The 66247-nt window shown below is 37.3% G+C and overlaps 5 protein-coding genes across 5 annotated transcripts in view; 3 read left to right on the top strand and 2 right to left on the bottom strand.

Annotated features, from left to right (window-relative positions):
• Positions 1-25957: 25957 nt before the first annotated feature.
• Positions 25958-36936, top strand: LOC139133057 (scavenger receptor cysteine-rich domain-containing protein DMBT1-like). The gene is made up of 8 exons (XM_070699458.1): positions 25958-26308; positions 28173-28304; positions 29323-29511; positions 30262-30540; positions 31479-31865; positions 32896-32934; positions 33197-33272; positions 35133-36936. The coding sequence occupies exons 1-8, from the start codon at positions 26224-26226 to the stop codon at positions 35566-35568; spliced, it is 1623 nt and encodes a 540-aa protein (XP_070555559.1). The 5' UTR covers positions 25958-26223; the 3' UTR covers positions 35569-36936.
• Positions 36937-37607: 671 nt separating this feature from the next.
• LOC139133060 (uncharacterized) lies at positions 37608-44953 on the top strand. Its single transcript, XM_070699460.1, has 4 exons — positions 37608-38437; positions 40346-40434; positions 41699-41792; positions 42533-44953. Exons 2-4 carry the CDS (start codon positions 40401-40403, stop codon positions 42753-42755), a joined length of 351 nt encoding a protein of 116 aa, XP_070555561.1. The 5' UTR covers positions 37608-38437; positions 40346-40400; the 3' UTR covers positions 42756-44953.
• On the bottom strand, positions 44212-51967 carry LOC139133059 (uncharacterized). The gene is made up of 5 exons (XM_070699459.1): positions 51672-51967; positions 49327-49357; positions 48891-49031; positions 46704-46961; positions 44212-45311 (listed from the first exon to the last, which is right to left on the bottom strand). The coding sequence occupies exons 1-5, from the start codon at positions 51699-51701 to the stop codon at positions 45283-45285; spliced, it is 489 nt and encodes a 162-aa protein (XP_070555560.1). The 5' UTR covers positions 51702-51967; the 3' UTR covers positions 44212-45282.
• Positions 51968-55615: 3648 nt separating this feature from the next.
• LOC139132488 (uncharacterized) lies at positions 55616-61025 on the top strand. The gene is made up of 3 exons (XM_070698817.1): positions 55616-56381; positions 59068-59402; positions 60269-61025. Exons 1-3 carry the CDS (start codon positions 56126-56128, stop codon positions 60635-60637), a joined length of 960 nt encoding a protein of 319 aa, XP_070554918.1. The 5' UTR covers positions 55616-56125; the 3' UTR covers positions 60638-61025.
• A 3220-nt stretch (positions 61026-64245) lies between these two features.
• Positions 64246-66247, bottom strand: part of LOC139132487 (proprotein convertase subtilisin/kexin type 9-like) — a 4998-nt gene continuing 2996 nt past the window's right edge. Inside the window, exon 6 of the mRNA XM_070698816.1 lies at positions 64246-64598. Coding sequence (XP_070554917.1) covers positions 64513-64598 — 86 coding nt within the window. The 3' untranslated portion in view covers positions 64246-64512. The remainder of the gene's footprint in view (positions 64599-66247) is intronic.

Raw genomic sequence — 66247 nt, 5'->3', positions numbered from 1 at the left:
GACAGGGCGAAATGGTATGCACCATTTGCCCTCAAAGGATGTTCAAACCCACAGCCAATCCATGGAGGATAAAGAAACATATATCAGCACATATAAAATCATCTATACCATGTGGAGGTAGGCAGCTAAATGTACATGTGTTTCTCTTTATTGTCAATGTTCTTTGCTGTGGAAAGTCTTTTACAAAATATGTTGTGTAAATGTTTGTTATTTTACTAGCAGTCAAAAAGAATTGGTAAATTGCCGATTCAAGCAAAGTTTTGTCATTTTCAGTCCACAAACTTCCATGTCCCAAACTCTTCTTACACAGTAAAGGATGCTCCTTTACAATGTAAATCAATTGCTGTTTTAGAAAGTTAATATCATATTATGCTTATATTCCCCTCGTCATATCTTAGTAGTAAAAATACTAATTAAGTATTGGAAGGGGTGTCTAAAGTTTTCAACCATCATTATTTTTAAAAACCAGTTTCCTCTAATAATTTCATTCATCAATTCAAATTAACAGCATTTGGAGTCACAAAACTACCTCTAGTTCTTATAGATTTTCCTCACATCTACTACCAATATAAGGCTGTAATTCCTCAATGTCTAACTTGTCATGATACTTCAGTCAAAGTTAAACCATACCAGGCAAGTTACATAAATGACATGGGACTTTAATCTCTCAATTGATATAGAGATCAATAGTATAGTCACAATTTTCATGCGGCTGTCTCTCATATGGGAATAGAGAGTTTCTCAACACAGCTCCAACCCCTGTATTGTTTGTTTTACATATCTTCTCGTATATTTTAACCTTTCCTTACCTATTCAAAACCCTTTTTAATTATTACACTTGCATTTTGTTGTTGCCATTGTAATTTAGACCTTTTTGGGAGTCAAACACCTGTCACGTGGAATGGAGAGTTTCTCAACACAGACCAAACCACTATATTGAGTGTCTGACACATCTTTCTCTATCTTTTAAATAATCATCTATTCTGAACCCATTTTAATTATTACATTTGAATTTTGTTCTATCACTTGGAACTTAGACCTTTGGGAGTCACACACCTGTCACGTGGGAATGGAGAGTTTCTTAACTCAGCTCCAACCACAATCTTTTGTGTCTGACACTTGTTCTCCTATCTTTTAATTTTCTTCACCTATTCTGAGCCCCTTTTAATTATTATATTTGAATTTTGTTCTATCACTTGTAGTTTAGACCTTTGGGAGTCACACACCTGTCACGTGGGAATGGAGACTTTCTTAACTCAGCTCCAACCACAATCTTTTGTGTCTGACACATCTTCTCCTATCTTTTAATTTTTCCTCACCTATTCTGAACCCCTTTCAATTATTACATTTGAATTTTGTTCTATCACTTGTAATTTACACCTTTGGGAGTCACTCACCTGTCACGTGGGAATGGAGAGTTTCTTAACTCAGCTCCAACCACAATCTTTTGTGTCTGACACATCTTCTCCTATCTTTTAAACTCTCCTCACCTATTCTGAACCCCTTTCAATTATTACATTTGAATTTTGTTCTATCACTTGTAATTTACACCTTTGGGAGTCACACACCTGTCACGTGGGAATGGAGACTTTCTTAACTCAGCTCCAACCACAATCTTTTGTGTCTGACACATCTCCTATCTTTATTTTGTCCTAACCTATTCTGAACCGCTTTCAATTATTACATTGAATTTTGTTCTATCACTTGTAATTTACATCTTTGGGAGTCACACACCTGTCACGTGGGAATAGAGAGTTTCTTAACTCAGCTCCAACCACAATCTTATCTGCTGACACATCTTGTTCTATCTTTTAATTTTTCCTGACCTATTCTCAACCCCTTTCAATTATTACATTTGAATTTTGTTCTATCACTTGTAATTTCGACCTTTGGGAGTCACACACCTGTCACGTGGGAATGGAGTTTCTTAACTCAGCTCCAACCACAATCTTTTGTGTCTGAACACATCTTCTCCTATCTTTTAATTTTTCCTCACCTATTCAGAATCCCTTTCAATTTATTACATTTGAATTTTGTTCTATCACTTATAATTTACACCTTTGGGAGTCACTCACCTGTCATGTGGGAATGGAGAGTTTCTTAACTCAGCTCCAACCATAATCTTTTGTGTCTGACACATCTTCTCCTATCTTTTAATTTTTCCTCACCTATTCTGAACCCCTTTCAATTATTTCATTTGAATTTTGTTCTATCACTTGTAATTTACACCTTTGGGAGTCACACACCTGTCACGTGGGAATGGAGACTTTCTTAACTGAGCTCCAACCACAATCTTTTGTGTCTGACACATCTCCTATCTTTTATTTTGTCCTAACCTATTCTGAACCGCTTTCAATTATTACATTGGAATTTTGTTCTATAACTTGTAATTTACATCTTTGGGAGTCACACACCTGTCACGTGGGAATGGAGAGTTTCTTAACTCAGCTCCAACCACAATCTTATCTGCTGACACATCTTGTTCTATCTTTTAATTTTTCCTCACCTATTCTGAACCCCTTTCAATTATTACATTTGAATTTTGTTCTATCACTTGTAATTTACACCTTTGGGAGTCACACACCTGTCACGTGGGAATGGAGACTTTCTTAACTCAGCTCCAACCACAATCTTTTGTGTCTGACACATCTTCTCCTATCTTTTAAGTTTTCCTCACCTATTCTGAACCCTTTTATTTTTACATTTTCATTTTTGTATCTTTGAATTTTGTTCTATCACTTGTATTTAGACCTTTGGGAGTCACACACCTGTCACGTGGGAATGGAGAGTTTCTTAACTCAGCTCCAACCACAATCTTATGTGCTGACACATCTTGTTCTATCTTTTAATTTTTCCTCACCTATTCTGAACCCCTTTCAATTATTACATTTGAATTTTGTTCTATCACTTGTAATTTACACCTTTGGGAGTCACTCACCTGTCACGTGGGAATGGAGACTTTCTTAACTCAGCTCCAACCACAATCTTTTGTGTCTGACACATCTTCTCCTATCTTTTAATTTTTCCTCACCTATTCTGAACCCCTTTCAATTATTACATTTGAATTTTGTTCTATCACTTGTAATTTACACCTTTGGGAGTCACTCACCTGTCACGTGGGAATGGAGAGTTTCTTAACTCAGCTCCAACCACAATCTTATCTGCTGACACATCTTCTCCTATCTTTTAATTTTTCCTCACCTATTCTGAACCCCTTTCAACTATTACTTTGAATTTTGTTCTATCACTTGTAATTTACACCTTTGGGAGTCACTCACCTGTCACTGGGAATGGAGAGTTTCTCAACACAGCTCCAACCACCATATTTTGTGTCTAACCATCTTCTCTAAATCTTTAAGGTTTCCTGACCTATTCTCAACCCTTTTTAATTATTGCATGTGAATTTTGTTGTTTAACTTGTAAGTTAGACCTTTTGGGAGTCCCACACCTGTCACGTGGGAATGGAGAGTTTCTCAACACAGCTCCAACCACAATATTTTGTGTCTGACACATCTTTCCTATCTTTAAGTTTTCCTGACCTATTCTCAACCCCTTTAAATTATCACATTTCAATTTTGTTGTTTAACTTGTAATTTAGACCTTTGGGAGTCACACACCTGTCACGTGGGAATGGAGAGTTTCTCAACACAGCTCCAACCACAATATTTTGTGTCTGACACATCTTCTCATATCTTTTATGTTTCCTGACCTATTCTCAACCCTTTTTAATTATTGCATGTGAATTTCGTTGTTTACTTGTAATTTAGACCTTTGGGAGTCAGCACACCTGTCACGTGGGAATGGAGAGTTTTTCAACACAGCTCCAACCCCCATATGTTGTGTCTGACACATCTTCTCATATCTTTAATGTTTCCTGACCTATTCTCAACCCTTTTTAATTATTGCATGTGAATTTGTTCTTTAACTTGTAATTTAGACCTTTGGGAGTCACACACCTGTCACGTGGGAATGGAGAGTTTCTCAACACAGACCCAACCACAATATTGTGTGTCTGACACATCTTCTCCTTTCTTTTAACTTTTCTCACCTATTCTGAACCCATTTTAATTATAACATTTTCATTTTGTGGTATCACTTGTAATTTAGACCTTTGGGAGTCACACACCTGTCATGTGGGAATGGAGAGTTCTCAACAAGACAGTCCAACCACAATATTGTGTGTCTGACACATCTTCTCCTATCTTTTAAGTTTTCCTCACCTATTCTGAACCCTTTTTAATTATTACAATTTTATTTTGTGGTATCACTTGTAATTTAGACCTTTGGGAGTCACACACCTGTCAGGTGGAATGGAGAGTTTCTCAACACAGCTCCAACCACAATATTTGTGTCTGACACATCTTCTCCTACTTTTAAGTTTTCCTGACCTATTCTCAACCCCTTTAATTTATTGCACTTGAATTTTGTTCTATCACTTGTAATTTAGACCTTTGGGAGTCACACACCTGTCATGTGGGAATGGAGAGTTTTCAACACAGCTCCAACCACAATATTTTGTGTCTGACACATCTTTAATTCTTTTGAGTTTCCTGACTATTTGAAACCCTTTTTTATTATTGCACTTGAATTTTGTTCTATCACTTGTAATTTAGACCTTTGGGAGTCACACACCTGTCATGTGGGAATGGAGAGTTTCTCAACACAGCTCCAACCACAATTTTTTGTGTCTGACACATCTTCTCCTATCTTTTAAGTTTTCCTCACCTATTCTGAATCCTTTTTAATTATTACAATTTTATTTTCTGGTATCACTTGTAATTTAGACCTTTGGGAGTCACACACCTGTCACGTGGGAATGGAGAGTTTCTCAACACAGCTCCAACCACAATATTTTGTGTCTGACACATCTTCTCCTATCTTTTAAGTTTTCCTCACCTATTCTGAACCCTTTTTAATTATAACAATTTTATTTTCTGGTATCACTTGTAATTTAGACCTTTGGGAGTCACACACCTGTCAGGTGGGAATGGAGAGTTTCTCAACACAGCTCAACCACAATATTTTGTGTCTGACACATCTTCTCCTATCTTTTAAGTTTTCCTGACCTATTTGAAACCCTTTTTTATATTGCACTTGAATTTGTTCTATCACTTGTAATTTAGACCTTTGGGAGTCACACACCTGTCAGGTGGGAATGGAGAGTTTCTCAACCAGACCCAACCACAATATTGTGTGTCTGACACATCTTCTCCTATCTTTTAAATTTCCTCACCTATTCTGAACCCTTTTAATTATTACAATTTTATTTTCTGGTTTACTTGTAATTTAGACCTTTGGGAGTCACACACCTGTCAGGTGGGAATGGAGAGTTTTTCAACACAGCTCCAACCACAATATTGTGTGTCTGACACATCTTCTCCTATCTTTTAAGTTTTCCTCACCTATTCTGAACCCTTTTTAATTATTACAATTTTATTTTCTGGTATCACTTGTAATTTAGACCTTTGGGAGTCACACACCTGTCAGGTGGGAATGGAGAGTTTCTCAACACAGCTCCAACCACAATATTGTGTGTCTGACACATCTTCTCCTATCTTTTAAGTTTTCCTCACCTATTCTGAACCCTTTTTAATTATTACAATTTTATTTTCTGGTATCACTTGTAATTTAGACCTTTGGGAGTCACACACCTGTCAGGTGGGAATGGAGAGTTTCTCAACACAGACCCAACACAATATTGTGTGTCTGACACATCTTCTCCTATCTTTTAAGTTTTCCTGACCTATTCTAAACCCTTTTTTATTATTGCACTTGAATTTTGTTCTATCACTTGTAATTTAGACCTTTGGGAGTCACACACCTGTCAGGTGGGAATGGAGAGTTTCTCAACACAGCTCCAACCACAATATTTTGTGTCTGACACATCTTTCCTATCTTTAAGTTTTCCTGACTATTTGAAACCCTTTTTATTATTACATTTGAATTTTGTTCTATCACTTGTAATTTAGACCTTTGGGAGTCACATACCTGTCAGGTGGGAATGGAGAGTTTCTCAACACAGCCCAACCACAATATTTTGTGTCTGACACATCTTCTCCTATCTTTTAAGTTTTTCTTCACCTATTCTGAATCCTTTTTAATTATTACAATTTTATTTTCTGGTATCACTTGTAATTTAGACCTTTGGGAGTCACACACCTGTCAGGTGGGAATGGAAAGTTTCTCAACACAGACCCAACCACAATATTGTGTGTCTGACACATCTTCTCCTATCTTTTAAGTTTTCCTCACCTATCTGAATCCTTTTTAATTATTACAATTTATTTTCTGGTATCACTTGTAATTTAGACCTTTGGGAGTCACACACCTGTCAGGTGGGAATGGAGAGTTTCTCAACACAGCTCCAACCACAGTATTGTTGTGTCTGACACATCTTTCCTATCCTTTTAAGTTTCCTGACCTATTCTAAACCCTTTTTTATTATTGCATTTGAATTTTGTTCTATCACTGTAATTTAGACCTTTGGGAGTCACACACCTGTCAGGTGGGAATGGAGAGTTTCTCAACACAGCTCCAACCACAATATTTTGTGTCTGCAGACACATCTTTCCTATCTTTTAAGTTTTCCTCACCTATTGTGAACGCATTTTAATTATAACATTTTCATTTTCTGGTATCACTTGTAATTTAGACCTTTGGGAGTCACACACCTGTCAGGTGGGAATGGAGAGTTTCTCAACACAGACCCAACCACAGTATGTGTGTCTGACACATCTTCTCCTACCTTTTAAGTTTTCCTGACCTATTCTAAACCCTTTTTATTATTGCACTTGAATTTTGTTCTATCACTTGTAATTTAGACCTTTGGGAGTCACACACCTGTCAGGTGGGAATGGAGAGTTTCTCAACACAGCTCCAACCACAATCTTTTGTGTCTGACACATCTTCTCCTATCTTTTAAGTTTTCCTGACGTATTTGAAACCCTTTTTTATATTACACTTGAATTTTGTTCTATCACTTGTAATTTAGACCTTTGGGAGTCACACACCTGTCACGTGGGAATGGAGAGTTTCTCAACACAGCTCCAACCACAATCTTTTGTGTCTGACACATCTTCTCCTATCTTTTAAGTTTTCCTCACCTATTCTGAACCCATTTTAATTATAACATTTTCATTTTCTGGTATCACTTGTAATTTAGACCTTTGGGAGTCACACACCTGTCACATGGGAATGGAGACTCTCAACACTTCTCCAAACACTATAATGTTGTAACTCATCAATTTTCTCCTTCATTTTATGTTTTTATGAGCTATTCAAAACCAGTTTGAGCAATGACATTGGAATTTTATCTGTATTGCTATTTGGCCCTGGGTCGGAGTCATACACCTGTCACGTGGGAATGGAGTCTCTCTCATACCACATAAAACCTCATAATGACCATCATCCTTGCCACTTATACCAAAACTTTCACAAACAGTGCATGAATCTCTTGTAACAATACTCACAGCAATCATTTAGATATCAAAATAATGGGAATTTTAACATTCAGTTCCATTTTAAATTCTGTGAGCAATAAGAAATAATGATGATGTAACTTAGTCTATTATGCACTCACTAAACATATTTCCTGAACAGCTGATGTGTTGTAAGAGTATTTTGAAGAGACATTGATTTGAGAAAGTCATAATGCATTTTATCATACACTTTAACACCTCTTACCATCCCCCGTCAAAACATCAGATTTTCATTGTTGCAAAACACTACACAGGTATATTAAGTTGTCTTGCTATGTTTTTCTTTTTGTACTCAGATTTGCAGTTGACTATGTAGACGAGGTACTTTGCAAAGAAGCAGTTGTCTTGTGTCAAGAAGGAAAGGCATAAGCCTGAAGATGCAGACATTAGCTTTGTATAGTAATAGAGATTTTGCACATATTAGGGTTGGGTGAAAAGTTTTGAGCCTAACTATGAAGGAGCAATGCCAGATCAATGAAGCTTGGTTTGAATATATTTCAACTCTTCAGATGACAACCTAGAAAAGGGACAAAATATCAATGGAGAGAACTATTCTAACCTGTTGAGGGAGTTTCGGGAGGCTGACAAAAATACGACGAGGGAAAGTTGAGAAAAGGTGTCTTGTTCCATCTGGACAATGCTCCACCTCACAAGTCAGTCATTGACATGGCAACAGTGCATGACTGCGGCTTCAAACTCATTCTACGTGCCACCATACTCTCCTGACCTAGCACCCTCAGACTTTCATCTCTTCCCCCACATGAAGAAATAGTTAGCTGAAAAGCATTTTGTGTTTTTAAGGCATTTTTTGTCATTTTTGGTCAAAAATCTTTTTCATAAAACAATAATTGTCATAGCTTTGATATTTAGTATACAGGTTCAAAGAGGTTATCAACATGTAATATATTCAAAATATGATAAAATGTACAATTTTATAATTTTGGAGCAATATTTGCCATTTTGGATTAAAAATTGTGTTTCTAAAATCCTGCTTGTCTGATAGCTTTGATATTTGGTGTAGGTTCCTATGGTCATGCTTGTGTGATATATTGACATTGTGATGAAATCTTTTATTTTATATTTTGACACAAGTTTTACCATTTTTTGTCAAAAACTTTCTTTCGCAAAAGTTACTCATCTGATAGCATTTTTGTCAAACTGCCTGAATAAGTGTCCACCTAGTGTCAGAGACGGATTGCAAAGACACTGTATAAATGACAGTTTTCTAGGCCTGCTACTGATGAATGTCTGTGTAAATATGGATCTGTAATGAAACATTCTTCTGTCATAACAATACATGGTATTGCCAAGGGACCTCTGCACTCAGTATATATTTGGTGTTATGCTATGTACGTCCTCTATACTGTCCATGCCTAAAGTAGCTACAGGAACTTTGACCCTATGTTCATTGTTCTCCTTGTGTAACGGTACTTCTAGTCTGTTTGTACATCACTGTATTTACACAAAATGAAATACAACCTGAAAACTCCTGCATGGTAAGCCATGACAATGTTGTATTACCTATGTGGTCCAGTATTTTCAAATAGCTCAGACGTAGTACACTCTGACTCAAAATATTTAGCTATGAAGTATTTCACATGTACTTACATATTTGCTCTGCTTCAAATGCATGATTGACATAGCTACGTCTAGAACACTACAGTATGTATTCACAAAATGGGAACACGATTAGAAACAAGAAGTGACATACATGTGAAACACAAAGTTCAGTTCTAAAGAGAACAAGTGATTGATCTTCATGAAACTTGTGGAAAGAGCATTGGTTGCACTGAACTGTTAGCAGAACAGGAAACAGGCAAGCTGTGTAATTGAGGAGTTGCCAACAATGTCAAATGCAATTATCGTCTAGGCTGTAAATGATTAAACAGGGAAACTCAAGCAAATTGCTAAAACTCTACCAGATTTTGTTGAAACTTTGTATGCAGGTTCTTTATGGTGATTCCAGTCACATTTGTTCAACTTGTGGTTACAGTTTTGAAAATTGTCTTATGTATTTAGGATCTGTTTGTCCCATTGCTATGGAAGTTGAAATGCATGTTCCTAAAGATGACCTCCAGTACCTAAGTTGGAGACCTTATTTGCTTTTGTCATTCTTTTTTTCTGGTTTAAATATTTCTTGAATGGACCAATTGAAACAGAATGTGAGCTTGACGGTATTTTTTATCATTGCGCTGGGTGACCCATTTGTTGTTTGATTTTATAATACTGTCCATGTAGCTGTAGCTGAATTTGACCTTATTTCTTTTGAGAACTTTTGTATGCAATCCTTACATATATGTTATTTACAATATATATATATATATATATATATATATATATATATATATATATATATATATATATATATATATATATATATATATATATATATATATATATATATATATATATATATATATATCATGATGATGCATGCATGCATGCATGTCCATCCACTTCAAAAACCTACCATCTTAGTATTTGATGTACAGGAGTGGAGATAAGAATTGGTTCCAATGACAATTTCAGTGCCAAAATATACAAATGAAAGGGGAAGTTCACCAAGGATGATTTTGACAGTGGACATATTATTATAAGTGATTCAGTGTTTATGCAAGGATACTCAGTATAAACAAAAGTTACGTAAATACTAGCCTGGTTTAAGCGTGGGTGAGTGGAAGATGGTCCCTTCCATATCACATAATGCAAACTCCAAGCTTGGAGCTTTTTTCCATGATTCAAATTACATGGGCAACTTCATATACTATTTCTATTGGTTATTGTAAAAAAATCTGTGAGTTATAAATGGCGAAAAAAGCTTTCACGGGGTAAATGACTACAAAGTTAGCACATATTTAAAAATCATTCTTGGTGAATTTCCCCTTTCATTAAAAAAAGGAAAAAAACAGCAAATAGCTAAAACTCTGTAACCACAGACCAGCTTTGGTTGAGACTTGGTATGCAGGTTCTTTAAGGTGACAAGTCACTTTGTTTAAAATTGTAGTTAAATTTTGATAGTTGTAGTTTTGTGCAATTTTCAAGTTTTTTGTCAAAAATATTCTTCCCAGTGATTTGAAATTTTGAAGACATGGGGCTAGTTTCTGTCATATATATTAAAATTGTGGTTAAATTTTCATAAATTTTATATACCGGTAGTATATGAAACATATTTACCATCTACCATTATCTTTTGTTCAAAAATCATTTTCTCCAAAAAGTTTTTGTCAGATGCGGCTTCGAAACATGTGTGCTTGATTCTGGGATTGTCTTCTGTCTTAGTTCTTAAAATCGTAGTAAAATTTTCATCTTTGTATTTTTGGGCAATCTTTCGCATTTGTGGTCAAAAAGTAATTTTCTCTGATTTAATGATTTAATGATTTATGGTAGGTAAAATTTATTGTAAGACCGTCAATATTTGTAAGAATTAGTGTATGACTAGCACAACAGGAGACTGCACTCTTTATTAACAGATTGAAGTCTATGCGCATCATGTTACAAGTGAATGCAAATTTACCAGATTGTATGTTGTTGTTACATCGTTCAAGATAATAAAATATATGAAAGGTATCATATTGTGTGTTGTCCTACTTCAAATATTTTTTGTCAATAATACATAAAAAGAAATTGAATAGACTTAAGTTCACATTACGTCATTTCAGGGTAATAAGACTGATTGATAGATCACCACAATGTCATCAGCATTAAATAAATAGTATATTTTTATATCGACTATTGAACTCACAACTGTCGGTAAGGTTATCATTGTAATTAGTGAATAGTATGAGGGAGAAGACTACTTTTAAGATAAGATGAGGATGTGAATGGCTGATGTCCATCAACGAGACATAGATTTAGCAAAATGCACACACCAAAGGCAGATAATACCTCCTTTTATTGTCAACATATTTCAGTCAACAGCTAGACAAGGCCACATACTATTTTTCTTCTTCAAACAGAGAAATAAACAAAACCAGGTGACATACTGAACTGGCGTTTCGTGGCAGCAAACTATAACATCATGTTCAGGGTATTATATGTTATGCAGCAGTCAATGTAATCCCCGAAGGACACCACCTCGGGCGATAGGGGTTAAATGTGGGGGGGGGATTAGACTGTTTGCCATGAAACTATGCCCGAGGGGGGGGGGCAGTTGCCTCATATTGATCCCCCAAGTCACTTTCACGGACTTGCACAGATTTTAAAAATGTCCCATTCATTGCGGTGGGGATTTTCAAGATTGTCTTGCCCCAGGGGGTGGGGCATTTGACAAATTTCTAAGACTAATTCAAGAATCCCCAACAAAGCTTATGCCCTGAGGTGGGGAGGAAGGGGGTTGACATTGACTGCCGCATGACAAACATGCAGTCTGGAATAGGTCCCACAGGAAAATTGCACAGAAGTTAGGCACAATAAATATTTGTTTCCAAAATAAGTATCACAAAAGTAGTAATTTCACAGTAATTTCTAAATTTCTTCTGAAGTACGATAGCCTGCAAAATATAACGCCCTTCGTTTAGAGGCGATATCAGGTCAAGTGCAAAAACATTATCACCAAATAACAATTTTGCCACAAATTCCATTGTATGACATTTAGGGGTGGACCATTTGATATCCGGGGGGAGGGGTCTGGAAGATTTTAGAAAAAGTTTTTTTCCAGCAGATACAAGGGGAAATAATTCTGCCTTAGATGATTTTAGATAAGTGAACACACTCTGTAGATACATGCATATCATCTCTTGTGTGTTGACTAATAAATAAGTTTGTTCTCTGTTATGATTCCGACATGGACAGATTGCACTGACAAGTCAAATGACAGAATTTCAGAAGATGTTAAAACAAAACTGTCATCGTCAAGTATTATAATCCTTGGCATATTTGGCCAACCAATAAACCAATTTACATTTTCAAAAAATAAAATCAAAATGGAACTAATTTCAATTTTCAAATGGTTTTATCATCTTGATTATTAGCTTTTAGGCCTATTTCTAAATTTAAAATCTTGGGCTGACATTGGAACGTAGGAAACAGGTATGTATATGTATAGGTGTGTATACTGAGGATGGCGCTTTGCGGGCATTCAAATTTCCCTCTGACAAACTCTATTAACAACAATGCACATTTCTGTTTTTTTCAATTTACAATATACCAAATGTCCAATTTTCCAATTTCATTTGGGGCATGGCCCAGTATCTTTTCATTACTATGGTAAAAATAACTGTATTGAATTGGAATTAAGGTGTAACATTTCTCAGTGTGACCAAATATATACCAGTACTGGGGGAGGGCTTGGTTATGATAATTCGGAAAAGATACTTTTAAAAATTAGCGGGAATGAGGGACTGGTCAGTTCTTGGCCAGGGAGGCCATTTGATTCATGGGGTGACCCTGTGTTTTTACTTTGGTTATGGTGTCACCTATTTTGAAATGTCCAATTAGGGGGGTCAGTGTGTTTTTAAAGTTCGACGCGGGCTCATACTTGCCTAAAATGCATCAAATGCATCATGCTAGCCATGAATTTCATCATTCAATTTCATATTCGGCGCGTAACTTTAACGATAATGAGATATATTTTCACAGCCCCGTCCTAGTGCAAAACGTTAATATATCAGACATACACATATCTGAGATATATGTATGTTAAAATTTTTCGGCACGCCCTTCAGGCGCATTTCTTTAAAATATCAAACAAAATTTTTCAGCATGCCCTTCAGCTGCATGACTTTCATACATCAGATATATATATATATATATATATATATATATATATATATATATATATATATATATATATATATATATATATATATATATATATATATATATATACACACAACTGAGTTGATCAGGATAATCTAAAATATTACATTTCCACTACAAATTTGTTTCGTATAGGCTGCAGAGCCGCCTACACTCATCGGGTGGCTGTGATCGACCAGTCGATCACAGCCACCCGATGAGTGTAGGCGGCTCTGCAGCCTATACGAAACAAATTTGTAGTGGAAATGTAATATTTTAGATTATCCTGATCAACTCAGTTGTGTATTTAGCTCTACTCTAGTATTGAGCACTCTACTCCAGCTGATCTTGAACTAAACAAGTATATATATATATATATATATATATATATATATTATATAATATATATATATATATATATATATATATATATATATATATATATATATCAGAGATATCTGGATGTTTAATATTTTGGCGCCCCCTGGCGCAGTATACATCAATATATCAGAGATATATGTCAGAAATATCTTGATGTCTGTAAATTGAATGTCTGTTTTGCCAAGTGTACTAATCATTATGAAATCTACAGTTCATATGAAAAGCATGGCAAGTTCCTGACAATGTATGTTTCTTCCATGAGAATTCAGTATTAGAAAGCAACATGCACTAATATATCACAATCACATTTTTCTTACAACAGTTCTGGACATGTTGTTGTGCATAAAAAGAATGGCGTACATTCACAGTTCATTCAAAATACTGTATTAAAACTTTACAATTGACACGTTTAAGTTCTTATTAGTGACATGACAACAGTTTCATTGAAACACTAAATCAAGTATGTAGAAGTCCGTTGATTTATGATAAACAGATTGATTTGGCAACATCGCTGCATTAAAAAAAAGTCAACATGTGGGGAAAAAAATAATGCCCCACAAAAATCTTCTAATCCCCCCCAGGATATCAAATGGTCCACCCCTTAGGGGTGGATAATAATCCTACATTTGTATCGAGATTTCAAACAGATACAATGTTTTCATTACATCATAAACAATATCAATCTGATTAAAATCAGATATAGAGTACCGCAACGACTTCTTATGCGTACGCGGTATTCTCTTCCTGTCGCCTCTTATATTCCTGACTTTATACACAATAGAATTTCAATGGATAATGGTAGTTTTAGTAATTCCTTTGGGAGACAACTGATTGATCTTTGCATTCAAAACGGCTTACAGATTTAAATGGTAGAACTGCAGGGGGTCTTTATGGAAAACCAACTTGTTACAAGGGAAATGGATTTAGTACAGTAGATTATGGTATTGTTACAAAGAATTTGGCGAACCTTATAGATTATTTCAAAGTATATGCTTTTACACATTTCTCTGATCATTGTCCAATAGGTTTTTCTATAAATATAAATAATATTGTGAAGCAGTCAGTTGATGTAGAGTGTAAACCATGTTCAAACAATATTTCTTAAATACTCTGCAAAGTTCATCTATTCAAGAAGACTTTAGAAATTATAATATTGAGTGTCATAGTTCCAATTCTTGTGATAATATTGTAAAGGTATTTGAAGGTATTATTCACAAAGTCTCAGATCGCTGTTTACGTAAGGTTACGCCGAAATTGAAAAAGAACAAATCAAAACGTGGTTTCCAGCCTTGGTTTGACAAGTCTTGTTTTTCACTTCGTAAAGATCTTAAAGATTGCTGTAAATTGTTGAATCGTTACCCAAATGATCCACATATTAGAGGGAGATGTTTCACTCTAAAAAGAGAATACAAAAAATTGTTAAAATGTAAACGGTCAACTTTCAGAAAGAGTCAATTAAGGAAATTAGAAAGGGTTTATTCCGAAGACCATAATGATTACTGGAAATTGTGGAAGGATATTTCAGGGAGTCATATGTCTGTAAGAAAATCGACTCGTCTATCTCTCCTGCTGAATGGTTTTATCATTTTAAGCAGTTAGGTGATTTTCTTGTGAAGAAACTGATAATGTTTCTAAACGTATCATATCTGAATTAACAAAAATGGAAGATGCCAATGGATATGATGTGAACGTTATTCTTAATTCCACATTTAGAGAATTAGAAATATTTAGGCTTTGCATAAATTAAAATCAGGGAAATCCCCAGGCGTCGATGGTATTTTGAATGAAATGCTAAAATATGGTGGTTCTTCCATACTTACTCCATTGTGTTCATTATTCAATGTCATCCTCAGATCAGGAACATTTCCAAATGCTTGGAAAAAAGCATATTTGGTCCTGTGTTCAGATCAGGTGATACATGTGATCCGTCAAATTACAGAGGTATTTCTATAAATAGTTGCCTTGCAAAATTGTTTACCTCTGTGTTGAATAATAGGCTTCTAAACTTTCTTAATAGCAATGGTATTCTTTCGCCATTTCAGTCTGGTTTCAGAGCAAAGAGGAGAACTGCAGATAATCTTGTTGTTTTGCGTTCTAATATCGATCAACATATCTATGCGAAATTTTATCAGTCAAGCTGTAGTCCCAGTCGTAGGTACCTTTATTGTTGTTTTGTAGATTTTCAGAAAGCATTGACAGGGTTTGGCGTACAAGTTTACTTTGGAAATTACAGAAATATGGCATTAATGGTAATTTTTATAGCTTAATTAAGTCCATGTACCACAACATTAAGTATTGTGTGAAAAGTAACAATTGCTTTACTGAAGAATTTTACTCCAGTTTAGGAGTTAAGCAAGGGTGTAACTTAAGTCCAACTTTGTTTAATATTTTTATAAATGATCTTCCCAGTACATTTGGTTCCAGTCAGGACTGTCCTATCAAACTTAGTTAACTCCTTATCAATTGTCTAATGTATGCTGATGATCTTTTATTGATTTCAGAATCTGAAACAGGCTTACAAAGCTGCTTAGATAAACTTCATAGTTTTTGTCGTGAATGGAAATTATCTATTAACATAAAGAAAACGAAAGTTATTGTGTTTAACAAAAGTAATCATCTTTTAAAGGAGTTAAACTCACTTACAATGGAGTGACTCTTGACTTAGTGAAAACGTACTGTTACCTTGGTTTTGTCATTACCCCAATGGTAGATTCAAAGGTAATTTTCATAATCTTAAATTGAAGGCAATGAAAGCTCTTTTCAGCCTTCGTAAGGGCCTTCAGAATGGTTCACTTTCTGTAAAAGTTGCATTATCACTCTTTGATAGTTTACTTGTTCCTATTATGACATATGGCTGTGAAATATGCGGATATGAAATTAATGACAAATGTAACTTTCTCAATGATGTTAGTATATCTTATTATAGATTTATCCTAGGAGTATCTAAACATGCACCATCTGATGGTGTTGTTGGAGAGCTGGGTAGATATCCAATTCACTTTGTGGTGATAAAGCACATGCTCAAATACTGGCATAGATTAGTTTTATCAGATGACATCTTACTGAGATCTGCTTATACGTCCAGGTTGAATTCAGATTGGTCTAATTATATACAAAGCATTTTGAACTCTTACAGTGGGAGTGATATATGGTCTTGTGTTTGCAATATCAATTCCACAGTTAATAATGTATATGATAGTTTTGTGAAATGTATGAACAAACATGGCTGAGAAACATTCATAATGATACGAGGAAGTGTGGAATGCAGAGGAATAAGCTCCGAACTTACAGGCTATTTAAGACAAAAATTGAATTTGAAAGTTACTTGCTAGATATAAGATCTTGTACCTATAGGAGGTGGCTGACAAAACTAAGAATTTCGGATCACAACCTACAAATAGAACTGGGTAGAAGGTCAATTCCAAAAGTTCCTGCAAATGACAGATTCTGCAAGTTTTGTAAGTCTTTAGTTGAGGATGAATTTCACTTTGTTATAGAATGTCCAAAATACAGAACGTATCGAGATGGTCTATTTTCATCCACTAGTTGTATAGTCCAGGCTTTCTGATTTTAATGATAGAGAAAAGTTCATGTATATCTTTACTCACGAAAACAAACTACCTCTTGCCAAATTTATTTCTTGTACGTTAGTTTCTCCCCTGCAGCAGCTTCATCCAGTCCTTGAGTGTGTTGTTGAGCAATAAAGTTAAGTATTAAAGTTTAATCAGATCGGAATAATATGTAACACAGGCATTTCTACGGTAACACTTTGCGGTAAAAGAGGGCTCGGACAACACTTCATAAAATATTTTTGCATCACTGTTTTGTCAATAATGATCTGGCAAACCGGCGCTACCCACAGGTTATCGTAACGTTGCTTAGATAGTCGTTCCAAAAAAGAGAACGGCGACCTTCGGCCGCCCGCCTCGAACGACTATCAAGCAACGTTACGATAAACTGTGGCGCTACCATAGGGTATACCCGATTCGTCCAGCTGGGTCGGAAGCACAGACGAATAGGGTCGACTAGACTAGTGCTACTACGGCCCTCTCTTGAAAAATTGAACTCTCATCGACACTCTTTCTACGTATTCGATCGCCAAGATCGCGAGACTTCGCAAAAACCAGAACCCTACTCGCCGATTTGATTATAAACGATACGTAAATACAGAGAGCATACAGAGGGCGTAGCATGCGGAAGTGCACATACACGTGACCTGTCAGAATTTTCCCACATGACAGTCTCCGGGTGCGCGCGAACTCCATAAGTGTGGTGTTTTGGATGAAGGACACACTGGCGCCCCCAGCGTTACTCTTCTCACTCACTGTATATAGTCTATGTCCCGTGTAAACAGAATTGTATTAGAGATAAGTCGGAGAAATCGGCAAGGAGACGGCTTATCCCTACCTCTATTACGTTTCTCGTTGGTAAATTTAAATAATCGAAGAAGAATCTTTGGATTTAAAAAGTGACATGTATTCAAAACTGCAACATTTACCCAGACATCCACATATATCGATATCAGACACGCTACCCAGAATTTGACATACAAAACATGGTGCGTACAATTTGTATAATGCACCAACGTTTAAGCAAATGCATGCGCAAAGAATTTTTGTACTCTTGAAAACTTATAAGTATTGTGATATATTCAATATCAAGTTTATTTCGGTATTTGCCGGGTTAATGAGTGTATAATGATGTCAACTGCATTTTGTAGAAATCGAATCCGCCTTACATTTAATACTATAGTTGGGGATCAACGAGATTAGAAAGACTGACATACGAACCAACCTTCGAGTAAACTTTTCAATATTCAGTGATACGTTTAACTCTGCAGATAAAATTCTTAAATATCCAGTCTCGAACAATTTTCTCAACTTTATTGACTCGATACTGAGAGATAAAAAGGAGAAGAAGATGAGAATAAATATCGCTTTCATTGTCATAAGACTACCATTACATCTTTCATCTGTGTACCCAATTTCACAATATTTAGAGACATACAGACGATTTTCATCCGGAAGTATATTACCAGAAAATTATATATATATATATATATATATATATATATATATATATATATATATATATATATATATATATATAAATGAGAATTTATACAGTACTTTGTGTATTTAGAAACAATATTCAGATTTTGAGTGTTTATCCAACTGTATATAGAAATCAGTGACTCAGAGAAGAGTTTATCGTCGATACTAAAATTGTCGGTAAACTCTTTCTCTCTCATAATAAAGATACTAACGATAGGAGGACGAGTGTTTTACTCATTTTCATGGCCATGGAATTTGTGAAATTTGGTCATGTATCCTCAGCATTTTATTAAAGCGAAATAACTACATCTGTCTTGAAACAGTCAAGATTATTTGCCGTATTGGTCAGGTGATTAGGCCCCTCATAATGTTCATGAAATGAAACATCGTATGAAAAAACATGAAGTGCAACGCTAAAATCAGAGCATGCAGTGAACATCAACTAAAACAGGGTGAAAGTAGATCAAATACATGCTCAAGCTCTGTTATTAATTTACCCTTGGGCGGCCATGCCAGCGTTGAGAGAAATATTCCTCCAGCGACATAACGCTGTCGACTGGTGAGAGAACAAGTCATATTACTTTGTGATCTGCTTGGATTTTGACGTAGGCGAACTATGAATAAGGAGTCTCAGAAATATGCAATTAATATCGAGCTATAAATATTATCAGTAAAACCGGTTTGGTATTCCATTGAAATGTAGCTTCCTTTATATACTCTGTAATAAATGATAAAATCTCTATACGTGTATGATTTATACCTGACGTGGCAGTCTACATATAAAAGGGAAGGCGGCAAGCTTCACAGCCAGTCTTCTAGATCTCTACATGTCTGTGAAAACCTTCTCTTTTACTCCGTACCATGAACTTACAAACCGTGTCTCCACCGTAGGACTTATGGTTGATATATATGACCGTTAAATCTACCTTGTTTGGCCCTATTTGAATGTCTCGCCCTGTAAAACTATCATTCTTGAAATGTTGTGAGAATTCTTGAATTAAGTGTCTTACGTGCATGTTAATTGTTCATAGGAACATCTTGAATGTCAGGAAAAGTATTTTTCTGCTGCCGTTGGTTTATGAACATAAATCGTGTAAGCTGACATCATAGAGCGACCGACCAATTAGCGCTCTTTAACCGCTGACTTTATGCTTCGACTGGTGACCTTACAGACTTAGACAACGGAGATGTAAATATATTAGTGCTCTAAAGTACGCGCTGTACGTTCAGAACAAACTAACTGGACGTCCGCTAATAAACAAGATTTTTGCAAAACACAAGTAATCACACGAAAAAAGCATTTGAGTAGAAGGGTGATGTCGCATACCCGGTTGAACCGTGGCGGTCAGCGGCCAAGGAGCGCTAATTGTAATAACACTTGATATTATAACAAGTATGGGCAGTATTCACAAGTTAAATGTTGGCGTTCGGGCATATTTTTTGGGAGTAGAACTAGAGCTGGATATTTAAGATCGATAATTTAGGAGTTCAGCATCATGAAAAAGATATCAAACATTTTCATTTAACTATAAAACAAGAAAGTCACGTGATTATACTAGCGAGGTACATATTAAATTATATGCACATTGAATTGTATGCACACTGAATTGTATGCACACTCAGACTGATAAGAGATGACCTTGTCATAAACTGAAGTCATGTAAATGATAAAACGGTAGACTGGTCAAACCTTATCGGCATGTCATTCATATAGTGCGCCCTCCCTCTTTGAGTCTCTCTCTCTCTCTCTCTCTCTCTCTCTCTCTCTCTCTCTCTCTCTCTCTCTCTCTCTCCTCTCTCTCTCTCTCTCTCTCTCTCTCTCTCTCTCACGGTACGAAAAATTTCCCACAATCCAATGCGATTTGTACCAACGCAGATCGAAATGCGCAGAACTCAATTCTTTTCTCACCAACTGCGCAGGTTGATCTCCAACGCTCAGTTACGCTTAGACACTCTATGTGTACGGAGTGGCTTGACCGATCGGCTCTGTGAAAACGTACTTTCAGACATCGTCGTGTTTTTTAACGCTCATTCTGTGATATTTTCTAAAGATAAATTAGTCAAATATGCCTAGGCCATCAAAGCGGCGAAACAGGCGCAAAAGGCGCGGAGATCGAGTGTTGAAAAGGCCCGAGAGCAATCATCAGGCGAACACGAGGTTGGTCCGCGGCCGCGGCCGCTGCAAATCGGCACTGTGGCACAGCCTGTGCGACCTTGTTCAATTGTTGACTTACCATCGGAGGTTTTAACCGAAATTTTTCAGTATTGTTGTTTTTTTAATAAAGGTGATGATGATCATGTTCAGTTTATGAAAGTGAAAAACTTCTGTAACTTACGTATGGTTTGCAGCCGATTTTACGCTATCGGGACAAGTGACTTGTTTGTTAGGGGAATGGTTCGAGATCACGGTTGGGCAGCGGCAATGAGCCGGACAATTTTCAACAAGAGTCGAGTGTTCCACAAGTTCAAATTAATGAAAGCCCGATCCGCACTTGCAAACGAACTTAATCGATGTTCTGCGTTTGTAGTTGAAAAGGGGTTTGGTAAGGTTCGCCAGGTCATAAGAAAACTTGTGGAAAACGTGAAACGTCAGTCAGGTGCAGACACGGAGTATGTTGATGCCGCTGTCTCGGTTCTATTTAGTTCAGATCGATCAGCCATTTCTAAAAAATCCATGGGTGGGAGGGCCTATATGAATAAAATTTTGCGGCAACATCAGATTATTGGGGAAAAAATATCGGGAAATGATGAGTCCACTCTGTGGCAATTACGAATGAAAAGGGACAAAACGTTAAACTTTGCAAAATCTATTTTAACACTTGATTTTTTTAAGAAAGCCCTTTCTCTGGATATTCTCCCTCAACATATTCAAACTGCTTTTATACCCTGCTACCACTAGATAATGATGAGCAGCACGGTAATGAAGATATTGACAATATAGCATTATGGAATGACAAGGAGGCTGAACACATCTTTATTCATTTAGGTGGGGGGTTGTCAGAAGCCGACTATGATGGGCTTGAAAAGTCTATCAGGACACCTAATAATGTCTCCAGAATTCCAAGACTTGGTGCCTTGCGGAGCAATTTAAGACGTTTTCATGAGATGGTTGAAGAAACTGAGAGCAAGAATAAAAAGGGTTGGTACATAAAGGATCTTGAGGGGTTAATTTGGCAACATTTAATTTGTATATTAAGAGAAAATAAATTAGATTTTAACATTGAAGACGAGTGTGAACGTAAAAAACTTGAAGTGATTGTTGGGGAGGGAGGCGATACTTTTCAGGATTTCAAAGGGATTTCTCAAAATTTTAAAGTTTTTGCAATAAGTGGGGCAATTCGGGTAATTAAGTATAATGGTGCAGAGGTGTGGCGAGACCCAAATCCCCAGTCTGATGCCAGCCGTATCCCCTTTGCCATCATCAACGCACCTGAAAGTGACACACTGATACAACAGGACATACTTCCTATTTTGAATCTGACTGAGGGCTGGGCCAAAAATACAATTAGAGGGGTGGTATATCGACGAAAATTAGAGGGTGACGAAAAGTACAAGAATTTGGTTTTGCAACGAAAAAGTACTAAATTTTTTTGTAATTTGTGTTTGACATCTGTGGAGCAATGTCATAATCCACATCATGAATGGGAAATGACAGTAACGCTTGAAAGATGACTGAGTGGGCAGAGACTAACAGTTTTGGTCAGACCAGTCATCCTCTAATTGCATATAATCCAATCAATGATTACACCATGGACCACCTTCATGCCAAATTGCGAAATATTGGAAAACTTATAGATGAGCTCTTTGTTGAGGCAGAAAAAATTGATAAGCAGCTAGAGTTTGTACAAAAATTTGCCAAGCTACCAGGATCTGTACAGAGTGAGATAAAACAATATGAAAGTAAACTGTCTGAACAATTTGACCTGAAGGTGGAAGTCCATGGTGTAAATCATGAAACAAAACTGCTTACAGCAACACAAATGGATGACATGACAAAAGTCAACAGGAAACTTGAAGCAGCCGTTGACAGTTTTGATTTCAAAATAAATGAGACTACAGACATGGACATTAATATTTCAGACAGTATTGAGTCAAATATTGAATCTTTAATTGTAAATAATAAAACAACACACAAATGTTCAATGTGCAGTATGCAATATGCGACGAGGCCAAGTATCAACAGGCATCTGCAAAATGTCCATGGGAAACTCCATAAAAAAGACCTGGAACAAAAACAGAGGAACAGTGAAGCAAAATTAGAACAGGAAAAGCTCAGTATTGTGAAATCTATTGAGAGCATCCTCAATGGCAAAGAACCAGAAAATCTGAGTGTCAAAGTCAAAAATAGAGACAGACTGATGATGATTTCAAAAAAATATGAAAGTATAGATGAAGAAATTAATAAAGTAGGTGAAGCAGGTGACTTAATTGCATATCACAGACACACAATGGCAAAAATGATTGAAAACCATACAACAGAAAAATACACAGTTTTGATAAACCACATGAATACACTTTTAAAATATTCCCCTCCTAAAAAAGACAGTGAAGGAAAGGTCTGTGGAAGTAAGGAGAGTGAACAAAACAGACTATCAAAGAACAAACAAAACAAAGCCATTCAAGACAGCCTCTCTACCATTGAGAATGCAATGTATATCTCTGAAAATCCCACCAGTAGAGTTTGTCAACTGAAAGCATTCTTAAGAATAAAAGGCATTGTCAAAAAATATGGGGGCGGTTACGAAGGTGGTGCATGCACACGCATGATGGACAATGATGTCCTCAGTGGATGCAATAAAATTCTAACCGATTCAAAATATGCAAGCACAATCATATCTTTGATAAGGGAATATAGACTTTTAAATAGCATAATGGCAATTACACAATTTGATGCAAGCACTTTCAAACTAATCAACAATCAATACAATACAAATATCATAGATTTTGATTCTTTAATTTCAACATTTCATTCCAATGCTGTCAACTGGGTCAAAAGGATAATTTGTGAGTTACCTCACATATCACTCACCTATTATATGCATACTGTAGCTGCACATGGACACCAACTCCTGAAAAGAGATAAGGGAATTAATATACACAGCAGCTCAGGAATAGAAATGTCCCATCAACGAATGAAAATGGATATCAGGCGTCACCTGGGTGGGGGGCACTGGGCAAAGACTATTTTAATCAGATGGTTGTACAGAACTGATCCTGAAATTTTGGCTGCTTCTCCTGTGAAATTTTGAACTTATAATGACTGCATATGCATAGAATATGAACATTCTTGTACATTAAAAAAATAAATAAACAAAAAAAATAAATAAAAATAAAAATCAATAAACAATACTATGTGAAATTTTCTATTGATGGCATTGTGTAAAGTCATAAATAAACAATAGAATGATTAATAGATAAACAAACAAACAAACAAACAAACAAACAAACAAACAAACAACAATAAAAACATGTTTATTTACATTTGTTCAGAAAGGTTATACTGCAAAGCATAACGGCATATATTTAGATGGCCAGACGCAGTATGCATCTTGCATTCTGATACACTGCACTGCATCTTTTAAAAACATATGTCTCGTTCTTGGTGTTTTCCTAAACCTTTTAACATGAAAGTAAAATGCTGACAACTGACAGACACAGAAAAGTACAGTGGCCATGCCATGGTCAGTCACAGCTGCAGTATAGTACACTGCACTGCCGGAGGTAGATACTGCAGGAATATTCCGTTGTCAAAACCTACTATGTCAGTAGCCTACCTGCCTAGCCTGCCTTTGTACAGGCTAATTACTGACGTAAAACTTAGAAAATTAAAGTAGTTTTTACATGCTCATAGTCAAATTCCTACTCCTCCTGCATTCATTGGGTGAATATGGGCGATCGGCATACCATTGCAAAGCTCTCGAGTTGCTTAACAAAAGTACGTTCTCCAAATTCATGACCATCACAGTTGATAAGAAAAAAGGCGCCAAAAATTAAGGAAATCGTTGCTTTTTTCTAAAATTCATATTTTTGACAGAAAAAATGGACAAAATCACGATAATCTCAACGTACCTTTTACCGTCGACTTCCAAGAAATGGCCTTGTACTCCTTTCGTCGGGGTAGGAGTGAAAATGTCAAAGAAGTAGGCTTAAAACAGCAAAATTTACAGCTTTTTGGTCAAAAATGTTCTGATTAATTGCTAAACAATGGCTTCACTGAAAAGAAATCGGAAAAAACCATGAAAATCGGCAGAAATTGCACTTTATGAAAATTGTTCCTTGATCGAGGATGGTCTGGGTCATGCCCTTACAGCTGTTGTAAACGCGGCAGTCTGAGATTTCCCAGATTCTTCACAGCGCCCTCTAGCGACCAAAATTCGTATATGCGTTGGTACAATCGAATGGGATTGTGGGAAAGCTAGCGTCCTGTGTCTCTCAGCAGTGTAAATCTCAAATCTCAAGTAGGCTGTTTCCGTTTGTAGCGCCTTTCAAATAAATATTTTCTTTTTATTACAAATCGAATGAATACTAGTAGACTGTTCGATTTGTAAATCATTTCATTCAGTGATTTGATACATCAGAGGGAATAGATTACTTAACTAGGGAGACGAATAATTACATTGTAAAATCTACATAAGATAAATCAGATAATTAGATGACCGTTGAAAAGTACAAAACTATAAAAATTATTGAATAAACACACTGATAAAACACAAAAGAACTATCTCAGTGCGTACAGTGCATGGGCTTGTGAAATTCAAAACGCATATGCTAAATTTGAAAAATTCTCATAAATTAGTCCACAAATGTTCAGAGTTGATACCCGACATTTTATAGTGTCTATGATTGAACCTCAGTGTGCAAGTACCTTAAGTGGAGAAGTACCATGGATTTCAAGAATTTAGAGGAATCCGTGCATGGTTCTCTACTGAAATGGAATATCCTGATTGAATGTTTTGAATAAATTCGAAACACTTTTATGGAAACTCGCGGAAGACAGCAATGTTTTTGAGTATTACATCTTTTGACCTGAATGTTGAATTTCTGACTAAGTTGATATTTGTTGACAATGGAGTGTCAATTTGCATATGGGTGTCATATTGATAACAGCAAACAATGGAATGAGAACTCCAAAAGAGTTCTTTTGCTTTCCTATGCTTGCGAGTAAACACTGAAAATAACTTTTCACGGAAACGAATACTTAGATGTGCGTAAACAATGATAAATGTTTGCTAACCAATCGGTGAAATGGTAAAGGCGCGGCTACTACGAAATGAGGAAACGTTCAAACAATGAATAATAAGTATGCCATTTGTCAGGTAATAAGAGACCAACCTTTTTATGTAAACAACGGAACCGACCATATTCATGTTTATGATAGCTACACTTGTGTGTATTCGTATTCGTCAACCAATTTATCGAATTATGGAGGTTATTTAGTCTGGAAGAATGGAAAGTAGACGAAGCTAGTGATAACAGTGGGAGCGCTGTGCAGTGTGGACAAGAAGAGTAGCGACGGCGACAGGGCAGGCACGTACTGACGATATCCCCAGAGTTGCCAGTACATTAAATTCACAATGGCGTGGGTTGCAGCAGGAGTGCGCTTGTTCGTCGTCTCCTTACTTATGTCGAGGACGAACCAGGAAACACGGGACAGAACAGGTGCGTATCTACAACGCAGTAGCTAATTCGACTCATTGTAGCCTTGAACTTCGAAAACATATCGAGGGGCCGGCGTTTTCAGTGGTTTGAATGAGTTGGGTGTAGTATTGAACGTACACGGACTATGATGCCGGGAGACGGTGACTCAGGGGTACACTCCACCTCGACCGCTCGGCACGATTGTCCCTTCTATGAAACTGCTTTCTGTGCTATTTCTGAACATGTGAATCTGAATGTGTTAGGCTTCTATAGGTTATCACCGTGATGTCAGTATCACACACAAAGTTCTATAATTTTGGCTCCGCCGCGGTCCGAATATAAATGGACCAGTGGATCTCGTCGGCTACGACATACTAATAGGACGAAATTGAAGAAGCCATTTTTTACGAAAATTCTCAAAAGAAGCCAAGCGTCGTGATGAGCATAATCAAGTTTGCATTTATTTCGTGTTGATTTTTGTTCAAATGCATATAACCGTGGCGAATGCTGTCCACAAACATAAAAAATGTCTGAAACGACAGACGGATTTGACCCAGTCGTGATGTAGGGTTGATAAAGCATTAGAAAGCTTGTCCTCGTTGGACTTTGGACCTGCGCGTATAACATTCGACATTAAATGAATTGCTGTAGAAGTGGAACGTGCAAAATAGACATGAAGTATGCTGTGTGATAAATATTTTGGTTGCTAGGGAAATGAAGTTGATTTTATCTGATAACAGTAAATAGATTTAGTCCAGATCGATGTATTTTGAAACCTGAAAATCGTGTATGACAATCGACCGTGACTCTATAGATCTCTCTTTTATTTAATGCGAAACAGTGTAATTTTGATTGGTGCATCTCTACAGTTACACGCCGGAGTTGGAGATGTGTGTTGAAATGAAGGGGTCGTCCCGTCTGCGGCTGCGCAACTTTCTGGTTAATAAACATTGCCTCTTCCCAGAAATTGGCGATGAATATCATACAAATGGGAAGCAAAGTCAGCATTTGATGCCTATTCATAATAAAACAATTTTAGACCCTTTCCAATCACTGCAAGACTTTGCCATATACACTTTGGTTGAGTTCTTTTAATAGTTTCATTCACGCTGCTTAGGTCACGGTCACGCACTTTCAAGTTGGTACAGTCACCATATTAAAATGTTGGATATGCCCGAGGGATATTCGGATATTCTGTAAATGGCAACAGATCCGTTGTATGGGTCCTATCCGCACAGCCGGACGGGACAACTATTCCCTCCAAGGCAAACATAATAAAACACAAGAGAAGGTGTGACAAAAGACTCCCATTACGGTCTTGAAATGAGTCGAAGCGTTTATTGTGAACGTAAAAGTCAGTGAACAAGGAACATTAGCCACGGCTTGACTAAAGTTGACATCGACACAAGTGTATCGTCCAAATAAAGCTTGTTGTCTAAACGTATTAGGGTGTTTTGGGGGTCTCAATGTTTACACTCGTTCTTTGTGAAAATATTTAATGACGCTATCACAGAGTATGCAAGCTGCCGACAATAGTATGTAAAGACTTTGTACTAACATTTCTTTGACAAAACTTCCTGCATTTTTTCTATGTTTTACGATTTATTTGAAGATTTGTCAACAATTGATCAAACTGTCTCTAATAGTGAACAATATTAAATTTATTTTTTGTTGCTGAATAATCACAATTAACTCTTTTTCAAGCAAAAACTTGAACCTTGTTTCGCAGCACATTGTGAATAGTTGCTTATTTCATACCCTGAAAAGTATAGGGCATAATATAAAGTTATATACGGGTCGTCAAAATTACCCGTGGATGAGTTATTTTGATATAGTCATACCTACATTTGGAAAAAAACGATTTCCCCACCCCATCCCCCTACAGGTGCAGTTCGTTTGACAGGTGAAGGACTACCTTTCGAAGGGAGAGTGGACATAGCCTCCGTCGATCGATGGGGACTTGTTTGCAATGAAGGATGGGATATGCGAGACGCCGACGTGGTCTGTCGACAGCTCGGTAAGAAATTAATAAGGCTCTTTAGACAGTGATTTTGTCGCCGGACGAATATTTTTACGAACTGGCTAAATCTCCCACTGGTTACATTGTTACTTATGACTTGGAGTCTAGATTTTACGAACTGTCCACAATAACAGGGGCATAAAATGTACATGCAGTGTTGACAGAACAACTTCTGAGAATTTTGACATGCTCTAAGAAGGAAAAATACTGTAAGAATATATAAAAAAATGCCTTAAAAGTACTGATACAATTGCGGTGCCGAGGTATGTATTTAGCGCGACTTAATAACTTCCAACTTGGCTGAAGAAGAAGTGGCAATTCAGACGAACAAGTTAAGTATCCTTTCTGGCCTTAGCTGATGTTGTGCATATTATTTACATGTGATTTTTGCTGGTTGAATGACAATGCAATTTCCATGATGTTGACAAAAACATCTCAACACAGGAGGTCTTATTACCTTTATCAAGTTTAAAACATTGACTTTTTTCAAATTTTCTGTATACTGCAAGTACATAGTACAAGGGATGACAAAAGTGCTGCAATTTTTTGCCTTCGTGATTGTAATTACCCAACAAAAGATGTAAAACCAAACTGAAAATAAGAATGTTCAAATGTTTCACTGTTTTGAAGGTGACGTTTGACTCAGCAAATTGCAGAATACTTCATTACATTTTTGAAAGTATGAATCATCAATTTATCCAAGCTTAGCAAGTTGTTCACTTGTTGATGACGTGAAAAACAGATGACAGATTCCGAAACCAATCTGTATCACTCCTTTTCACTATGGTATGGGTAATACATTGTGACGTTTCTAGACCGGTGGTGGGACCATGTGGGTTGGCAGTAATTGGATCCGAATCGATATGAACAACTCACAAACGATTTAAAATTCTTAAAATGACAAATTATATTATACCTATAATAGAAAAGAATTTACAGCGATGATAAGGTCGCTCAAAATTATCCAGTATGTTTTGTACCACGATGTACATTAAAGGTCTGCAATATTTTGCAGGGCATGAGATGGGTGCCATGCTGGCGAAGGCGGAGAGACGATGGATGACAGAGGACGAAACGTTCGGTTATCTCGTGAAGAATGTTGATTGCCATGGTGACGAAGATGGCATTTCCGCCTGTGACAGAACTGGAATTCCAAGTGGAGGGTGTAAAAAGTATACGGACGAAGCGAGTGTCACGTGTAACGGTCAGTAGCCTAGGCAACCTTTCCTAATTCATTTAGGCATTATTTGAACGTGTTGTGAACGTGTACTGTACGCACGCACGTATCTGTGTACACGTACTTACAAACAACACATACCTGTGTGAATCTGTCTACTAAATAAAACAATTTCTCTGTTCAGGTAGTTCTTCCTAACGTGTAGTGAGTAACTGGACTGAAAGATTCGGTTGTGTATGAATACTCCCTCAACGTCAGGTCGGGGTCGGAGATAGCGGAACACCCATATACAACATAATCCTTCAGTCTTAAGTAAATAGTCGTATAGTCAGCTGCGCTCAACAGTTTCCCTTTTCCACTAACGCTCCCTTCAATAGGTATACACCTCGTTTTGACTCCACTCGTCTTTCCCGACCCACACTAGTTGTCATAATATGTTTGCAATGATGGGGACACATACTATACTTTGTGTGCAGATGTGCCCCCAAACTTTGCGAATTTTTATATTAAAACAGTTTCCTCCGGTACTGACATGCCTTTGAAAATATCTGCCGATACATAAAATCAGACCCATTCACCTTATTTCCGGAAAGCTTGCTATTTGAAACAGTTTTTATCATTGCCCAAATTTTACCACGTAGGGCAAATATAGCTTTTATCGAGATAGCGTATAATTTGTGAAAACATAAAGCACCATGAGCAGTCATCGACAGTCAGTTGATATTCAGTAATACAAAATATAAATCATAGATTTTTCCTCCGATATCTATCCCGCAGTGCCAGGTTACAAAGGATGTTACCAAGCCAACCACTCTTCATTCCCTGCTGATGGTTTGCGATTGACGGTGAACGACATGACGCTGGAGAGATGCATCGGCTACTGTCGTGAAAACGGCAACATTCTCGCCGCCCTGCATCGAAGAAGACAGTGTTATTGCAGCAACAACGTGACGGGTTTATACACCGGTCGCCAAGCAAACAGGTTTTGCAACACTACCTGCGTTGCCAATGACTACCAGGCTTGCGGAGGATATGAGTATCTTAGCGTTTATGACGGTGAGAAAATTAACGGTCAATTAAATCTGTTTACCCTGATAGGGAAATGAAGTCATGCATAATGATACACTGGTACAAATAGTCACTGAAACGTCAGGTTTAGTAGAATCGTATATTCTGCATTAAATACGTACATACATACATACATACATACATACATACATACATACATACATACATACATACATACATACATACATACATACATACATACATAGTCATCTTCAAACGGTATGGTAATTTTTAAAATGGCATTATTTGTGTGCAAGGCAACAAAGCTGAGAAAGGAATGCCTGTAGATATTGACTGTACTCTCGCTTTCTTACTTTCCATTGTATTTTCCAATTGCAATATGTAATATGGGCCGGAGGCCTTTAAGAACAATAAATCACATATAGATACATACATACATACATACATACATACATACATACATACATACATACATACATACATACATACATACATACATACATACATACATACATACATACATACATACATACATACATACATACATACATACATACATACATACATACATACATACATACATACATACATACATACATACATACATACATACATACATACATACATACATACATACATACATACATACATACATACATACATACATACATACATACATAGTCATCTATTTAATTACACCTAGAACACAATTGGAACTAGTTTGAGATAATTGGATAGTGAACTAATGTCGATTTAATCTGCAAATGTAAGCTAGTCGGTTTTTCTCTTTGAACGATGCACTTGTTTTTATGAGTAATTTCTAATATTGAAACATTCAGCTATAGAGAACCCAACACTTTTGAGAAGTTTGAAAAATATCAAGATCCAATTCTCCCAAAATAGTTCCAATCGTGTTCTAGGCATCTAAATTCCATTACAACACGTTATACCATTCGCCTCAACAGCACGATACGGTAGTTGCGGTGAGATATCGGGCGCCGTCACGCCTCCTACCGGGGAAACGATCCAGGCTGACAACGGAACGATCGTATCTCCCGGATTTCCCGGGTCTTACCAAGCCAACTCCGACTGCCAATGGCTCATACAGGTCAGCGGTAAGAAAATCATCCGAATTGACTTTGTGATGTTCTCAATGAAACAAGATGAAAATGACTGGATAGAGCTGAGAGATGGCCCTACAATCAGTTCACCTGTTCTGCTACACATCACTGGAGACAAGTACGGCCATGGCATAGTACCAGAGTCTGTCAACTCTACATCTAACAAAGTCCTCGTTATCTTTAAATCGAATGGTGCCATGGAGGACAGGGGATTCGTTATCAATTTCAAAGGTATGGTTTTGTGAGATGAATAATTACTGGTGTTATTATTTTTCAGTTCCCAGACGATTCCTATCAACGGAAACTGTGATACAAGTACAAGTGTCATCAGGGTGCTCGTGTTAATGTTTCAGAATCAATGTCAAGGTCAGTCGAGTTCGGGTCAGGCAATGTAATAAGTGTTATTGTTAAATTAATAACAAATATCAAATTTTGACTTTTCACGTGGTCCAATAAATAAAGTACTTTAGAATACCCATTCTACATGCTGAGAGAGACATCGTTCATTGACTTCGACAAGTAAAGGAGGTTCTTAGACGGTTAACCCCCGTCCCTCACCCTACCACGGACATTACCTACCAGACACTGTTCAAGGACCGTAAAGGAATTTCGTGATCACGTAGGAGTATTTTGATCACTTTAGCAATTCCGCTGAAAATTGCTTGGTTGTTAGTCTACTTATCAATGTCTCCTAAAGTAGTTACGTCCATATTAATTTTGTTTCGTTTTGCTGTCTGTATAATACGCTTCTCACTCTACTCCTAAATTATGTTGGAGTGCTCGTTAACAGTATGTTGACGACTGAATTTTCGTCCAAACTAGAAGTCAATCGTAAACAATAATAACACTTCCTATTGTAAAAAGTGTTGTGCACTCGCCAAGCCATATTTTGTATATATTTAAGCATATTTAAAACACGATTGGAACTAATTTGGGATAATTGGATATTCATATTTTTCAAATTTCTCAAAAGTGTTAGGTACCCTATAGCTGAATCTTCCAAAATTTCATATTACTCATGAAAACAAGTGTGTAACCTAAAAAGAAAAGCAGATGAGATTACATTTGCAGATAAAATCGACATTACTTCACCATCCAATTATCCAAAATTAGTTCCAATCGTGTTTTAACTAAGAAGACGAAAGAAATGTATTTGTTTACTGGACATATATAAATGAGAAAGCTATCAAATGGTGAAGCTATTTTCAATTGACATAAAATGAAAATTAACAGTTTGAATATACATTTTTTATACTGCTAGCTATTGGAACTCAAGAAACGGAACAAGGAATTTCAGCTGGTAAGAAATGGCCTTTGCTGATTATCAAGGTGGAATTTTTGCTTAGATATTTTCTTGCATTGATAATATATCATACGAGGAACGTGATGCTGTCGTCTCGGAATTGGTGGAATAATGTTCCATTTATTGTACCAGAAACGTTGCCGTCGTAAATGGTGGGTGAAATGTACTTCGAAGGCCAGTATCATTCTTGGCTTGAACATACATCTGTATCCATTAAAATACAAAAATAAATGAAACATTTCTGCTTTACAATCTTCAGGTGCCTTACAGGGTATCATTGTCGCCATTCTCATTCTCCTGGTCATGTTTGCAGTTTTCATCGTTTTACTCATTAAGTAAGTATTGATATTAGATGAATATCAACACTTGAAGGATAAATGTATATATGTGTGTATGTATGTATGTATGTATGTATGTATGTATGTATGTATGTATGTATGTATGTATGTATGTATGTATGTATGTATGTATGTATGTATGTATGTATGTATGTATGTATGTATGTATGTATGTATGTATGTATGTATGTATGTATGTATGTATGTATGTATGTATGTATGTGTGTCTGTATGTATGTATGTATGTATGTATGTATGTATGTATGTATGTATGTATGTATGTGTGTGTGTATGTATGTATGTATGTATGTATGTATGTATGTATGTATGTATGTATGTATGTATGTATGTATGTATGTATCTATGTATGTATCTATGTATCTATCTATCTATCTATCTATCTATCAATCTATCTGTTTTACGACTGATTTATGTCAGTTAGCCCATCATTTATATACACAATATATATATATATATATATATATATATATATATATTTATATATAATCCCATGGAATTTTCTCTGTTTGACGTCATCGTAGGCGAGTAGTTGTGCGGCTCCGCGAAAAACACGAGTATACGATGACGTCAAACAGAGAAAAATTCCATGGGATTATATATTTATCACATGAACAGTCTTCTTATTTTTCTTTGATGTGGATGGATCAAAATTAATGTAACAAAGTGCATGATTTTTATCGCGATTTTGTGTTTTATTTACGCGGATTAGTTTTATTTAAAACGCCATACGCTGCAGGTTTGATTCCGATCGAGAAACAACGGAATAATTTGTGTGATGAAGGAAATTTATCGTTGTTCGTCGAATGACTTTATGCTTGTGCCTTCTATGTCGCTTTCCCGAAGATTATACGGTACTCATTAAGTTGAACTTTCGTTGAGGTGTATCTTTCAGGTTTATCGCCAACGTGGATTGCCAGGTACGTCCTGCTTGGCGGCGATCGATCGCCAGGTACGACGACGTCCACATTGAGCCTTACGACTGAAGCCGTGACGTTACTGAGCCATTAAAACGATCGACGGTATCCTCATTCGATTCTTGGGAATAGCTAAAGCTTTAGCGACTCGAAATTTCGTGGGCATGCCTTCTATGTTTCCATATCTGGATTTATCGGGTCACCTTTTTGTCAAAATGCTATGAGAGCACGGCATCAATCACGACAAATTGGTCTGTGTCGCGACGTGCACGTACGAACGGTACCATTGCAGGAAAAAGTTCCGGTTGATGACGTACAACAGGGGTAATATGGATTTCTTATCTGTGCTGGTGTACGTCACACAGGTGGAGATACGGGCCAGTTCATGTGATAAATATATATATATATATATATATATATATATATATATATATATATATATATATATATATATATATATATATATATAGTCAAAAGTAGTTTAACAGTTTAAATTCACTCGGATGGAAATAAATACAGCAATGATGTAAAGTAACGTCGTGCAAGTGCAAGCAATAGATCATATATATATATATATATATATATATATATATATATATATATATATATATCACTTTATAAGTTACTTTACATGTATTAGTTCACATGTTTTAGCATATAATTTATATGTACACTTAGTATCAATACTATTAGATATAAACTTATATTTATTAGTTCTTTCTTGCTGGTTTGCCATTTGGTATGCGTGTTGGTTATAAAGTATGATTGTGCGACCAACTGTAGAGATTGACCAGTTGATGTCTTCAATTAACCCAATTATACTTTCTTTTCTAAAATTTTATTTTCATCTCGCTATTATTGTGTAAACAATTAAGTTGGATTACAACAAATGATATGGATAAACCTTACGTTCCATCATTAGGACACGGGATAAAGGTACAGACAAGAAATCCAATGGGGATAAAGAAACAAGAAGCGACCCAATGATGACAGTCCCTTACGACGTTGTTCTGCCTAGTCACCTTGACAACGAGACACTGCCCAGAATTCCTTCCTATCAGATGTGGGGTCGCGAAAACTCAAGGGATAGAATTGCATACGATGATGACGTCAATGATGATGTTGGACAGCATGACGGCGAGGTGGTAGAAGGGAACAGTGCCATTGAAAATACTCCATTTATGGAAAACAAATATGAGCAACACGAGTCTGAGAGAATTCGTGGATCGAGTGAGGCTTCGTTAGAGCGCCCTCATGCAGATTCGTTGAGTGATGACGCGCCTTCGTCAGAGTCAAGCGCTTCAGAACAAGCTATAGTTGAGAATATTTTGTATGCAGGAAATGAGTCGTATGTTTAATAATGTGAGCGATTAGCAATTGAGGAGATCAGCTAAAAATGAAAAGCAGACTTAAACAGCTTCTCGAAATAATACGATGTGTCACACAGACCGTGTTTGTCGTACAAGTCATCGTTTCATTGCAATCTTCCGGAAAATTCCAGTTACGGAACGGTAACCTCTTTGTTGGTAGTCTTTGCGCAGCTGTAGATAATGAGTACTTTTTGTTGTTTTCGTTTTTATACGTCTCGATTGGCTAGACCCGCGTTAGCCGTCCAATAAACTCTCATCGGTTTGCAGGTCAAACCAACGTACATGATGTTATTCATGATATTGTAGATTGCAGAACACAACAAGTGCAATGTGAGCGTCTATGATGACCTTCTTCTTCAAAAACAATATCGCGGTATGTAGATCACAATTTCAACATCTAGTGAACGACTTTGACATTGAATCTTGATGTTTATAGTACTTCTTACACACGCCGCTCATGTCCATTAATTGTATTTTGTACGTAAGAGCATTTTTACTTCTATATGTGTATATTATTTATCACCGGATGTTTCTGGATAGATAAGGTTTGATGATGTTCAATTTGTATTACAGTGCGCCCGGGACAGACATTCAGACTCTCAATTTTTCTATTATTTTTTTCTGATCTTGTTGGGAGTCATTTTAAAGCTCTTTGAATTAAGAAAATTTTCACCGTCTTAGAGTTTTTTGAAATAAAAAATTATATACATCCCCGTAGAGCTGACATGAGGGATGGCGGCCATTTTCAACTCAAACAGTACGTAATTTGTTTCTCTAGTTCAAGCATTTGCATTGTGGTTCCTGACTTCAAATCTTGATTCAGTAAGAGTATTCTTATTGGAAATTTCCTTAAGGAAAGTATGAGTACAAGTTTATGTTTTTCACTTTCGAGGCGCATAACCTTACCTCCTTAATTTGGATTCAATTGATATAAACTGCTACTAACTCTCATCGTTTTTGCAACTTTATATTTTTATTTATAGTTTTTGTATCATTTTGGGTTGGATTCGTATTTCTATATTGCATTGATTCATTGTCTGACAGCGTGTAAACATTTCTTGATTTACAAAATAATGTGATGTGTATTTTTTTATCTTTTATTCAGTAGCCAAGTTTTTAAGAGATTTTAAATTTTAAAAAAGTTTTAAGAAAATTCTATGTCGCCACGATGATGAGTAAAGGGGACTGGGAAAACTTCATGTTGTAGAAACGATTTCACCTGAGTTATTTTTGGATGCATTTGTTGGAGCATCGACGTGACATGATTGTTGAGACATTGCTGATTTGAGCGTCGTTTGTAAGAAAACGACTGCATATTATGATTGGTGTAATTAAAATCGCTTATTCTTATTTGCATATCTTAGCTCACGAAATTGTTTTGTAATGATCTGACATTCCACGTTTCTTCAGAGAGTGACCAAAAAGAAAAGTATAACCGGGTCCATTTATTATTACTGCGACTCGTAAGGAGAGCCACACGAGGTCAAAGGGACGGGAATGATTCAATTATAGCGGTCGTCTACCTCTGAAACAATGAATTGAAAAATCGGCGATAAAGCCACTCTGCCTCGTGCAATTCCCCCGAGACTTTTCAAAATATCTTAAACAAAGGTTAATGCACCTAGCGGTCATTCACACAACAGCAAATGCATCATTATTGATTAAAACGCCAGGCTATCAATAATGAGTTGATTTGCATACGGAGCAGACGGGGGCATCCATAGAGACACTGCTCGTGTTTTACAAGGATGTACAAGCTTGGCTTACGGTAAACGTTGACAAAAACAACATTTACTTGAAAAAACATGAAGGTAGTCTACACCTTATGAACGAGCATGGGAATTTCACGCGATGGTTGTGTAACGTGCAGGTTATGAATAACCATGGAGGTACCATGGAATAACTAACTGTGACATGTTGTAGCTCGTATGATCACGTCAAGAGCTGATTTTTTATGATTGGATGAATTATGTACATGTCTATTGTGTAGTCGAAGTCACGCCCTTTGAGGTATCGTTCAAAACCCCGTGCTAAAACAATACGAGACAAGACGATGACGGACGGCGATTTCGCTCCATACCAGAACACATCTAGTCATGGAAGAAGATGTATAATAGGCGATGGAACGTACAAGTTTTTCTACCTACAAATAAATACCGTAGCGTGACGTCTTTCCCGGAAGCCATATTTCTATGAAGAAGATCCCCAGTATCTTTAAGCATCACCAATACGAAGGAGAAGATTTCTCCCTTCTTTTCCACCAATCTTTGTTGTAATAAGGAAGGATAATCGACAAGCGAGTAGGTTCTCCATGCATCCCGGAGCTAATATGTGAAGAAACGTTTTGGCTGTATCTAGGCTATAGCAATACCCTTCAGAGTCTGTGTGTCGTATTCGGCTTACCAGCAATTTGTTGCAACCATCATGCTGCTTGGAAAATTTTGGAGATGGGATATTGCTGTCCTGAAAAATATTTACAGTGTAAAGGGAGATCTGTGCTTCCATTCTGTGGATAAGGTGACGTCCTGAAAGAGCTCGTCACACCTGACGGCGGCTCAGTCATGCAGACTCATTTACATATAAAAGAGTTTCACTTGCGTGACCCGAGTGACCCTGATGGGATAGGTCCTCAGGGCTTATGAATTATTCATAGTTCAAGAAGACCTTGGTTCGACACTGGTTCTTTCACTTTATTCAACAAACTGGCAACACCCAATCTGTTTTCGGCCATTTTGAATCGTGACCGAGTTCACCACGACCGTCTCATTCACAATCCCCCACTGTTTCCAGGCTAAACCAGTTCTGGGTCGATGTAACCTCCACAGCGTCTAGCCGTGTCCTTTTGATCGTGCAACAGGTAGGACTTGGTGTTCTCATATCCGAAATGCCAGGCTATATACGATGAAACGATTACCTATTTCCGCCAGCGGTATGACAGAGAGTGAGTTAAAATGGAGCATTACTTTTGTCGAGTGTTAGTTTTCAGTGTCCTTGCCGATTTGTCCACAGTCATATTTATGAATCCTACCGCATAAAAGTGTTGAGGGTCTGAGTTAAATCCGACGCGAAGCTGTGTGATGTACATAGTGTTGCCGATGGTGAGAAACGCAATGTCGGCTTTTGACAAACCCTGTATCGACAAGTATATACTAACACCAACACAAAACCAACCAAGCGTGTATCTTACTCATTTGAAGGGCCATACTTCAGAGCTCAGTGAGTGGTAGACAGGGAGACGTAAGTATCAATCATACGGATGACGTGCAACCTTAAAGGGTTCCTGTCGACGGAAAATACACTGTGTAGTGAACAATCTGATATATCCACATTCTCCACTGATTATGAATTAATTTTCTATCTCCTGGTATGCCTATGTAATATGCGTCAATATGAACGCCACTCTGTCATGCTTTCGAGCGAAGTAATGTCATACCTACCAGGAGAAATAGTGGCATTTGCTTCTTGTCACGCGTGGAAACGAACCACAAGATGACCCTAAACAAGATGGTACCTTTTATAATATCCGCAATTCTGTCAAAAGGTAGTACACAAGGGCAGGTATTATACTGTCGATAACATTAGATAAGTAGGTAGAAGTAAAATCGACCAATGGTTCAACATTTTACTTCTCTCTAAACATTGGATAGGTCTGTGTAGGCCTAAACGGAATGACTTTTCACACTCGTGTAGAGGATTGCTGATTGACCAGTTTCACCATATTGTCAGTCAAATAAGTAAATATCGCCCCTTTGATAAGATTGAAGATGTCCCACAAACAATTCGGCTGAGAAACTGGTGTTTTGCCTAGTAGGAAATGATTTCAAATGCCCAACCGACATTTCTAAAGGTTTACTATTTTAATAAAATTAATGCCCTCATAAGTCCGCTCGGGTGTGTACCACTTAAGTTTTAATTCTCGTGTTAGAAGAGGGGTTGGATATTCAAGCAAGCCCTAAGAACGAGGTCAAGGGTGCTCCCTGTGTCTCTTAAGGTACACGCTATGCCCACGTTCTTTTGTATTACGTTTATGTCCTCTTATGAGCGAGTCACAGCTATGGATAAGTATTCTAAAGTATACAGATGCATAATGACGTCTATACTGTAAACATCTGATCATCCAGGTTGGATGTCGATTGTCACAGCCAAACTTCACAGAAGTAAACAAAAATAAAGATATTTTACAGATACATCAGCAGCAGATAAATTACCAATGCCTTTCGAACTTAACACTTACAACGTTACTATTATAAATGTTTTTGGGTCTTGAATTTAACGTAATTTAGATCAGATATAATCTGAATATGTGGCTACCGTGTTTCGGTATATGTAGTGTGTGCAGTGTCTGTGAATGGACACTTTCGTTTCTCTCGGCGACAGTCCGACAGTAAAAGTTTAATGTCAGTACTGGCAAAAAGACACTGTTAACTAATTATCACTGATGAACTCGCGTTAGTGAAGCACATTATGTTATGTGCTTGTGCCGTTGTACAACAGTCCAGTCTATAACAAGGCGCCCCATTTGGCTTGATCATTGGTGCATACGTAAGATATAAAATGCTGTTTCGAGCTGTCATAGATGTTACAAAAATAACCTTCAACTTTTAAAGCAGGTTGATATTTGGATGGACTATCCCCGTAAAAGCATATGCATTAACATACTGTGAGTGCCTGTGGTCCTTGTTCACATAAACATAATGGTTTGTGATGAGAACTGTGTACATGAACTGATTGTTGGTTATGATCATTTGATGTTTACAATTCACAGCTGACCCGACAATCAGAACCCAGCTCCACAGAACAGGAACAAGGAAGAAGTGAAGATGGACCAAGCCAATCAGTCCAAAGATACCAAAGGTAAATTCCTCCTTGAGCAGAGAAATATTTCAACTGTATCGGTTATTTCAGGCGAAAAATGTTAGCTGACTTTCGCTATTCTACACATAAACTCAATATCGAAGTAGGTCGCCATTGTGAAACTTCCCGTCCATGAAAGAATATATATGTACTATAAATATTCAAAGAAATATAGCAATTGTTGCAAAATAAGTTCAAGTTTTATTTATTTATCCATTTTATGAAGTCAGTAAGAAGAACACCAGAAAAATGCTTATTTCACTGATTGAACAGGATGAAAGTAAGTTTGTCAATCTGCTTCCCTCAAAAAGTGAATATCCAATATCTCAGTTGTCATTGTATTTGTTAAAAGCATTCAAAAAACAAGAAAACGTGCCATGCTTAGCCGTGATTTAGTCTCATACTCACTGCTTTAGTATTTAGTTTCCTTTCTTTGAGCGGGACAGATTATTGTAAGTTAATTGTTTATTCATCTGTTGTCGTAACAGACAATCTTCCTTTGGTATTTCTGTAAAAATCTTTGCGATGGATTGAGGCCCAGCATTGCCAATGAACGTTCCTGTAATTATCACTATTAATCCAAGGGCAAAATATGATGTATCAGAATAAATTTGTGTGACGTGGCGTTTATCTGATCGCGTGAAGAAATCAAACAAAATTAGACCAAAAACACATCAACGATTGATTTTTTCAGTTTGGCTGGAAAAGCACCGCAATTCTATTCCAAGACGCAGATATGCATTGCGATGGGCGAAAGTACATTTAGTATTAGTGGAACACATGGTGTTGTTTTTCTCCACCTTCTGTTATGTTGTCGTAAAATTAATACAGATCAGTGGCTACCTCACATTGTTTTAAGGGAAGAACGATTAGGCAAAAAAATAAATTATACTGTTCCTATAACATGGTTTCCAAAAAAAAATAGGGTAGGTAGGTAGGTAGGTAAGGATTTTGTTTGCAACATATTTTTAAATATGCATTTTTAGGGGTTCAGGGCGATCAAACAATGGCCACAACATTTCCAGAAAAACGTACCATACATATAAAAGGAATAAAACATAAAACACATCCTCGTCCAAGCAAAATTCAAACCCCTGGTAACGAATACGTGATTTTACAGGTTTTTCTTTCTTTTCTTTACTTCCGCGTTTACGGAGCTCTAAAAAGTTTAGGGTCGGCAGGTAAAAATGGGGTAGGTCGGGTTATCGGAACAGCACATTTTTTTTCTTGACTTAATACACTTTTACTTTAAATTTTCCAACAGTGGTTCTCATATGGGTTGGCATAGGAGTGGCGGCGTTCTTGATAATCCTTGTCATAATTGCGTTGATATTACTGTTTGTTCGGGCCAGAAAAAGGTGAGTTGCTTTCTTGCCCTTCAAAAAGATTACCACACACATTTGACAAAACCAGTACGCTGACTGAAAAAATGTTTTACATATAATGAAGTCTGGTAGATTTCACACTTATAGATTTCACACTTATAAGAGAAAAAGTCCTACTCGTCAGAGTTAGATTAGGTGCAAAATCTTATTGTACCTATTGCAGATCGTAAGGGGGGGGGGCTTTCGCAGATATGATTTTTACTTTATTTCTTCAGGGTTGTGAAATGAAACTGAATTCGATAATGCTTATTTTGTCTATGCTATATACTACAAACCAGTCATTAAACGCGCAAGACATATTACACTTGTGATCGGTATTTTATGAGTCCAAAGGTCAGTATACAATTATCTCCAAACACACTAGGAGACTGTGACTACCAGTTGCGATGAGAAAAAATAGAGATATAACATAAGTAAAAGTGAGAGAAGAAGATGTCTCTCTTAAATCTTTGTATGGTGATATTAAAGGTATACAGTCACCTTTAATCTAAATATGCCCATATATCGTTAAGGGGCGTTCCTTGGTATTCAAAATGTACATGTGAGGGCGCTGTTTTTAAAAAGAGGCCACTCGCTTAAAATCTGTGATTGGTTAGATTTTCTCTTTCAATGGTAACTGTAGCAAAATTGGAACAGGTGACAGTATACCTTTAAAGGGCGAGTTTAATTTTCACTGATAGAATTTACTGAATTTTAACTTCTCTATTCCGAAGGTTTAAAGAACTTGATGAGGAAATTCGTATGAACAGTCTACGACGCAGCATCAAACAGTACGAAGGAAATATAAACGAAAGAAGCAAAGATCAAGGTTTCGAGGTGGCGACGACAGAAGAATTTTCAAAACACAACGCGGGACCAGCAGCTGAGCCTGACCCTGGAAGCAATGCGGAGAGCCGGGGTCACAATCAAAGCATCCAAATGATCAGTCAGGGATAGTGCCTGGATTCTGTGAAGTACAGAATGGTCTTTCATCAAACATGAAAGCGAATCAGCCACATACACATGACACCAACCGAAGAGTGACCACAGAGAACGCAAAGTCAAAGAATGGAAGGAAAGCAGAGAGACAGAGAGCGCGTCCTTCAACGTCCTCAGACACAGACTCGGATACCAAAGTGAATCTCATTAAACGAGGAAGGAAAAAGAAATCGCGCATGCGCAAAGAGGTAACATCAACGCAGTATTCGCATGAAATCGATACTAAATCTGAAGTCGCTTATGAAAGCTCGAATCATTTATCAAAGTCTCGCGACGGTGTCAAAGACGAAGCAAAAATGGAACCGGGTCGTAAACCAGGTCCTAGCAATGGTCAAACAAGGAATGCCAGCGTTTGTTAAGTTGTCAACCACACTGGGCGATAAAGCAAGTTAACATTGATATTTACAAATTATATTGATTCATACTTGGCGAATCACACAAACTATAATGGGCAACTACATATTTCAAGACAAACAGCAATCTTATAGTGGATTTATTAGGTTTAATTGCAGGGAGATGCACAGAGACAGACAGACAGACAGACAGACAGACAGGGACGGAGAGAGAGAGGCCATCGCTTTCTAATACAATGATTTCGCCTAATTTCATGCTGGTATTACTTGCAATATAACCCTGGTTGCCTTTTAAAATGAAAATGTTTATTATCAGTACGTGGACATCTTCAGTCTCTAACTTTTTTTTTGCTGAACGGAAAAATCATTTACGATTTCTGGCGCTTTTAATGAGACCAGCCATAATCACAGTAAGACAAAAATATAAATTGTGCTGTTCCGATAACATGGTTTTCAAAAATAGAGTAGATAGGTCGGCAGGGGTTCAGGGCGGTCAAACACTGGCCACAACATTTCTAGAAAAATGTATCATACATATAAAAGGAAAAAAAACATAAAAGACATCCTCGTTCAAGCAAAAATCAAATGCTAAGTAACGAAGGCGTGATTTTACGGTTTTTTCTGTCTTTTTTTACTTCCGTGTTTACGTAGCTCTAAAAAGTTTAGGGTCGGCAGGTACAAAGTAAGATAGGTCGGGTTATCGGAACAGCACAATTTTTTTTTGTTCGGCCTAATCAAAGAACAGCCTTCTGATCGTGGTCTAAAAATACATCTCCTGATAGGCGAGTGAGCGATAACGCTTGAGAGTTATTTTCGACGTCGACAATCTCACTATTCGGGGACCTCATACACAGTGAAATTGATGACGTTTACATCATCTATGTGCTGTCGTCATCAGTTCTACTACCTCGATACCAAGTACATCCAGGGCGGGACGATAATAATTGCTGAGAACTACATGATATATCAAATGTATTACCCAGTATTCATGCTATATATCCGACATTTTCAATTCTCGTGAGTTTCATCACAGTTTACAAAAGATTATGACACTTGGTATGTTATCCTTATTTGGTGCATTTATTAGGCAATATCAGATGGTCATACTTTTACAGATCTTTATAAACACTATCAACGCTCGGCGATTGCATACCAGTATATTGTAAAGAATTTCATTGTCATGGTTACCATAGTGTCACGTTTTTTACAAATTTTTCCAAAGTCTTTTCAAAGATCCCTTCATAAATACTTAGCAACAGGTTATACCATGCTTTGAATACAGAAAGAGAGTATCGTCTGCACAGAATCGTCCAGATATGACATATTTTTGTCAAGATTATGCAATATAGATACACATAATAAAGCAGTTACAGACTATCATTATAATTATTCATTATATAAAGAATGAATCATTTATCAAATTTAACGGGTTTTTTTTATTTCCATATTATATTTAGTTTTACTAAAGAGTGTATATTTCAGCGAGTTGCGCAGAAAACAGAAATGCGCCAACTCTGAAAGAAACCCATTTAATCACATTCGTAAATTTTACAATCTATGGAACTTCATTGAATGGTATTTGTGACAGAGAATAATGAAAGAACGTGCTTTGTTATCTGAGATGGTCTGCTCAAGTTCAAACGACCATTTTACAAACCGCTAACTTACATGGCGACTCTAAGTCTATCACTTACCATATTCGTGTTTCGACCTGTTGATTATTGGATATTCCATGTTGTATGCGGACTGAATAATATGTAAATGTGTGAAGAATAAACGTTACTGAATATTACCACATGAAAATATATCGCGTGATCATAGCCGTATATTGCTATTTTTAACCGTATTATTCATCCGGCCTTGATGTGAATCGAGGGTCCATAAATGTTCCCAGCAACATGACAGCATCAGTCTAACGATGTTAACGTGACATCATCAACGATTTGCAGAAAACATCCTCAAATGACCTTGATCTTACCAGTTCAGCTTTAGCTATTTCATAAGTGAATCATTTGAAACTGAAAATGAATCTGAAGCGATGGTCATAAGTCAGTACGGTGCTTTGGAATTACTATCGCAATGCGAATGTGACGAGCTCACCTTGGTGAGCCGATGGGCAGTGAGTGACGTCATCATGGAGCCATAAGAGAGCGGACAAGTTCTGTAAAGAAATAAAAGACAAAGAATAGTCAGCTGTAGCTTTTCACGCTCTTGGTACTATCATTGTTCTGTTTGTTAAATGCATGTAGTTTCTACTGAACTTCAAAGGTCATGTCAAAAAGCCTGTGACAAATTCATCAACCTAGCCCGTCTAAGTACACTCGGCCAATGTTATTCTTGACAGGTGAAGTCCTTTGTCGACAATAACATCGCATGTTGAGCACAGAGAGTTGTATTGGCAAGGCGTGTACCTTATCAACGAACATAATTTTGCAAGAAGAACAGGAGAATGCGCGATACAGTTGCAATTTTACAAATATTCTTTGTCCTGTCTCAGTCAAAAACGCTTTTCCAAATAAAATGGAAATTTGGAAAAAAAGTATGTATAAAAGTACGTTTCTATGATTTGTAAAACTGAACCACAGGGAAGCCAGGGAAAAACAAACAAACAAGCATGCAAAAAAAATACAAATAAATAAATGACAAAAAACCAAAACAAATATACAAACAAGCATACAAATAGATAAATAAATAACAAACAAATATACAGACAAGCAGAACAAATAGATGAATAAACAAACAAACAATATCATAGAACGTTGAATAAATAACAAACAGAAACAAACAAACAAATGCATACACACACGCACACACATACACACACACACACACACAACATATATATATATATATATATATATATATTATATATATATATATATATATTCATCTGTTTGTTTCTGTTTATTTATATATTTGTATGCTTGTATGTATGTTTGTTTGTTTATTTCTGTTTTGGGGTTCATTTATTTGTTTGTTTGTATGCTTGTTTTTTTTGGTTTTTCCCTGGCTTCCCTGTGACTGAACAAGTAATTAGTCCACATGTAGGGTCGTTGAGACGTGTACAGTGGCTCGGTAGGTTATAGCCGATTTGCATATTATAATTATTAAGAGCGACTAAGGGAGTCTGAAAATAAGGCTCTTGTGTATTGTCTGTGATTTCCATGTGATTCGGCCAACCAATGAGCTACAAGCTTTCAAGACGCTGCACATTGCCAGGGGAATCTTCCTGGTACGAATCAGAATGAGCCATGGGATATCTCAAACACTGTGGCACAAACACTGCGAGGTCGGTAATACATCTACATTCAATTTCAATCAGACCACAAAGTTATTAACAAAGGGACTTTGTAGCCCCGAATCACTGAAATTTGTTATAAAAAAGAGAGAAAAATAGATTGATCTATGTCTACAGAAATTTTCCCGTGCAGCATTTAAGTACCGATGATCCCTAGACAAATATGTCAAAGTATACACCAACATCGTGACAGAATCTGTGTGTTGCCAAGGACTTGAGAAATAGTATTGCGATTGAACAACAAGTCGAACGTACCGTCATATTTAATTAGCCCATCGTTATCCGTGTCGAGATCACTTATTATCTCATCCATTTCTTCATCTGTAAGTTGCTCACCAACTTGAGTCAGCAGCTGTCTCATTTCGGAAGTTTTGACAAATCCCTCGGAGTCTTTTTCAAATATGCGAAATGCCCGTATCGTCTCCTTGCTATCGTCTTCGCCATCTATCATCCTTGTCGCCATTATCGTCAGGAACTCTGGGAAATCTACGTTGTCAGTTTCAACGAAAACAGCTGAAATGGATAAGACAGGACGTGTTAAAAGAAATCTACCGGGCAATAAATATAGTATATTGATTATTAATCAATATATATCATTCTGTGCCAAAGTTCAGAGGTTGCCATAAAGCCATTATGGTGATAACCGGGAGGGCACATTGTATACATTTTGTGTATATATATATTTATCACATGAACTGGCCCGAATTCCCACCTGTGTGACGTAGAACAGGACGGATAAGAAATCCGAATTACCCCTGTTGTACGTCATCAACCGGAACTTTTTTCTTGCATGGTACCGTTCATACATGCGGGTCGCGACATGAACATAGACCGATTTGTCGTGATCGATGCCGTGCTCTCATGACACTTTTTCAAAAAAGGTGACCCGATAAATCCACACATGGAAATATAGAAGGCATGTCCAGCGAAATTTCGAGTCGCTAAAACTATAGCTGTTCCCGAGAATCGAATGGGGATACCGCCGATCCAGTCGAGTCGCCTCGTAAGGCTCAATGTGGACGTCGTAAGCTTACCTGGCGATCCCGGTTGGCGATAAACCTGAAATCTTCACCTCAACGGAAGTTCAACTGAATAAATGAGTACAGTATAATCTTCGGGAAAGCGACATACAGGCACAAGCATAAAGTCATTCGACTAACAACGATAAATTTCCTTCATCATACAAACAATTCCGTAAATTCTTGCTCGGAATCAAACCTGTAGCGCGGCGTATGGCTGTAGCGCTAGCGAAGACATCAAGTGTTGAGCTGTAGGCCTATATGCATTGCAGCGCTGTGGAATCCGATGTACTTCGAAGGTTGACTCAGACAACACTCAAAACAGAGTTTCCGTAAAGTAAAATTAGGATGTATCTACGGGTGAGATATATGTCACTGCAAACATCAAAGTCAAACATTGACGATCGGGATTAACGAGTTGGCACCGGCATGGCAGAGACCGGCGCGGTGACGGCAGCGTTGTGGGCATAAACCCGGGGCATAAACATGCAATGAGGTACACGTGTCATCGAACGGAATCAAAGTTTCGCGCTCGCTACGGTCGTAAACTTGTGTGATATTTTGAAAAGCCACGGAATCTCTGAGAATGAGATTACTGTTTCGATCGTGTCGTTGCATTTACTTCATAAATCTATTTGTAAATATTCTGAATAACTCTGAATACTATGGCTATCCGTCGCTAGCACGATGAAAGTTATGTCCACCGTACCGATGGCCGACTTGCCTTGGCATCGGTACAGCGCGAGACAATGATTGACAGGTTCACGTGACAGAATCCGTATGTCTGGTTGGTGGAGATACCATTTAATGTAGCAAATTTCAGCTTGATGGGATTTATGAATGAAAGTATCTCCTGGGTGACGGGCCGCTTTACTCTTTAAATGAAAGTAATCCGCATAAGTAAAACACAAATCGCGACGAAATTCGTGCAATTTGTTACGATAATTTTGATCCATTCACGTCAAAAGAAAAATAAGGAGACTGTTCATGTGATAAATATATAATCCCATGGTATTTTTCTCTGTTTGACGTCATCGTATACTCGTGTTTTTCGCGGAGCCGCACAACTTCTCGCCTTCGGCTCGAAGTTGTACGGCTCCGCAAAAATAAAGAGCAATATTACAATAAAGATGAGAACACATCAAGTATATTTGGTTCCTATTATTCGAATTTCACGCATAAAAGCGATCTTTAGATAGACAGATTTTGGAGTTAAATTTGCACCTGAAGCAAATTATGATAAATCTCCCTATCTGACGATCACGTGTATGCGTGAAACTCGAGTAAATCATTTGATTTCGATGATTTTGATTTTTCTATTAAACTGAAACCTCAATAGTATTATAATTTACTGGAATGTCCTTGTTAAGCAAAGTAAGTGCCCTGGGTGTGAAATTTCTCCTTTAAAACAGTACATACTTACCATCTTTTCTATTTCGAACTATTTCTCGAATCTCATGTTCCGTGATCAAAGGCCCCATAATTCTGAGCAGAGTTTCCAGTTCCCTGACGGTGATAGCGCCATCATCGTCCTTGTCGAACAAAGAGAATACCTCCTTCAACTCTTGAGTGAAAACAAAACAAAACAACACAAATGCTAGTTGACTGTATTCTTTTCCGTCGTTGGACAGAATCTATTCGTTTACTTTTATAGGAGAATAATCAAGAAGAATTTGAAGTAAATTATATAACCACAAACACAAATGAGAATAAGGCTATCAAAATCGGTCACAATAACTCCCTTCCCCCAACCCATTTATTTGACCATTTTGCAAGCATGCAAGAGAGAACAGGTATTTTAAAACATAATATCGGTCCTTCATTTGTCTTCAAAAGCTCTGAATCAAGCTAATACTTACTTGATATTTGTTTTTCTGAAAAAGTCTTGCCCTGTTGAGAAAAGACACAGTAACATTGAGAAGACATGATAGCTTTGCGATAAAGTGCTGCAAGTTCAGGGCTGCGAGTTTCTTAAAAGTAATATTTGTAGTGAACATAAACCATTCCCATAAATACAAAATTACCTTAATTATTTATCAACCATGACGGTATTTTTTCGCAATTGATCCGCTCTTGTGTTGCTTCGCATATTGAACACGCCTTTGAGGGCGCTACTAATTATAAAGAATTTATCGATGTGCGTTTTAAAGCCCCAATAGCTGCTAATTTTATGCATTATTTTCATGATTTTATTTTCAAACGAGAGTTGGTTCGTTTAAATGTACTTACTGAAGGATGTGTATTGAAGTATCACTGCTCGCTGATTTGGACCATGCCTACACGTTTTAACAGGTTTAATAATAAACGGGTGCCGCACCCATAAAATGGCGCCCCCATGGGAAAATAGAAAAAAACAGTATTTCCTGCACATATACATCGTGATCATAACAGAAACAAGCATATATACATCGTGATCATAACAGAAACAAGCATGATGCCATTTACTTGAATGCACAACACACGATGGCTAACATTTTGTTGTTGTAATCTTTATTTTCTCTGTCATATGATTAGTTTTTGAAAATGGCGGGAAATCTAGAATGGCGTTAAAACTTTTGAATTCACATGCCACTCTTGACACTCATGGCAACGTTATACACTTTTTCAGTCTCTAATGGGTCTTATTCAAAGAAAACTCTTGGAAAACTAAGGATATTTTGAGATCAATTTATTAAACATTTGCAGCTATTGGGACTTTAAGAATACTTGACGGTTAATGCGCAGCGTCTCGGTATCTTTCGGGTAATTCGTTGGTTTGAACTTGTTTTTTTAATTAATTGTTTCTAGACAGCAAATCAAGTCATTAATGATCTTAGTTTGAGTCCCAAAGTTGCTGTCAATATGACAATCTACCAATCAGACACAAAATTCCTAGTGCGCATTGCCAGATTATGGACTAAACGTAATATTTAGTGCGACGGGTCGGTAAACAGGTTGACAGTACACATATTTAACCCTGAACAATGAGAAGCTGCTAATTTACATTAAATATTATTCGACGCCTACGCTGACATATACACCATGATATATGAGAAATATTGTTGATATTAATAACGCGACATCAGCTGGCTAATTGTGTCACGTGAAGATATATGTACGCATATCTGTGCTTGAAAGTGCACCTTTGCAATTCACTGTGTGTGTGTGTATATATATATATATATATATATATATATATATATATATATATATATATATATATATTATATATACATATATATATATATATATATATATATATATATATATATATATATATATATATATATATATATATATATATATATATATATATATATATATATATATATATACACGGTGGGTCACTGGATACCCGAGGGCAGGGAAGTTGATGAATTATAATTAAGTCACGTTCACTTATGAAGCAATCTTGCCGGAATTGCTAAGCTGACAAATACAATCCACCAAGAGAGAAAATTCTACTGATACAGATTATAGAAAATCCGCCCCCTAAAAAAATCAGGGGTTGTTGTTTCCTTAGATAAAGAAATGTCGTTTTTAATTAACTGATCAGCACACATAAAAATATGCATTCCATGAATTCCATACGACTCATTTCAATGCCTAGGTTTTCTTCCTAAGGCGCAGTCATTGACCTTGCGATGGTGTTATAGCCTTTTGTTTCGCAGTGTAAATACAGATTGTACCTGCACACCAACCAAGGTCAATACCGATAGCTCGACAAACACACCGTGAGTGAACGAGCAATACGAGAACGCTATCATCATACTAATGCACACATTAATTGGACGCACTTATACAATTACAATCGCCGGAATATTAGTTGTCCCTATTGAACATTTAGTCGAATTCGTTTCAAAAATCGACAATATATTATGAATGTTATGTAACCCTTTTCAGTATTTTATAGTTCCCTTGTCAAGACATGAATATGGCCTTACGTTCCGTTACGTTAATATGGCTACATTCTGATTTCAATCGGACGGACGGAGACAACATTTAATTCGTTTAATTTTCGATGACAGGTGATCTAATCTAACAAAGGTCGATGGAGATCAAGGGTCGACCGCGTGACTTGACTTCTGCATTTTGCATCACAAGAATGAAACGGTGCCAGATAGACCTACTCACAGGACTTTGAAATTCGTACTGACATATACTCTCTGTACTGCCAATGCCAAAGTTATTTAACGCCATTGTGAGGAGAGTTTTCACAACCTACCTTTTGGGGAGAGACAGTATATCCGGACATAGTTTGATATCTGAGACTGGAGAACTCGAAAACTGGTACAACTCGAAGGATTTCCAGATCGCCTCACCTTGCCGTGCACCACGATCAGCATATCACTGCAAAACACCCATATTTTCCAAATTCCTATCGCAGCTGCAAGTCGCCTTCGTAATAGCAGACAAAGGCGACGCCGTTGCTAAATATAATACAGGCAATTTCTGAACAGACAATGGAATGTACCATCTATTATTTCCGGGCGGCTTATAGCTTTGACGTGACTCGAGTCTGGGCGTGTCCCTGGTGGACGAACGCATGCCGTGAAATTAAATATACCGATTATGCAAATTACATGTTTATCAATAGATACGCTAATAGTTCTGTAAATAAATTTTCAACATTCTGTTGGATCGAGGAAAATCTATTACAGTACCTGCAGCTGGTACATCGACCAATATGGCGCGCAAGCTTGACAAATTGCACTGCAACTCAAGCAATAGTTTATTTCGCATTAATTATACCGGTCATTAGTCTGTCGTTACACGTCTGAATGACATTATTCAGCTCATCGATGCGTCAAGGACTAATAACGTATCGGCTTTCCACTGCTGCATCTGTTGGCATCCAGAATGACATTACAGCTGAGAACAGCGACAAACCTGTTCGCGAGAAAGACGTTTACGCAACCGTCTGTGGCAAATGGGCGGTTATTTCGTATATTCGTAGCATTTGGCGAGGAAATGGCGAACAGACAATCGCTTATATATCATCCCAAGGTACTGGTAGTAGGCACGTTTTTATTTGTTTGTTCAGTCGACAACCCTGGAAGCCCTGGGACTTCCCCTGATGGACGGAGAGTAGGGTTGGGGTGTACATTGAGTTGCCAATTAGGCAAAAATTCATATGGGGGATGGACAGATTTGGAGATATACAGAGGGGCAGCAGTTGAGATCTGTCGTGGACAGAGTGCTGACGTCGGTGCCGTTGTTTTAGCCAAGCAGAACAGACGTCTCTTACGCTAAACTCGACAACGGACGAGTTCTTGCCCTTCAAATTAAAATTTCTGTGCAAATAAAAAGTTTGAAATCGACGGAGAAAGTTGTAGCGTCTTTGATAGAAAACTTATCTGCTAGTCAGATATATCACATTTATTGTGTTTAATAACCGTGGGTATATCGACATCTCTCTTCAAGTCAGTAAGGATTAGGAATTCGTAAGTTCAATCATGGAGTGGACACCTGTCCAGCTAAATTTTCTTCAATGTAATTACAAGTTATTTGTATTCTGAACTGCGTGCACACGTATTGGAGTTTTCAGCTTCACACTTCGCAAATATCCTGCTAGATCTTACACCTGCAGATTTTTCTAGAATCCCACGTAAAGTTGTGCAGAATGCAAAAACAAACCCAGAAAATAGCAATGAATTGCCCTGATTGAACGTTACAGACGATAGAAATATTCCCATGTTTGTCATATGTTACATATAGGCAAAGTTCTGCACGTCAATGGATACCACTTGTAATTTTATCAGTGCAATTGCCACCTCTCCTGCTAAATTTGCCTTGACCTGCAGAGCTTGCCTGGACCTTTTTTGACTTCCTCAGCAATGTTTTATTTAAACCGCAAAACAAGAGACTGCAAACACGCCTTGCTCACCCAGTCACATACCTGACGGTAACTCTGTTTGGTTGAGTTAACTTCGAGCTTTGTGATTGATGAAGATTCAGCTCCACTTTAATAGGTAGGCATCCATTAGTTTCTACAATTTTGATATAGAATTCAATCCTAGTTGTGACTAAAGAGGCAAAAGAGATAGCATTGACGCCCTTATCCAGATTTCAGCAAATGAAACAGCACGAACACACATCTATTGTTTGAAACACGCAGTGCGACAGACAATCCCACACATCGTATTTTCTGACACAAAATACGGAAGTAATAGCTTAACTGATATATTTTAATTAATGATGAGTCACGCGCGAGATGCGCTTAAATTGTTGTTATCTGCACAGAACTCAGTACATCAGGCCATTGCGCCATATAACCAAAGGCGAGAGATCTGTAATTGCACCGCCAGTACTCTACCCCACGGCTTAGTACACTACCCAAAGTCGGGTAGAGTGTTAAACCATGATTACATGCACGGATAGGCGTACTGCACACTCAGACAACCCAATGCCCCCTACCTCCATGGTCACCACCAAGGGGCCACAAACCTGGGAGCAGTGAACTTCCGCTTTTGGTTAAACGAATTTCTTATTCAATATAAACATAGACCTTGGACTAGGGTCTACGAAAGAAATGAAAGATCAAAAACAAAGAATTTACCTACTCTATCCGCATGGGCTGATGTATTTAGTATAATCTACATCGAAAACAACTAAAACATCCCGACTATACTCAATCGTGGAATTGATAACAGCACAAAACTATTTCTAGGACCCATATTCTTATGGATTTTGAAAAACATTAACACTATTTCTCACTCAGTTCATGGTCTGTAATTACTTGCACACGGAGTACTAGTGAGTATGTTTCATCATGCGGTCTCGTCAGACTATCGACAGTCCGTTGTGACTTCTTTATCTTAAATACCGACGTAGTATAGACACTCTGACAGGTGCAGTGGAGTATGCTTGTCCCCACAAACGAATGCCGAAGGCACGAGGGAGTCGATTCTAGCCCAACGAAACGTTCGAACATTAGGCCTCGATGGCACAAGCGGCTGTCGACAGTCTAGTCTAGCTCTCGTCTACGTAAAGACTCCATGTGTCGGAGGAAGGCTCACAAAGTTAAGCAACGTCGCAAAAAGACTTCGATGTACGCTGGTCTGTTTCAGCAATAACGAACGCCTTCTCGATTTATCATGAATTTCGGGTCTCGTGTTACTCGAAGTTTCATTAAAATTGTTCTGAAGATGAGCACGTTTTCTGGGTACCGGGATAATCTGACCAGCAATTAGCAATAACATAGCCAACCGCGATGTCCAAATCTAATTGTCGACCATTACGCAATGTCATGAACATATAAATGATGTATTTAATCATCGGTCGTTCAGCTGAAGAGAATTAATTGTCACCTTTCGCTTGTAATGCGATATTTTACCCCATGAAATTGTCAATTTCAGATTTTCTGTTATTCTTTCAATAAGTTTCGTAGATTTTTGATTTTCAACGTGTTCAGCGTAAAATCGCTAATTGTCAGAAAATATTCAGCAATCTGGCAGCTGGGAGCTTTACGTGGTGTAGAGGCTTTTAGCAGCGAATACAGATATATCATTCCCAAGGAAAATCGGTACCCATGCGTGTTCCTAACATCACTGAAAAGCGGAAATTTTTTGTTCATCGTCTTGACCAGTGAAAACACGAAAAAGGGACACTTTTTGGCAAAAGTTGATCAGTGCAACTTGAAGTATGAGAATGCTGCTTTGAAATCTGGTAAATATTTTTATAGATGTACAGCAATTTCAGTGCTGAATTGATAATGAGAATTTTAAATAATGACGTCATCATCCACAATCTTTATCATGTTGCTCAAGACTGTAATTGAGGTAAGCTGGTACAGACAACAACAATAGACTGAACTGATGTGTAAAGATATCTCATTGCTCTCTACAACATCGACATGGTTGTGACTGTATCAGCACTTATCTCTTCACTCCTAGATTTTTTAAATTAGGGTTTTCTGGTTTATTTTTCTCACATATCTATCATAATGAGGGTATCTTTTTGTTGAAAAATCCGAAGGAAGGATTGTTTTGGAACTTTGCGAAACATGTATGGGTACCCAGCCATTCTGTGAGTGCCAACGCTGGGCGTGGACGTAGACGTGACCTCAGTATTTGTGGAAAATCCACCGAACAAGCTCTTGTTTATTATGAGAACAATTCTGATTTCAGATAGATAGTGGTATAAGAGGTTTAATATTCTCTTTTGAGATTTCGCCATGACAAACTGAAGGTCACTGGGGAAGTGAACAGTACGAAATTAACATACCAGTGTTCGACCTCAACAGCCTGGACATTGACGTTGAACAGGGGTCGCAGTCTCGCCGCTCGAGTCAATGGAAATTCAGATTGAATCTGCCGAATGTGTCTTGTCTGAAGGGTACCGATACCAGTCTGAGCGTGATTTTGGAAACAGATTTTGCAGATAAAACAGCGAACGACCACGACCGTTACTTGCACACACGTATTGCAGAACCATGCCCAACAAACACCCACCCAGACATGGCGTTAATCGTAAACCCAGGCCTTTTCGCCACGATGTTTAAGTGGCTGAACAACCGGGGAAAATTAAGACTCCCCTCACCTTCTTACCGTCACGATGCAACCCATTCCACCTTGCGGCCCACGTTATGAGGCAGCCATAAAAATCAGCTACCAGAGGGCAAGTCATTATGTTAAAATTTGACGTTGGCTGGTGATTTCAGATCCACTCACAGTCATAATGTGTCAGATCAAACTAGCAGTGTTCTTCACGATTGCACTACTTGCACTGTTCATTGTAACGATGTATCTTCGAGGCCCCAGAAGAGAGAATACAGGAGCCGACGATGACGCTAGTGCGTTGAATTTAAAATACATGCCCATCGAGAAAAGAAGTTTTCATGGGGTAGAAGGAGATGTCCTTCCCGGTAAACGAGAACGCATGCGAAAAAACAAATTACCGCGATCTTGGCTCTTGGAAACCGAACAAGGCATCGGTAAGTATTAGCTCGCAACTACCACAAGATATTGTTTTCTGAGGTACCAGCTAGATTTGAACCGTGTGTACTGCCGCGTTCTTTAAGACAAATGCCTTGCTCCATGGTCCCCATTCTGTTCTGAAAGTCAAAGGTGGATAATAACCTTACTACTGGTTTCTCATTTTCCTTTCAGAGATAATTGTTCTAGTCGCCCTTCTCCAACTCGGCCTCACTGAAATAATCTCACTGTACCGTGTTCTGCGACCAGTTTGCGTGATTTCATTATAGAGTCTGTGTGCTTATGCTTTCGTCAATCGGGAAAACCCGTTGATTGCTGACATCGCCTGCACATTTGCATACAAATTTGCTTACCTGGATAAAAACAACATATGCTAGATATTGTTCGTTCGAGAAACTCATGTAAAACGTACACATTTTTCCTGTGAAAAATGGCAGCGTATCGAGTCTTCTAAATAATTCGGTCTCAGACCAAGACCTGAGATTCCTGATCGGTAAACAGCAATAAATCATTGCTATCAAGTTCGACCGAGTATACCGACTCCTGGTTTCTGTTCAAATACACTTAAGCAAAAGCTGGGAGGGAGAGAACTGTATAAGGACAATTAAGTATGTGTAGAAGTGATGTCAGCAATCAATTGGTTTTCCCGAGGGGGCGTCATAGGCCAGTGGTAATAGCAATGGACGCACGATCTCAAGATGGTGAGTTCTAGGCCCCGGCATGGCTAAGGTGTTGCGTCCTTGTGTAAGGCACTTTATTTTAATCCTCATTACTTCTCCCATCCAGGGGTGATGGGTACCTGGTAGGACAGTGGTTGTATGCGTTTAGCTCTACTACGCTGACTGGCTGTACATGTGAGCTGATGTTTGCTCTCCGGGGAGTGGCATCAAATTAGGTCAACTGACCAGGGATAATAATAATAATCGTAAAGCGCCTTGAGCACAATATGTGGATATGTGCTCTACATAAGAGCCCAATATTATTGATATAAAAAGGGTAAGCAACTCCACACATCGTTCATATCTTGGTTGTTTGCCTTTAATGCATGGTAGTTTGTATTTATGTTTCGCTGTCTTGTGTGTAGAACCGATTAGGCACGGCGAGACACAGCTGTAATCTCCCTGTCAGTGCAGTCCTTCTTCATAATAGAGAGTGTGTATAAAGGCTTTTTAACACTATGTTTCGAAAGTTTGACAGACTTTCTTCCTCGGTCACCTCAAGTTCATTTTCAGCGGACAAATTGTGTGGAATAATTGATAGATTGTATGCATTACTATGTTGTCAAGTTTGTTCTTTCACTGGGAAAGCTAGAAACATACCACAACCACCACAATACTAATGACAATAAATTGTAGAGTAATTTGATGTGAAGAAAATAAATAAAGTGTCAGTTTTTCATAAATGCGTGTAAACAAGATGTCAGCGAGTATCTCCATAGTGTAAAGGACCGTCGCTGATTACAGTGGCAGTGTACATGGCACAGCGTATTTTGCTTAAAATCATTTAGATTTTTTCCCTTGAACTGATGCACTGTATATAAATGGCACTCCACATCGACTTGATTATAGCATATTTCGCGTGCCACACTGACGGGCGGCTGACACGATGCCAAAGATCACTTTTCGCAGAGTTGATTCAATATTTCATGAATTCGTTAACCTAAGATTGAAATCTCGATAGATAGGGTCCCCCTTTTAGCGTGACAAACAGTCGTGAGTTCGTTGAGAAAGAAGTGTAAATTTATGCAAATATATTCAAATCCCCAATTTAATGACTTCTTTTTTTCTCTTGTGTTGAACCACCGTGGGTGGAGGGACGGTGGTTGAACAAAAACAATTTAACTCCTCTCTGGCCGTCTCAAATTTTGTGAAATTTTCACAGGAGGCCATTTAAAGACAATGCTTTGTTTGCCGTCCTTGGATTTTTGAAAAACCTACCAGCAAGCGGACGGCAAACAAAGAATTTTGTTTACAGCGCCTTATGTTTATCTTGAAATACATATGTAGCAAAAGGGTAATTTTGTTTGGCTACAAAGTTCTTACATTTTGAGTAAGAGTTATTTCAATTTTGCTTATCATGATTTTTATGAATTTTTTGAATTTTTTCAACGCATACCAGTTAAGAATGATGATAGATAGTGCAAAACTAATTTTTCGTTTTTTCGACATAACTAAATATTCGTTTTGTTTTCTATACATACTCTAGTTTAAAATGAGATATTAAATTTCACAAATAGTAAGACGTTTTTGACGTGAAATACTTTCTATCATTAATACCGAAATTGAGGTTTTCTACCCCAAATATGTAAACCCTCAACATTTCAAGTAAACTATTGCTACCACACTAAATTAATAAGATAATATACAGTATGAGGGGGTTATCATGTAATCTTTGATAAGAAATATTGAAATATTATGGTTGACATTAAAATAAAAAATAGTGAAAAAATCATCAAAAGTTAGCATTATTGGCCCTTTAACGGGTAATATGAGATGAGAAACAACGAAAGAGGAGGACGCACGATGTTTTTTTTGTGTGATTATCTCAGTTTATAACTTGCATTGCTGTTGTAATAACGATTTCTTTGAATTTGCACACCACGTGCGCATGTTTAGTGTAGGAGTACATAAAGTTAATAAAGTCACTATAAGTTTTAATGTCATCATTTTTGTCCCTTTACGATAGACGCAACAGCCTGCACGAGGGGGCACACGAAATTTAAACTAAAACCGGCTTTCTACCGAATCCGTAAGAGTGTGAAGCTGACGCTCATATTGAAAAGCAGGATGGAGGAGCCGTATGAAGTTCACGTCGAATTAAGAGATGCTAGAAGACATGATGTAAGTGAGACGAAGCGGCAAAACGTAACAGTGCATCCGGGTACTTCGGATAATATGCATATTGATCTGACGGATGTTCTACGGGAAGTCTTGCGCCCTCAAGGAACATATTTACAAATCACAGTGGACGTCTTGCCTGGTGAAAGTGGAAGGAAAGACTGTCCTGTCAAAGATGCAGAGGTGAACACAGACAAATTTTATCTGGTCTTTTGAATGAATTCAGATAATTGCTCTTAAATGTGCTAATTGGGTTCTTTAGGATAACTATAGTGACGTCTCTCCCAAAAATTCTTCAATATACATCACTTAGAGTGTGTGTTTTTCAAACACTTACCTCAAGCCATCGTCCGATAGCTTTTACAACTTCGTTTTGTTACTTCGGTCAATAGGTGTTACCTCAGTCAAACTTCGAATGATAATGAAATTTTAACATGAGTCATTTTCAGCCCAGGTTTATCATTTTGGGTCAAACTATAGATTGAAGAGGGGAAGATCTTGCTTTAAGCATATTTTCTTATAGCGATCAAAACATCGATTTCATTGTAATTTTGTAAAAAGTCTGAATTCCAAGTGATTTACTCATTAAGATCATCATTCGATGTTAATAAAGATTTTTTTTTTTTTATTGTCAAAATATCCAGTCTGGACCTACTTGGCTCCACGACATGACTCAACGATGACATTTGCATATTTGAATATTTTTCGATGAATTTAAAGGTATTGAGAAAACATCTTCTGCAAATGTATTCGATATTGATGCTAACCAATTAGGCGCAAGGTAATATTGATGATATTTTCTGTTTTTTTCTAACATAATTTGTCAAGCCCTCATACGACACGAGCTCATTTTACTTGAGGTATTGGGAAACTTTCCAGTTTAACTTCACACAAGCTACATTTGACATACGCGTGTGGATTAAGACTACAATAATTCTCTTGCCAAAGTGAACAACCGACTAATTTTGAAAATCTTCGATTTCAGTCACATATTTATGACATTGCTGAATTCTACAGTTATGTATCATAGTTTTTTGTTGTTGTTTTAGATCAACCTTGACAGAGATCTAGCAAGCAAACAACAGCAACGCAGAACGAATGGCTGCCAGAGTTCCCCTGTGACGATTGGTGTTTCCGACTTGATTAATGCGGGAGTCGGGCGTGATACAGTTTCCCCAAGGTTTGTGAACACGTCAGTCTGCAGCGGTGTGTGTACAGCAGCCGGAGGCCGGGAGCCTTGTACATTTGCAACAAGACGTAGCTGTGCACCAACAGTTTTCAGCGATCTCATTGTAACGTATAAGGACAGAATGGGTATAGTTAAGGTGAAAAAATATAAGAACGCAGTCGTGGAAGAATGCGGGTGCTTAGTCGTAGTTCAGGAGAAATCTGCGGACTACCAACAGAATAATAGATAAAATAACCATACTAAAGGAGAAAAAAGCGTCATTAGAGTATACGAGAAAATTACCATTTATACAAAAGCAATGAAGATATCCAAAGTTTCAGCTTCGGTGCCATTAAAACCTATAGGAGCAATATCAGGTGTCTTAAGCAAGTTTAACGTTTCCGTTCCATATCTTTATTTACATAGTTTTGCAAATTAAATATTTTCACTCAAATGTTTCTTTTATTCAGTTCATGGTGAGAATATAAAGCATATTTAAGCATGAATGTATATTACACAGTTTTGTGATATAGTGCTCTCATGCACTGTGTCAACAGTTTTTAAACATGCTTACTTCAAAATATTTCAGAAGTATTTTCAGCATGGAGTTTATGCATATTAATTCCTTTTTAATCATGGTCGAGATATTGTGTTTTTTTACTATCATGTTACATTGGTGTTATATTGTATGTATTTGATTTTCGTAAATGTGCACCATTTATTGTAATAAATACACGACTTCTTTTAATTTGATATTGGTATTTATTTGATTTAATGATATACCTTCAGGTAATCGACTGAAAGCTGATATTCTCTGTACTAAAACAAACGTACATATAGAATCTTATGGAACGGCGTTGTTGTCATAAATGCATATTGAACATATTATCTTTTCCTTTTTCACAACATGTTTCGCATTTTCCAAACATGCATGGCATTAATACTCGACGTACATTATTAGGCATTGAGATGGTCATTTTAGGCATTTTGCAATAACACCATCGGAATTAAGTTGATCATGTTAACATTCAGTTGATCATGATAGGTATTTACGCTAAGGGAGCCTTCAATAGTTACAGGGGTCGGGCCGGGGAATTGGGGGAGGGTCATTTTAAAAACTGTTCAGGGGGGTGTCAGTTTTATAAACCTATCTTAGGGGAGGGTCACTTTTGACAGAAGCCGATTAAGGCCAACCCTTTGATTGTCTGTGTGAGATTTTCTGAATAGGAAATCACCAACGAAATACGCCGGTTCTTTTAAATACGTACACATTATCCACAAGTTTCACAAGCAAAGATGCAGTGATATCCTACATTAAACACCTTGAACAGTTAAAAATGATGAAAGACATGAGACAAAAACATATGCAAGAGGTAGAAAAGTGTATATTAATTATCAAATGTACATAAATGCAAAGATATTCTTAGTTTATATTGGAAAAATATGTGCATAGATCTATCATAGACTACTATGTACAGTGAATCAACATTTCAGTGACATTCCAAAAATCAAATTTATGGCAAAACCATGGACATATAACCACTCTAGTCTAATCAAGAACATTAATATCAATAATCAAGCATACACGAATGCACAGATTTACCTAATTTTGTATTGGAAAAAACTATTCATAGTTTCATCATAGACTGCCATTTATAGTTAATCAACATTTCTGTGAAATTCCAAAATCAAATTTCTTGCACAGTCAAGAAATTGTAACAACTCTAGTCTAATTAAGAAAATTAATATCAATAATCAAGTACACAAAAGTGCACAGCTTTACCTATTTTTGTATTCGAAAAAAATTATTCATAGTTTCATCATAGACTGCCACGCATAGTGAACCAACATTTTAGATGAAATTCAGAAATCAATTTCTTGTACACAAATGCACATGTTTCTTCCCCCTTCAAGTAAAGTACATTAAAATATATTATCAAACATATATAAAATACAGATATAGCATGTTTTGTGGAGGAAAATTGTCAATAATTTGCCTGGTAGACTCCATGTATTATGATTTGATATTTTTGGATGAAGCACTATATCAGCAACATCTTGCCTTCTTATAGTTGCACAAAATATGGTGACCCTCCCTCAAATGTATGAAATACCATATATCTCTTCAAAAATGCTTGCGTGATAAATTGCGACTGTCCCTCCAAAAACACCAGCCCTCCCCTCCGTAATTTGTCCCTAACTTACATAACAATTAAACCAATTGTTATGTAAATTAGCTGATACTGTTTCAGTTATTCCTGGGGACAATACTTCAGTGTTTGGGGGAGGGTCAAGTTTTAGAATGTCGGACAAGGGGGAAGGTCACATTTTAGACAGTAGGATATAGGGTGAGGGTCACACTTCACGGTAAAAGTGTGTGCGAAATTCCCCCCGGCACACCCCCTGTAATTACTGAAGGCTCCCTATCACCATCGGCAGTTGTCCAGAGCTCCCGGGTGTTCATTTTCCGCCTTTACCCGTCTATCGCTGCCGTGTCCAACGGTCACCCGTCACGGGTGATTACCTATAGTTTCAATAGATGCACAGGTGTTTTCTCTCAATTTCCAACCTTTTCTTGCCGGTAAGCATGGCTTCAGGATTTGTTTTTTTAGTCCTCGCGAGAACGCTTCAGGATCTCCTCCATTGATGACTGGAGAATTTGTTTCTGTGGTTTGTGTAAATTTCAGCATTCGCTAGAGATTGCAAACTCCGTCATTTGGCGACTCATGAGTTGTTACATACCAGGAACCGGAGGGGATTGCTCTGCCACTCCAAGTTCTGGACGGTCTTTTTGGTTCCGTCTTAAACTTTCTTGCCTGTTTATATTTCCAGCACTGATATATCTCAAGTAAGGATCTTTTTAGGTGTATGACAACCATATCGGCAAGTCATGTAAGTTATTAAGTCAACGGATCGATCTGATTCGCCGCCTTCTTCCTTATATCCCCAGAGGGTATCGTATTACCCTGTATTATGGTCTACATCAGAATTCTATCGATTACCAGATGGCAGTGATTTATGTAGCCAAATCTGTCTAATGACAGTAGCCCCAATACTGAAAAGTCTGTAGTTTGCATGGTCATCACCCGTAGACTTAGCATTTGATAACAATTTATACACAAAATCTCGTTTTGTAGGTTGAACTTCCAATGGAGGCACATCACGTATACGCGTACAAACTGTTGTAAACGGTCAAGATCACCACTATTGTGAGGAGATATATTTATTAGAAAAAAGTTGAGAAATACATTTAAAGAGACTGTTAAAGGCGTTCAAAATATCACTATCTTTTGTGTACAGAAGATTACCCTTTGCAAACACTGGATTTATCGACTTGAGTTCATTTAAATGTTACAAACACGCAGTATACGAATGGGTTTTGAATAAGTGACAACCAACATATTCTTGAACTCCTATTTTTTTCTCATTTTTGATAAGGTGCACAACTCTATCACTGAGCATGGTACGACCATGATTTGGCACGCGTGGCTTCATAAAATGATGAAATGGCCAGTATACAGCTTTTCAACAGTCCATACATGAAAAATCTGCGTTATTGTTGATAACCTAATTCAGGTCTGGATTTGAACTCATTTGTCAATTGCAACAATTCCCATGATACACATTCTGGCCATATTGACGGGTAAAATGTTGGCCAGGTGTAGAGGACAAAACTGTGGTTGACACTGGGCAAACCTTGTCATTAGGGACAGTTCTTTTTGTAAAGTGTTCTTAATCAACATAGCAATGAATACTCTTTGTCAAACACACTTTATTTCAATTGAGGCAATGGATAAGTTTCTGTATGGTTAAATGAAACAAAATATACAAGACGTGTACTTCCTTTAAAAGTGTATGCCATGTACAACAGAAATGTCACAAATGGAAGAGGAAGTGTCCATATGTACATATTCAGAATAATAAATACAATTCATATAAATCTATACGAGGCAGAGGCATATTCTGCAAAATGTTTTTTTCTTAAATGCATATTATGAATACTCAGAATCACAATTGGTGTTCCCATGCCGAAGTCTATCTTAAATGTAAACCTGATTCAAACCCAGAGAGATCGCAATCAACGGAAAACAAAGTGAGACAATATCGTTGTTTACCATATCAACGTCAAGTGGTCTGAATTTGGCAGCAAATAGCCACAGCATAAATCCAATGATCATTTCCTCCATTGACGGCCACACATTCGTCATTGTCTGGTGGTAAAGAGAGATATAAAGAAGCATTCAGCTACAAGCTAACGTCACTTGTATGTATGTATGTATGTATGTATGTATGTATGTATGTATGTATGTATGTATGTATGTATGTATGTATGTATGTATGTATGTATGTATGTATGTATGTATGTATGTATGTATGTATGTATGTATGTATGTATGTATGTGTGTGTGTGTGTGTGTGTGTGTGTGTGTATGTATGTATGTATGTATGTATGTATGTATGTATGTATGTATGTATGTATGTATGTATGTATGTATGTATGTATGTATGTATGTATGTATGTATGTATGTATGTATGTATGTATGTATGTATGTATGTATGTATGTATGTGTACGTACGAATGGACAGACGGACGGACGGATGGATAGGTTGACGCACGCACGAACGCACGCAAACATGGATAGATGCATTGATAGATGCATGCATGCATGTATGTAGGTCTTGAGGTAAGTGTGCATGTATGTACGTACTTCCCTGCGTATGTAGGTTAACTTGTATGTATGTGTATGACAGCGATATCTCAAGTACTGTGGTATTTATGTACCTCTAATGTATCTCACAATTGTATTAATTTGTGTGAAGATGTGACTCAGTAGCTTTAACATTTAATATATATATATTTTTGTGCAGCTCTGGTCCGATTTCTCTGAATGAGCACAAAATTTGCGTAGCAGCTTGTTGTTTCCTGAAAAATGTAAATCTTGTTTGCCCTAAACCATTCTCCTTGTAAAATTCACATTTGATTCATTGATATCTCGTGATAATGTCAAAGTTGTTGTTTAAATTACGTGAACAGTCCCATGCAAAAACAACCTTGTCGCAAGCAACTCTTACATAGCTTTCAAACTTGAGGTTTGTCTTCATACAGATGATCTCATTCAAATTATTTTCAAATAATGTTGGGAGAGCTTCCTAGTTTCGAAATACCTTATACTCTTAAACAGTGTACCCGATAGCTTTAAAAGATGGCATGTCAAACTTAGATTTGTCTCAACAAACGGAATTGTTTTCACTGAATTATTTCCCAGTTAGTGAATGGATGCGCCTTGAAATTTAAATATTTTTACTTCTGCTCAAACTTTCCTCAGTGACACTTTCAACCGTTCTCTTACCAAATCAAGAAAAAAATTGGGGGTACAAAGCTTAGTACTGGAGAAATAAATTGCAATGTACCGATATTTGAATTCGGAATGGCCGCCATCCCTGTGTTAACTTAAGACGACAAAAATGGTTTTTACTCCAAGAGCTTTAAATGAGCACCCAAAAGTGGTAGATCAGGAAAGAATTGCAAAGATATCCAAATGTCTGTCCCCGGGGCGCATTCTTTACAAAAACCCCATTCGCTGTCATATGTTGCATTTTTTTCGATAAAATAGATTGAACTCAAATACAACTCGAGTAAAGTGCTTACCGAGGTGTTCTAACAGAGCGTTTAATAACATTTGCTACGAATGCACAACATTATTTTAATCAACTACATAATTGTTGAGCTGCAACTCAAATATGGCCGCCGCAAATATAAGCGTAAGTGCCTGAATTTATTCGGCCAAATCCATCACCAAGGATTGAAAAAGTGACATTTACAAATACAGTATGACTTAATAACGGGAAATCATCTCA

Source organism: Ptychodera flava, chromosome 5, assembly GCF_041260155.1.
Source record: "Ptychodera flava strain L36383 chromosome 5, AS_Pfla_20210202, whole genome shotgun sequence".
NCBI classification, from domain to species: Eukaryota; Metazoa; Hemichordata; class Enteropneusta; family Ptychoderidae; genus Ptychodera; species Ptychodera flava.
Note: the sequence above shows the minus strand (reverse complement) of the source record. Positions and strands in the feature narration are given on the sequence as shown.

Excerpts from the sequence above, each read along its gene's own strand:
- LOC139133059 (XM_070699459.1), bottom strand. The coding sequence starts at position 51,701 with ATGTCCGGATATACTGTCTCTCCCCAAAAG. Across the intron at positions 49,358-51,671 it reads ATACTGTCTCTCCCCAAAAG|GGCAAGACTTTTTCAGAAAA; the intron begins GTAGGTTGTGAA and ends TTTTCTCAACAG. Across the intron at positions 49,032-49,326 it reads TTCAGAAAAACAAATATCAA|AGTTGAAGGAGGTATTCTCT; the intron begins GTAAGTATTAGC and ends TTTTCACTCAAG.
- LOC139132488 (XM_070698817.1), top strand. The coding sequence starts at position 56,126 with ATGTGTCAGATCAAACTAGCAGTGTTCTTCACGATTGCACTACTTGCA. Across the intron at positions 56,382-59,067 it reads GGAAACCGAACAAGGCATCG|ACGCAACAGCCTGCACGAGG; the intron begins GTAAGTATTAGC and ends CCTTTACGATAG. Across the intron at positions 59,403-60,268 it reads GTCCTGTCAAAGATGCAGAG|ATCAACCTTGACAGAGATCT; the intron begins GTGAACACAGAC and ends TTGTTGTTTTAG.
- LOC139133060 (XM_070699460.1), top strand. The coding sequence starts at position 40,401 with ATGGACCAAGCCAATCAGTCCAAAGATACCAAAG. Across the intron at positions 40,435-41,698 it reads TCAGTCCAAAGATACCAAAG|TGGTTCTCATATGGGTTGGC; the intron begins GTAAATTCCTCC and ends ATTTTCCAACAG. Across the intron at positions 41,793-42,532 it reads TTTGTTCGGGCCAGAAAAAG|GTTTAAAGAACTTGATGAGG; the intron begins GTGAGTTGCTTT and ends TCTATTCCGAAG.
- LOC139133057 (XM_070699458.1), top strand. The coding sequence starts at position 26,224 with ATGGCGTGGGTTGCAGCAGGAGTGCGCTTGTTCGTCGTCTCCTTACTT. Across the intron at positions 26,309-28,172 it reads GGAAACACGGGACAGAACAG|GTGCAGTTCGTTTGACAGGT; the intron begins GTGCGTATCTAC and ends ATCCCCCTACAG. Across the intron at positions 28,305-29,322 it reads CGTGGTCTGTCGACAGCTCG|GGCATGAGATGGGTGCCATG; the intron begins GTAAGAAATTAA and ends AATATTTTGCAG.